The sequence below is a fragment of the Enhydra lutris genome, unplaced genomic scaffold (assembly GCF_002288905.1).
Source record: "Enhydra lutris kenyoni isolate GAN:26980312 unplaced genomic scaffold, ASM228890v2 scaffoldscaffold26, whole genome shotgun sequence".
Taxonomy (NCBI): Eukaryota; Metazoa; Chordata; class Mammalia; order Carnivora; family Mustelidae; genus Enhydra; species Enhydra lutris.
Genome location: NW_019154110.1, coordinates 9,656,591 through 9,724,548, shown reverse-complemented (window position 1 = coordinate 9,724,548; position 67,958 = coordinate 9,656,591). Strand labels below are relative to the sequence as shown.

Sequence of the window (67,958 nt, the reverse complement as noted above, 5' to 3'; positions counted from 1 at the left end):
CTGTTGTCCACATTTTGTAGAGAGAACACCAGAGCTCAGGAAAATGAATTTCTTTACCAAGTTCACACAGCTAATTAGGGACAGAAGTGGAGCTCACATCCAGGCTTTTGGACCAAGCCCAGGGTTCTTTTTACAGTGTCCCTGGTCTCTCAAACATGAAACACAGATCTCCTCGCAAGTCTGTATTGCCCTGGGGCTTCTTCCCAAGGGCCTTTCTCTGCCAGGAACTGACTCACAGATTGAGTCCTGTACCCTCCTGTCTTCTAGGCTTTGCCTGGGGATAATTATCAGGAACCAAATTTAATATTCACCCAGTTGTTTTTCAGGCTACAAGATCCTGCTCCCTCTGCATTCCCTCACTCTGCACAGTTAGGGAAGTCAGCAGGTACATTTTACACGTTAGCTTCAGCAGAATGTACTTGGGAAAGTCTTAGCACTGGGCCTGTTTGCCCTCGATCCATTCTTCCGGTACTCACTTGGAGAGTTAACCCCAGTCGGCTACTTTCCAGTTTAAGAGATTCCCTCAGGTGGTAGCTTCCAGCGAGAATCAGCCAATGAACAACCTGGTGGGAAAATCAGAGTGCTGAAGAAAGGGAGGAGCCAGGGTGCGGTCTCCCGCTCCTCCTCCGCCACCAGTAGTGTCTCAGACAGCAGCGGTCTTTTCCAGAGATCCTTTCTATCCTTGATCCTGGCTCTTGGGATCCTGTAACCCTTCCTTCCCTCAACCTTCCCTTCATCCCTCCAGCCTATGGCTGGGAGAATCTTGCTGTTGAAAATTTCTTGAGTTGCCTCCCTCGCACGTTTGGTTTCCCAACTCTTCCAACACGGTTGTAGGGCCTTGTAGGGCCCTGTAAGGACGGTGAGCTTTGTTAGAGTGAGAGAGGAAGCCAGGAGAGGGAGCCATTTAGCAGAGCCACGATAGGATCTGGCCTGTATTACTGGGGTTGTTCTGGAAGCAGTCTTGAGAATGGACCCTAGTGGGCAAGGAGGTTATGGCTCCCACCAGAGTTAAAACAAGAGCACAGTGATCTTTTGTCTCTTTTGAAATCCTGTGGGACTCACAGTTGTACCACATCATTCCAGGCTTGCTACCTGATTAGAGGCTAATTTATTCTCTAGTTGGGTTGCCTAGTCCCCCTCTGAACTCCGCAGTGCCTCAGGTGGTGCTGGAAACAGTAGGCACTAAAAACGGGTGTGGGGAGGGGAAGAAGGAGGAAGCTTGTGTTGAATGAATGAATGAATAAATGAGGGGAGAAATGGGATGACTTCTGTAAACTCCTCAAGCTCAAAGACCTTCTCTAGGATCTTCTTGCATCTCCCACAATGCACGGAGTAAGTATTCGGGGAGCACTGTTCAAAGACTGACAGCCTGCTCTGTGCCAAGTGCCACAGGCTGGTAAGCAGTCCTAGCCATCATCAATACCCTCCCACCCTCACCCCAGGAAGTGTCCCTGGAGCCCTGCTCCTCCAGCCTTCCTAGAGAGCAAGCCTCCTGCGAAGATTTCCCTGAGGCTCTGCGAAGTAGGAGTCGGTTCCTTGTAAATGACCGACTACCCCATCCTCTGGACAGTGGCAGGCACTTCCTGTTTGGGGTGGAAAGGAACCAGACACTTTCCTGTTAGCAGGTCTTTTAAGCAAAGCAGCAGATGCTGAGCAGGTCCTGGCCAGCCTTTCAAGCCAGATGCCTGGCGGTTAGACAGCCTTTATGTGGAAGGGAAGTGGGGCACAGTGCCAGACTGGCTAGGCTTTTATTGTGCTCCTTGCAAGTCCCCTGGGTCCTGCTGTGAGTAAAAAACAAACCAGAAGACGCTGTCGCCCTGCAAATCGTGATGAGGATTAGGAGAGATGGGCTGCTCTGAGCCAGAGAGCGTTCATTGCCTGGCAAGAAGATGCTCCTGTGGCTGTCCCGGGGCAGGCTTCTGGATGTTGTCTGGAGATGAGCATCTCCCAGTGTGAAACAGTGCAAAAAATACAAGCATGTAAGCTTGTGTCTGTGCATCCAATATCTAGCACTTGATAGGATTTTAACTGTGAATAATTGTCTGGTTGGTTCCCTCTAGCAAATCGGAGTAACAGAAAAAGTCCCATTTTCAAGATGATGTTAGTGGACTTGCAAGGGATAACAGAGTAAGAAAAAGTCCAGGTTCAAACCCAGGTCTGTCTCCCTCCAAATTTCTTGCTTTTTCCAGTCCCCCATGAACACATGCATGTGTGTGTATGCACACACAGGCAGACAGACTGGTGAACCAGTCTAATGAGACTGGAAGGTGAACCAGTCTAATGAGAGCACATCCCCATGTGCTAGAGAGAGGAAATTTCTCTTCCAGAGGCAGAAGTGGTTGCTAAAGACTCAGGGCTTCTAAAAATGAATCACAGCTAAAAATGCACAGAGGTTGTAGTCAATAACGGATCCAAATTATCACAGCTAACCTCCTCACAACTCTGCAGAACACCTCCTCTTCAGGGCTCCCAGGCTAATCCCATGTCCTCATTCTTCTTATTATTATTCCTATTATTGTCACTTGGGGAGGCTGGTCATTCTCTGAGCGCCTTTCTTCAGAGCCCCTAATTCCTTCTGATAAAATCTGCTTTGTGCTCTGCACGCTTCCTGGGAAGGAGGAAAGGGCAGAGACAAAGCTAATTGTTCTTCATATTATGAAGAGAGAAACTGAGGCCCAGAAAGGGCCTTGTCCAGGTCCATACATCCTGCCTGACTCAAAGGGTCCTGGTCAGGAAGAGGACTCACTGGCCAGCTGTTGCCTTCTGTAGAGAAGAAGGAATGGCCCAGGCAGCTGCCAGCCACTCCCATGGGCATACAATGTGCCCAAGCCCTGTCCACTCTGGGAGAGCTGGGAGGTACTGTGGATTTGAACTGAGCCTCAATGCAGAGAAAGAGGGAGGGGAAGCAGCTCTTTTTGAAGAGGCGGAATGGAGAGGACTGCCAGCCTAGCTGGGTCAGGAACTTGCTCAGCCAAGATAGGGAGGGAGGGAAGAAGAGAGCCAGACCCTTGGAAAACCTAGCCCCTCTATCTTCCCCTTGAACAATGGTGTCTAGTATTTTAGTGATTTGGTAGGTCTGAAGAAGAGCTCAGGAATCTGAATCTTTACTAAGTGCCTCCAGGTGATTCAGTGCAGGTCCTCCAGTGATCTTGTGACTTGAGGTGAGATAGCATAGAGTTTAAGAGCTCAAGATCTGGAGTTATACTAACTGGGTTTGAGCCCTGGCTCCATTACTAGATTTATGACCTCCAACAAATGATATAATCTCTCTGTGCCTCAGTTTCCTCATCTTTAAAATAAGGATTTGGGGGCACCTGGGTGGCTCACTGGGTTAAGCCTCTGCTTTCGGCTCAGGTCATGATCTCAGGGTCCTGGGATCGAGCCCTGTATTGGACTCTCTGCTCAGCAGGGAGCCTGCTTCCCGCTCTCTCTCTGCCTGCCTCTCTGCCTACTTGTGATCTTTCTCTCTGTCAAACAAATAAATAAGTGGGGTGCCTGGGTGGCTCAGTGGGTTAAGCCTCTGTTTCTGCTCAGATCATGATCTCAGGATCCTGGGATCGAGCCCTGCATCGGGCTCTCTGCTCAGCGGGGAGCCTGCTTCCCCCTCTCTCCGTCTGCTGCTCTGCCTACTTGTGATATCTCTCTCTGTCAAATAAATAAAATCTTTAAAATAAATAAATAAATAAAATAAGGATGCTTATAATAGTAGCTTTTTCATAAGGAAGCTGCGAAGAGTCGATGACATGATTTATGTAAAGCACAGAGCACATACTTGGCACGTGTTAATTTCTCAGCAAGCATTAACTACTATTATTTGTTCCAACTCCTCGTTCCCATCCCTACCCCCACTCCCACCAGAGAAGGAAATAATGGTATTGGATTAACACAGGGACTTGTCATCACAGGATTGTTTGGCACGTGGCTGATCCAAAGCCATTCTCCCCGCAACCTCATCACTCTTCTGATGCCCTTGCTGTGGACTGAGCTTCTTCCAATAAATTATCCTGCCTTTCTCATCTTCCTTCCTTCCTCAGTACCCCTCTCAGATGGCAGGCCACCCTCCTCCACCCTATCCAAAGTGACTTGACTCAAGATGTGTCCTGGAAAGTGAAAGCATACAGCAAGTCAGTTATGGAGTTGCATAGGCCCCTGGATTCCTGAAGAAGATCACAGAATTGGGTGCTCTGGGACTTATGAGTAAGCTTTGGAGGCAGAAGGGAACTGAAATGGTTCTAACCATGGAAACATGCCGTCTTTCTGGGAAATGGAGACATCCTGTGCCAAAGCATGGTTGAAGCCCAGGATGAGCATGTGGGCAAAGGAAGCTCTTTTCTGCATAAATTCTTGCAGGCACTTCCAAGTGCAAATTCTTGGCATCTCCAAGGGACCACAAACAGAGGTAATGTGGGACAGGTGAGGATCAGATGAAATAATCTAACCAAGAACACAAAAGGAAAACAGAGGAAGTCAATGTTCATACACAACAGTGGTGCTAGTTTTCCAGGTCCAGGGACCACGGCTAACCTGGGATGCAGAGAAAGGCAGAGTCAGCTCTCCGAGTGGCTCAGTCCTCCCAGTCTCAGCCCTCCAGGGAAGCACTGCTTCCTGCTTTCCCTCTCTTCCCAGTGCAGCTGATATGGACACCCTCTGTCATGTGCTGGAGAGAGGGATGGAAAAATCCTGCCTGGAAAGAGAACTGGCAGATCTGGGACTGACTCCAGCTTGGCCAATGGTGTCCTTGCCAACTGGTGCTCCTCAGAGCTCCCTGCCCTAGATTGATACAGAGTTGTATCTAGCCCTTCAAAATCCACCTATTGATGTGGAGAAAGGGGAATCCTCTTGCACTGTTGGTTGGAATGCAAACTGTTGCAGTCACTTGGGAAAACACTATGGAGGTACCTCAGAAAGTTAAAAATAGAACTATCCTGTGATCCAGCAATTGCACTACTAGGTATTTACCCAAAGAATGTAAAAATACTCAAATGGATACAGGCACCCCAATATTTACAGCAACATTATCCACAATAGCCAAGAGCCGAAGTGTCCATTGATTGATGAATAGATAAAGATGATAAATATATATAGTAATATATGAGTAATATATTATTATATAATTATATTATAAAATCTATATTATTATAAATATAGATTATATAATAATATATTACTCAGCCATAAGAACAATGCAATCTTGCCATCTTAATGACGTGGATGGAGCTAGAGAGTATTATGCTAAGCAAAATAAGTCAGAGAAAGACAAATACCATATGCTTTCACTCATGTGGAATTTAAGAAACAAAATGAACGAGCAAAGGGGAAAAAACAAAAGAGGCAAAACCAACAAACAGACTTTTAACTATAGAAAACAAATTGATGGTCACCAGAGGGAAGGTGAGTTGGGGGATGGATGAAATAGGTGATGGGGATTAAGGAGTGCCCTTGTGATGAGCACTGGGTGTTGAACCGAAGTGTTGAATCACTATATTGTACACCTGAAACTAATATTACACTATATGTTAACTAACTGAAATTTAAATAAAAACCTTAAAAAAAAAACACCTGTTTGGTCAAGGACAGCATATACCCCATTATACGGGCAACCTTCAGGCAACACACACACACACTCTCTAGGGTCACTAGAGAGTTAAACAAGGGGGTTAAGTTAAACAAGTTAAACTTGAATTTCAGATTGACGGTGAATAATTTTTTAGTATATGTCCCAAATGTTGCATTTGCACATACTTATACTAAAAACTTATTTGTCGTTAACCCGGTACTCAAATTTAACAGGACATAACAAATTTTTATTTGCTAAATCCAGCAATCCCACACGCCGTCAGCATCTCCCTCCTCTAATCTCACCGCAGGACTCCGCTTGAATGCGTGGCGGTGTCACAGTGCAGTCCTTAGCTGAGAACCTTCGTCCAGTCTGCCCCGCTAGACTGAAAGCTCTCTGAGGGGAAGGCCCAGGCCTTGGCCACCATCGCCCGGCTTCCGCCCCAGGCAAGGACGCTCCTTACGAATGTGCACCAGGGCCCCGGCGGAGAAGGAGCAAGGCTGGGCTCATAAATCCTTTACAACTCTATGCCCACAGCGGGGTCCTGGCGCAGGGATGGCGAAGGCCGCTGTTTTTATCCACTGGCCAGCGCAGAGGCGCGCCTGTTTCTAATTGGTTCGCCCAGGAGGAGTGCCCCCTTTTCATTGGTTATCTAGGAAGTAGGCGGGACCTATCGCCAATTAGTTCGCCCACCGCAGCCTCTAAGTCAGTCCACCGGAAAGAGGTGCCTTTTTAAAAATTCCTCCACCCGAGTGGCATCTTTTTGGAAATAACATAGAAACTTTCTGTGGGCTCCTGAGGCTCCGAACCTTAGGATAAGAACTCTGCAGTACATTTGCTTAGCACTTTAGACATTCCAAATCACACGGATCAACTCACGGAATCCCCAAACAGTCCCAGAGGTCGGTGTCATTGTGCCATTTGCATTTCACATTAGCAAACTGAGACCCGAAGAGAGAGACAGCACCCTGCTCGCAGTGACGAAGGCAGATAATGAAAACTGTCGACTTCTGCTCAGGGCGAGTTTAGCGAAGGCTCGTAGGCAAATCGTCTCATTCCACCTTCTCTGAAGACTGCGGAATGCATAAAGACAAGCACTTTACCCTCAGTTTCTCGTTTAATCTCCATGCAACTCTGGGAACTAAGTATCATTTGCTCTCATTTTACTGATGAGGAACCAGTAGTTAAATGAGCTCCAAGTAGTTAAATCCCTTGCCACAAGTCACAAAGAGGCAGCCTACCACTTATGCATACCGCACGAAGTCGGGTACAGTGCTCACTTACATTATTCTCTCATTAAATGCTCCCTACAACCATATGATATTGGTATTCTTATTATCGACATTTACCGATGAGAAAAATACTTTCAGAGAGGGTGAGTGACTTGCCTAAGACCACACAGCCAGCAAGTAATGGAGGTAGGATTCACATGGCTAGCAAAGAAGCAGATCTGGAACTGAAACCCCATTCCTCTGGACCCAACCCAGGGCTCCTTCTCTCATAGCCAGGGGCCTCGCCCCCTGCCAGCCTGGCTAAAATAATGTGACCCTCGGGCAAGCCAGGACGCTCCAAGATCGATGTCTTAGGTAGCTACAGTCTCCGCGAGACTCTTCTTCCCAGCCCTCCCCGGAGAGATCCGGATCAGCTGGAGGTGGCTGGCGAGAGAACCGGTGGGCAGGGCGGCGGCGGGCATCGGGCCAGGCTGTGCAGCCTGCGGAAGAGGCTCCGGGACCGCCGCGCGTTCCAGCGTCGGAGCGGAGTAGGTGGGGCCGGCATGCCCGGCCCCCGCCCCTCCTCCCTCCCTTCCTCCCTTGCCCTCCGGGTCCCGGGGCCGGCGATCCGCAGGCAGGCACTGCGGAGGCTGCACCACTTCGGGCCGGCTCCCGGCGACGCTCCCAAAGGGGCGGCCCTGCGCTTGGAGCCCGAGCACCCGCGAGCCACCGCCCCCCCCCCCGCGTTCCCGCTCCGCCGGGAGGGGCTGCGCAGAGCCAGAGCACCCGGGGGGTCCCGGGCGCCACTGACCGCCTAGAGCAGCTTCGCGCGCAGGGGGGCTCCCCACGAGCCCGCGCCCCGCGGCAGGAGCGGCGGCGAGATGGCGGCGTGTGTCGGCCTCCTGCTGCGCGCCCTGCCGCTACTACTGTGGGGCGGCCTGGACGCCCAGCTCTCCGAGCGCGGAGGCCAGGAGCTGCGCAGGGAGGCGGAGGTAAAGGATGCGTGAGGGGGCGGAGAGGGGGCCGCGTGCTAGAGACCCTCCAGAACTTTGCAGTCGGGCCACTGGGCGGTCTCATCTGAGCCGGCAATCTGCGTTACCTTCTCCCTGTCCGCACACAAAGAGCCTAGGGAGCGTTCTCCCCGGTGCCAGAGCTGGGACCACACAGGCGCCGGGATCTGCATTGATTTTTCCGGACGGGGCGGTGGGTGGGGAGGGAGCCACAAGATGGGACAGGCGGGCAACGGCTGAGATGGAGACAGACCCTGCACCCCTTTTTGGCGCAGTCTACTGTTCCTCACCACCTAGGCTGCGGAGACTTGGCAGTTCGTTCATCGGATGCCCCGAGCCTTCCCGGAGGCTGCGGAGTCCCCTAGATGGGTGAGGTGGAGAGGATACCGCTGACTGGCCGGGACACAAGAGACGGCACTGGGCTGGGGCTGCCACTGCCCAGCTTGAGCTAGGCGGCATCGAAGCTCGGCACTAGTTTCTTAACCTGTAAAATGGGTAAGAGTATTAGAGTCCCAAGAACTCCTTCTAAGGAGCTTTGGAACAGTGCTTCAGGACTGAACTTGAGAAAGGGGGCAGGGAGTGGTGGCGAAACAAACACTTTTCATTTCATTGTCCTGCTCGGGACTCACCTGCTTGTTGTAGGTTTCACAGGGGGAGCTCTTTGGAGGCAGGGACGGGGATCCACTTGGGGTATCTATTTTCCAGATAAAGGTGATTGTAATACATGAGTATCACTTCTTTCTTCCCCCAAAGAAGCATCTCTGTGTTGTTATCTATTCTCAAGATTAGGACTGGGGTCTCCACTATTTTTTTTTAAGATTTTATTTATTTATTTGGCAGAGAGACAGAGATCACAAGTAGGCAGAGAGGCAGGCAGAGAGAGAGGGGGAAGCAGGCTCCCTGCTGAGCAGAGAGCCGGTTGGGGGGCTCAATCCCAGGACCCTGGGATCATGACCTGAGCCGAAGGCAGAAGCTTTAACCCACTGAGTCACTCAGGCGCCCTGGGGTCTCCACTATTTTAAGGAGTTCTAAATTCCTGAGCCTGGCGCTCTGCTCTGAGACTCTTGCTCCCTAAGTGTCTCTCTCATTCTTGCTCTAAAACTGCCAGTCCAGGGGCGCCTGGGTGGCTCAATTGTTAAGCATCTGCCTTTGGCTCAGGTCATGATCCCAGGGTCCTGGGATGAAGCCCCACATCTGGCTCCCTGCTCAGCGGGAGACCTGCTTCTCCCTCTCCCACTCCCCCTGCTTGTATTCCCTCTCTTGATGTCTCTCTCTGTGTGTCAAAGAAATAAATAAAATCTTAAAAAAATTAATAAAACTGCCAGTCCAGAACTTCTCAGTACCCTCCTATTCCCATTCCCTAGAAGTTGGCATGCTGAATCTAAGAAAACTCCAGAATGAAGAAGCCCTTACGGAATGGCTCTTCCTTCCAGCAGCCAGCTCCTATCACTGTTCTGGAATATTTGGAAATGACCCCGTTTCAACAATGGGGGCCACCTCCTCCGCTTCCAAGCATGGTCTCTTGTTTTGCACTCTCTGCTTTCACACACTTGGGAGTCACTCTGTTTCACTGAATTTAGAATCTTACAACATCAAGTGCACAGTCCTCACGGCCCCAGGAGAAGGCTTCCTTCTACCAAGCCAAGTCCTATTAAGAGTACCGCCCCACCTCCCCACCAAGTCCGGGTCCCAGGCAATCCTTGGCAGGAGAACAGAGACAATCTCTCTGCCGCCCATGCCTGTGGTGGCCCCAGATGGAGAGAATTTTATATTGGGGTGTGCTTGGGAAGCATAATACTAAGCAGATTGAGTCTCTTGCAGTCTTTTTAACATAATTGGGGGATGGGGATTTTTAGCTCTGAGAACAAGAAATATAAACTTGAAATGTGTATGTGTCTCTATATGCCTATGCATGTACATATATATGTATACATACGCAATTCGGTGGTGTTAGTGTGTCTATACGTGCTTCTGTAAATGGTCAGTTGCATGAGTTTCGGTGTCAGACAGACGTGTGTGCAAACCATCAGTGAATCATTTAATCTCTCTGAACCTTGGGTTTCTTCTCTGTACGATGGAGGTTAACAATGCCTATTTCGTAAGACTGCTGTGTGGTTTCATTGAGATAACGTGTGTAAAATGCTTAGCACAGTGCCTAGTACATAGCAAACAGTCAAAAGGAAGCTCCTCTCAATATTCTTGTTATTGTTAGTATCTTAATCATTATTTTAGAGAACAGAGCTTCAGACTAAAGTCCTGGCTTGGTCGGGGCACCTGGGTGGCTCAGTCGGTTAAGCATTTGACTTCAGCTCAGGTCATGATCTCGGGATCTTGGGATCAATCCCTGCTCAGTGGGGAGTCTGCTTGTCCCTCTGCCCCTTTCCCCACTCATGCTCACTTGCTCTGTCTCTCAAATAAATATATAAAAATCTGTAAAAAAAATAAAATCAAATGAAGTACTGGTTCAGTGACTAGCTCTCCAAGAACAATAACACAGGACAAAATATGTAAGGCAACTATTTTCAGCATCGGACAACAGGCAGCACAGAGCTATCATTCCTAAGAGATGGTGTTGCAGTTACTATGACAACATTATAAATTACCCCAGAACTTAGTGAAGTAAAACAAACATGTATTATGTTCATAGATACTGTGGATCAGAATTTCAAACAGGGCGCATGAGGGCAGCTTGTCTCTGCTCTACAAAGTTGGGGGATGGAGTCATCGCAAGGCTCTTTACTCACCTCTCTGGCTGTCAGCTGGGGGCCACCGTTCTCTCCTGGGGGCCTCCCCACATGGGTTCTCCAGGTGGGCTAGTTTGGGCCCAGACATGGTGGTTGGGTCTCCAGGATGAGTGTTCCGCAAGAGAGAGGGAGAGTGAGAGCGAGGACAAGCATGACTTCATGACTGAGTCGACGAAGTTCATAGCATCCCTTCTGCTGTTCCCCACCGGCTGGAGCAAGTCACACACTCCAGGTCAAGGGGAGGGAACATAGACCCCACAGCTGGTGGCAGGGACGCTGAAGTCACTGTAAAAAGAGCATGGGAATGGGAGGTATTACTGTGGTCATTTGGGGAAGTACAACCATCCGCAGAAGGAAACCACACAAAGTGAGCCCCGTGATCACCCCAGCTCTTTGCTCGGGTCTAATGCCCTGACTGGGGTGCAGAGAGCTAGACCCCAAGCAAAGCATAGCACTCCTGCTGAGCTCGTGGGCAAAGTGCAGAGTTCAGGACAGAGAAAGAAAGACATCATAAAAACCAGCTGTGTGATCTTAGGCTAGTGACCTCCTGCAGGCGAAAGTTTCCTCCTCTGTAAAGTAAGAGAGTCAAGCTTCTTCAGGGATTCTCTTTGAGCTAACATTCTTTGGCTTTGGTATGTTTGTATGCTGGCACCTGTGTGTGTGTGCGTGTGTATGTTTCATCTGCCTACGTGTCTGTGTCTGTCTATATGTGTCTGTGTTCCCAGGTCTCTGTGTGCCTTGTGTGCCTGCCAGTGTGTGTCCCTTGTATGCATACAAAACAATAAAGTTGAGGGTTTTCCAAAGTGGGCTTTGCCTGGGAGGAGACAGACCACTTACAAAGCTGCATTATGAACGAGTTCATTGTTGCCCACATGGGAAAACTAGGGCTGCTCACGACACTAGTAGGGAGGAAGGGCCTCCACTGCTGAGTTGCAAGATTGAGAGTTAACGATGACCTCATCACCTTGGCCCCCCTCCCATTCGCAATCAGGCCCTATCATGTACTTGGGTGACACAGACTGTCCCTGGGGAGCTACCTACTGTGTTTCCCCTGGACCCTCTTTAAACACCAGGGGATATGTCGGGACCTACCTTCCATTCGGTGGTCTACGCAGATCTGCACAGCTCCTCCCAGTACGCCGGCACAGCAAGGAGCTGGCTAGTTCGTCTCTCCAGGGAAACACTGCAGCTTCTGTGGAGTAACCACCCCCAGATGCAGTGTCTGTTTCTCACACCCAGAGCCATTCATTTGACTTTTTGTGAGTCAGAAACCCAGAAGCCCGGGTGTGGAAGCTGTTCCCAAGAGCTGAGCGGAGGAGTGACTCATGGGTGCAGGGTGAATAGAAGTGCAGAAGAGGCTCTGGAGGGTCCCAGAGGACCACGAGCTGGTGGAAAAGCAGTTGTCAAACCAGTTGGAAAACCAAGGGATCTGGCAAAAGCTGGGTGGGGAAGCATGACCACAGTGGGGAGATGGGTGGACAGCTCTCCCTAAATCCAGCCTTTAGGGCATGATTTTGTGCCCTTAAATGTAGCCCTACAAGTGTAGTGAGGACCATGGGTCCACACAGTACGAATATTTGGCCTGAGAAAAAAGTACAAGAGCAGTCTGGATGGAGACTGGCCGGCTAATCTTTTCCAACTTCCTTAAGGACAAAAAATGAAAGGAGTGGGGATAAGAGGTTATCCAGGCTACACCCACAAAAAACTTTGTGAATATGAGACTAGGAACAAGAGAAAGGAGGAGAAGATAAAGGGAGTCAGACAGAGGGAAAGGGAGGCATTTGCTCTCAATTAAAAGGGAAGGGTCCCAGCTGGTCCCACTGCCCCTAGACCTTCAGTAGAACCCAGCAGCCAGAGAGCAAAAGGAACAGGCTTAAGCCCCATTGCATACCTGTGGCTTGTCAGATGCCCTGTTTGGGGTGTGATGAGAAATGTGATCCCAGCCTCTACTGAAAGCTAGAGCCCACAACAGAAGCAGCTTCTTTCCTCTGCTCTGGCCCTGGACCTGCTTACAGAGGAGACAGAAGGAGTTCAGCTAGAAACATCCCCAGTTTTACCTTTTTCTCATTTGATCATTGTCTCTCCAGTAGAGAGAGCCATCTGGTTCCTGTGCCTCCAGTTGTAAATCCTCTGAGTTACTTGTTTGAATGTGAAATAAGACGTCCTGGGATAAGCATCAGAGGATCTGAACTCAAGGACTGGTTCTGTTGCTCCCCTGAGAGCCTTTAGCAAGACTCTGCTTTCTCCCCTGAGACTCACTTTTCTCATCTTTAACATGGGATTAGCAATGCCTGTCCTGCCTATGTTCATGCAAGGTGATTGGGAAGGTCAAAGGTATAGAACTCTTAAAAACTCTATACTAGTCAAGGACTTGTCATGTTCCTGATTACCAGAAAAATATTTTTATATATAGAACATGCCAAGGCAGAACGTCAGCTATCATCCCTTGCATCTTGACTTGGCTAATAGCGCTCAAGATGTATTGAATGACAAAGACAATCACGTAGAGTCACTATGAAAAGACTAAAATCATAATGAAATGTAACATGAGATGGAATAAGTCATAGGTAGAGCAACACGATTTCCGCATGATCTTGCCATTTTGCAATTTAAAAATTCGTGGTCTCAGGGCGCCTGGGTGTCTCAGTAGGATATGCATCCGACTCTTGCTTTCAGGTCATGATCTCAGGGTGGTGAGATCGAGCCCCATGTCGGCCCCCATGCTCGGCTCATCGGGGAGTCTGCTGGAGATTTCCTCTCTCAGTTTTGCTCCTGCAGTTCTTTGATATGAAGGGTGTCACAGACACTCTGCAGACATAAAACTGAGACCTGCCCTTCCTAGACTTACCTAACGAGCTCCGTTTCCAGCAGTAAAGTTCTGTGACTATAACGGGGAAACAACATTTTTAATGGGACAACTGTCATAAAGCTTTCCCAGAGCATCTTGTCTTCTTAGTGGATTTTCACGACACTCCTGTGAGAAAGCTAAAGCATTCTTACCTGTATGTCGCACTTTGAGGCACAGAGAGGTTAAGCAACTTTGCCATAGTTCACACAGCTAATCAGTTGCAGAAGCAAGGCTATGATAATAGATGAAGCTGGAGTATATTTTAGCTCTAATCCAACCTTCTCATTTTATGGAAGAAGAAATGGAGGCCCAGGTGCGCCTGAGTGGTTCAGTTGGTTAAGCATCTGCTTTCGGCTCAGATCATGATCTCTGGGTCCAGGGATGGAGCCCCGTGTCATCGGGCTCCCTGCTTAATGGGGAGTCTGCTTCTCCTTCTCTCTTTGACCCTCCCCTCGCTCATGCTCACTCTCTCTCTCAAATAAATAAAATATTTAAAAAAAAAAAAAAAAAAAGAAAAGAAAGTAAAGAAATAAACAGAAGCCCAGAGAGGCACAGAACTTGCCTAAGGACAGACACTTCTTAGTAGCACAGGAATAAAACTCAAGACACAGCCCAGGGCTCTTGCCCTGCAGGCCAGTGACTCAGAGTTCTTGACTTGGGCCTCAATTTATTTTGCTACACCTCATTGCTACAATGGCCAGAAATTTCTCCATCCCTTGGGCACTGAGTGGGCTGGGCTCTACGTACCCTCCCATGGCAAGTCAGGACGGATGCGGGACCAGAACCTCAAGGGTTCTGATTCCACTCAGCTTTCTGGGTCCCAGGAAGAACTGTTTTCATTTTACTCAGACACCACAGCCACTCCCAGGACTTTTCAGAGGCGACTCCCCAGGGAAGTAGCCCCAGCCCTGACCAAGTGGGTGAGGCAGGTTGTCACAAGCTTTTAGGCCTGAGTAGGGTGAATCACAGAAGGGCACGGTCCTGCAGCTTCCTCTCCACTCACCTTAAGCCTTAGCGTCCCCGGGAGAGAGGATGGGTGGAGAATGGGGCAAAGAGAAAAGCCTGTGTTTGGAACTGCAAGGCAGATGGGGAGCAGCCAGGATACAGCCTCCGTGCAGAGGGACGGGGGTGACCCCAGGGAGAGCTCAGGGGGTCCCTAAGAGAATATAAGACGAGCCCTAGGGAAGCTCCAGCCTGGAAGGGAAATGACCCTCCAAGGCAATAGTGGTCGAGCTGAAATGAGAATGGGAGCTCCCCCTCCTCGTCCTGTGTCTCTTTCTGGGACCCCTTCACCATGCTGTCACCTGCCCCCCCCACCCCTGCTCTTTCTCCCATGCAGACAGGCCATTTCTGTCACCTTTGCAGGGGAAAACGGAGGCTTGGCAGATGGGCTTACAGAAAGGGTTAGGGACAGCTGCAGGAGCAGAGTGTGTCTCGACCACGCCTCCCCCTCAGCCCGCGATGGGGCTCGGCCTTCACCCAACGGAACTTTAGAGCACGCAGCCCTGAGGATATGAAGGGCCCCCTTCCTACATGTAATTTTTAAATGTTTATATTAAAAATATGAATGTTCGTATTAAAAATAATATAAATGAAAAGGAATCCTTAAGTTCTGGTGATTGCTATTGTAATACTTGACTGAGGGGCACCAGGTTGGTCCAGTCGGTTAAGGGTCTGCCCTCAGCTCAGGTCATGATCCCGTGGTCCTGGGATGGAGTCCTGCATCAGATTCCCTGCTCAGCGGGGACTCGCTTGTCCCTCTCCCTCTGCCCCCACTCCCCTCCACCTTGTGCTCTCTCTCTCTCACTCTCAAGTGACTAAATAAATCCTTTTTTTTTCTTTAAGATTTATGGGACACCTGCGTGGCTCAGTCGGTTAAGCATCTGCCTTCAGTGCAGGTCGTGATCCCAGGGTCCTGGGATTGAGGAGTCCCGCCATTGGGCTCCTTGCTCAGCTGGGAGTCTGCTTCTCCCTCTGCCTGCTGTTCCCTTTGCTTGTGCTCTCTCTCTCTCTGACAAATAAATAAATAAAATATTTTTTTAAAAGATTTTCTTTATTTGACACAGAGAGACACAGTGAGAGAGGGAACACAAGCAGGAGTGGGAGAGGGAGAAGCAGGCTCCCCGCTGAGCAGCAAGCCCAACTCGGGGCTCAATCCCAGGACCCCAGGATCATGACCTGAGCCGAAGTCAGAGGCTTAATGACTGAGCCACCCAGGCACCCCTCAAATGCATAAGTAAAATCTTTAAAAAAAATACTTAAGTGCTTTTATGGAAATACAAAATGTCAAATTCTTAAAATTAATTTTTCTCATTCTTGGCCTGGTCTCATGCTCTCACTCTCACACTGCCTCCTGGGAATTCAGCTCTGCCTTGCAACCCACAGGGTGCCAGAGACCAGTCAGGAAGAGAGGCCCAGGACTTCCCCTCTGATAGACCCCTCAAAAAAGCCTCCACCCTCATCCTGCCCTCCAGTCCACCTTGCCTGCCAAAGTACCAGGCACGGCAGCCCAGCCAGGAAACAGGAGACGCCGCTAGTCAATATCCCCTCCCTTCTGCTCTGTCCAAGACTTCATAGTTCCAGAATCAGAGCCAACTTTCTGATAAGGGATGGGTGGGTTTGGGGGGAGGAGCACAGGGAGTGCCAGCCTGTTAGCCTGTGACCCGGTCTCTCCCAAGTCACTCAGCAAATCGGCTTCAAAGGGGACACTGATTTTCCGACTTCCTTTAGAAAGCCACTCTACCCATCCTCACCAAGGGAAGGGGAGGAGGCAAGAAGAGAATCAGGCACTTGGCTGAGGCGGGGCAAGTCTAAGGTAGAGCTGAATTGAGAACAGAGCTGTGACCGCCTGGTTCTGAGCAGTTCCCATCTTATAGACGGGTTGTATTCCGAAAGTCTTAATTTTTCTACTAAGGTAAATCAACTAGGTCAACTGTTTATGGAATATTTACTAAGTATGCTAGATAGGCATTGCTTTACTTAATCCTCCTGAGAATTGGGACGCCTTGGTGGCTCAGCCTGTTAAGCATCTGCCTTTGGCTCTGTTCATGATTCCAGGGTCTTGGGATTGAGTCCTGCATCAGGCTCCTTGCTTAGCGGGAACCTGCTTCTCCCTCTGCCTGCTGCTCCCTCTGCTTGTTCTCTGACAAACAAATAAGTAAAATCTTTAAAAATAAAATAAATTAAAATCCTTCGGAGAATCCTGTGGGTTTATTCTTGTTTTCCCATTGCGGGTGAAGAAACAGAAGAAGAAGAAAAAGCAGCAGCAGCATCGGAGATGCTAAGTGATTTGTCCCTGGCCACCCAGAGTGAGGGTTGGGAACAGATTCTTGATTCCAAGCCCGGTGGCTATTCCATGATGCCACACTATTTTGGGCAATAAATGGTTTTCCAGATTAAGCCACTAGAACTCCTTTAATCCATTATGCCTCCCCAAATAGTGCAAACTTGGAAAGGGAGAAAAAGAAAATAGTACTGACATACGAATAAATTAGTGTAGAAAAATAACAAAATGGACTTGGGAAGTGTTTCGTTGTCTAGAACAAGGATTCCTTTTGGAAAGTGGCTTTATTGAGAAGTGGGTGTGGAGGTCGCTGAGGGCGGATATAATGAAATTCACAAAGCCCAAGCTGGATATTTGCAAAGGCTTAGGAGCTTGCCCATCCTGGCTCTTCGTGTCTGGTTTTGTTCTCAATTTGCGCCTTCTCCTTAAGGCAGCAGCCGTGATTGGAGCCGATTCAAGAAACGCAGCAAAGAAAAGTGAGTAAGAGAACAAGGAAGACAGAAAATGATTTCCCCATAGGTAACACAGCCAGGAGGGCTAACCATGGAGAGACGATATGTGTCTGTATAAGAATTAAACAGCCGTGGGACGCCTGGGTGGCTCAGTTGGTTAAGCGGCTGCCTTCGGCTCAGGTCATGATCCCGGTATCCCGGCATCGAGTCCCACATCAAGTCCCACATCCGGCTCCATGCTCATGGGGGAGCCTGCTTCTCCCTCTGCCTCTGCCTCTGCCTCTGCCTGCCACTCTGTCTGCCTGTGGTCTCTCTCTCTCTGACAAATAAATAAAAATAAATTAAAAAAAAAAAGAATTAAACAGCCGGGGTGACGTTTCTTTTCATCCATCGATGAGGCTTTCTCAGGGACAAGGGCAGGCAGGGAGCCAAGCGCATTGTTTCCCCGAAGGGCAGGGCTGGTGAGAGGTAAGGATGATGAGTCCCACACTTCTCACCAATGGCCTCCACACACGTGGTTGCGGAGAGAGCAGCTTCTAGGTGTGTAAGGGCAGGCGGGGCGAAAAGGCATTTGGGCCATGAGATGTTCTCTAGGCACACTAACTTCCTCGGGGGGGTCACATCCGGGTCCACTGCCATCACATGATGGAAGGTTCTGGCTTCTCCCTTGAGCTCCGGGATCATACAACTAATGCCAGTTGACATCAGAGTGTGTATCTTATTTTTAATCCACCCCCTTCTGCCCCTCCTCTGGTTTCCTTACATGGTCTCTAGCTTCACCCTCCAAGGCAAACGTAAGCCGTCCCGGATTACTCTCTTTCTGTCAGCCCTCACAGTTAAGCCACCTGATCAGGATTAAATGAAGGCTCCCATTCCCTACCGTGGGTGACAGTTCTGCCTCTCTCCCTGCGGCTTCATCGCATGACCTGCTTCTTCACATTCACTGCGCTCTAGCCTTCCTCCGTTCCTGAGAGCCCTCACCCTGGTTCCTAGCTTGGGGCTCTGCGTCTGATGCTCCTCCGCCTGTAATAGCCTTTCCCATCTCGCTGCAAGCCAGCCACTTCTCATTCTTCACGACTCACATCAAAGATCAGCTTTTCACAGGGTACTTCCCTGACCTCTCTGATGGAAAAGTTCTCTTTAAATTATTCTCAATCGGGGCGCCTGGGTGGCTCAGTGGGTTAAAGCCTCTGCCTTCAGCTGGGGTCATGATCCCAGGGTCCTGGGATGGAGCCCCGCATCAGGCTCTCTGCTCAGCGGGGAGCCTGCTTCCCCTTCTCTCTCTCTGCCTGTATCTCTGCCTACTAGTGATCTCTGTCTGCCAAATAAATAAATAAAATCTTTAAAAAAATAAATTATTCTCAATCACATCACCCAATTTCTTTTCTTTATAGCACCTGAACTGCCTCCTTTGCTTGTGGTCCGTATTTCTACCATCTGTCTCTATCCACAAGGCTTGTTGGTCATTGTACCTGACGGTGTACATCGTACATTGTATAAATTCACAAATGAGTGACTGAAAAGAGGAACTTGCAAGTTCCTTTTTTTTTTTTAAGATTTTATTTATTTATTTATTTGACAGAGAGAGAGATCACAAGTAGGCAGAGAGAGGGGGAAGCAGGCTCTCTGCTGAGCAGAGAGCCCAATGCAGGGCTCGATCCCAGGGTCCTGAGATCACGATCTGAGCCAAAGGCAGAGGCTCAGACCATTGAGCCATTCAGGGTGCCCCTCAACACTTTTTTTTTTTTTAATCTGAGACAGAATGAGAGAGAGAGAGTGCGCAAGCACAAGCGGGGCAGAGGGGCAGAGGGACAGGGATAAGCAGACTCCCGGCTTAGAGGGAACATGACACAGGGCTCAATCCCAGGACCCTGAGATCATAGCCTGAGATGAACACAGACACCTAACCAACTGAGTCACCCAAGTGCCCCCCCATAAACAACTTTTTTTTTTAAGATTTTATTTATTTATTTGACAGACAGAGATCACAAGTAGGCAGAGAAGTAGGCAGAGAGAGAGGAGGAAGCAGGCTCCCTGCTAAGCAGAGAACCCGATGTGGGACTTGATCCCAGGACCCTGAGATCATGACCTGAGCCGAACGCAGAGGCTTTAACCCATTGAGCCACCCAGGTGCCCCCATAAACAAATTTTCTAAGGAGACGAGTTTTTATACAAACCATAGAGTTGAGGGCAAGTGCATCTGTCGTTCATAGGGCCTTATATGTGTCTGCATTTGGGGGGAGGTGAATTGTTTAGGAAGAAGCCAGAATAGAGAGAAAATTAATTCCCGAGCCAGGCATGGCAGAGCTGCAGGTGACCGGCCCAACTTCTGATCAATACAGAGCACCCCCCTAGACGGGTGAGATGTTTCAGAAGCAGAGCTGAGCGCACATTTATACTTATAAAACTGCTCCGTCTGGAGCCTCTCCCCAGTGACAGGCCCTGTGTTAAGTGCCTTGTACACTCTATTGTGATCAAGCCTCATCAAGAAAACCTGTATGTTATGTACTGTTTCTAAGCCCCTTTTACAGTTAAGAAACCTGCAGTTTAGAGAAATAGCTTTGCTAACTGGGATTTAAACCCAGGCCGGCGTGATTCCAGAGCCCCTAACTCTGCTCGTCCAGCCTGCCTCTCCAGATCCCTGATCGTGCCGTGAAATTCTCTAGGGAGGGACAGCTCCATCAGTTTGAGAATTAAGGAAGCTAAAGTTTGAACATACTGAGTGACTTGCCCAAGACCATCAAGCTAGTCAGTGGTGGCCTGGAACGGAGTCTATGTCCTTCTGGCTTTGGTCCCAGGACTCCTTCTCCTATAGCTTATAGACCTCATTGGGACTGGGCCTGATCATGTGCCACCGACCTTCGACCCTCGACCCTCAGAGACCAAGGGAGGGAAGAGGATGCCACACCGTGGGAAAACTGACACTCCTTCCCCCCACCCAGGCATTCCTGGAGAAGTACGGATATCTCAATGAGCAGGTCCCCAAAGACCTCACCGCGGCAAGATTCAGCAATGCCATCAGGTATGTGGGGATTTGGGGGTGCCAGAGGGCAAAGTTTGGGTCACCGCTTCCCTCCTCCTGGAAGGCTGGCCTCCCACCTGTGTCCAAGGGTCACACTCCGCTGCTCCCTCCCCTCCCCCCTCCACCAGCCTCCTGCTGTCTCCTGGGAAGCTCCTTGCCCTCACCCCCACCCACACCCTCCGGCTGTGCTCCTTTATCTCAATTCCTCCTGACAGGAAGTTCCAGTGGGTATCTCAGCTGCCCATCAGCGGCACGCTAGACCCTGCCACCCTGCGCCAGATGATGCGGCCCCGCTGTGGGGTGGCAGACACAGACAGTCAGGCGGCCTGGACCGAGAGGGTTAGTGCCCTGTTCGCTGGACGCCGGGCCAAAATGAGGCGTAAGAAACGCTTTGCAAAGCAAGGTGAGCCCTGTTGAAATCTAGCTAAACTGGGATTCCCGACGCCCAGAAGTCCCACGGCCAGAGGAAAAATCCAGCCCAGCCTGGGACTGGACTTTGTCCGTATCCTCTTCCCTAGGACAGGAGAGGGGAGAGCAGTGGGTGAACAGGACCGGTCAAGTGGAGGGCCATGTTTGGGAACACAGACATTTAAATCAGAATTTTACAGACATGGATGAATTTTCATTATGCCGATGTTTCCCAGGACAAGCCCCATCGAGCCCCCTTCATTCCTTGATCAGTTGGTTATGCTGTGAACTGTTGCCAGCATTTTGCCTTGTGTTTTCCCAAAGTTGTTCTCATCGGGATTTATTCTTTTTTCGTAAGAGTGATTCAACAAAGATGTGATTTACCAGTCAGTTTTATTTTGTCTATAGCATGCTTTGAGCAGCCTTAATTGGAATAGAATTCACATGCCATAAAATATATCCATTGGAAGTGTACAACTCAGTGGTTTTTAGTATATTTGCAGAATTGTGCAACCATTACCATAATCTAATTCTAGAACATGTTCATCACTTCCAAAAGAAACCCCATGTTCTCTAGCGGTCACTCCCTTCCCTCTCCCCCTCTCCCTTCCTCCTCCCCTTCTTCTTGCCCCCTCCCCCAGCCCCTGACAACCACCCACCTGCTTTCTGTTTCTGTGGATTTGCCTATTCAAGACATTTCATCACTGCTCATTTTATACATCACGATTTCTGCCATTGTGATTCTCCTTTTGTAGGTTTTATCTTTCCTTCACCTCCTCTTCCTCCCTTTTGTCCAGATTCAGTCTTCTAGGATCAAATGTTACGGACCTAAGATTTATGAAGTTCTGATTCTTCTCTCAAGTCTTCATCACCAACAAGTTTTCCTGTGTGTAATTTTAACATCTTCTTTGTACTAAGTCTAATTTTCTCTGACCTGATTTCTGCGGTGTTTAGGATTTCTAACCAGATGGGGCTGTTGAGTCAGGTTTTCATCTATAACCAATTTACTACGAGCACTTTGGGCCATTGCCTCTTAAATTGCCTTAGCTGCTTGCACCAACAATATCCCTTGTGAACACAACACAAGGTTCATAGGTCGTTTTTATTTCTTTGCTGATCCAGAAGGAAGCTGTGGGCCGTTCCCCTCAGCTCTTGGAGGATGGCAGTAATGGGGTCTGGACGCTTGGTGTCCACATGTTCTGCATCCCACCATGTTTCTGGACCTCAGAGCTAAAAGAGAGACGTAGCATGAGCTGGGACAGCATTCCAGGAGCTGGGGCTCTGGGCTCGGCAGTGTGTCATGCTCCATTTCTTCATCTAGGACATAGGCCCTTTCTGGTTGCAAAGTAGAAATGGGCCCTGATCAGCAAGGGGAAGGGGCTGGCAGTGGAAGGTGGGGCGGCCCCATACACAGTCTCGGCAGTGGCATTTCCCAGCTACAGGTGGTCTCCCAGAGAGTTGGGGTACTGCCTCCAGGGCCATCCAGGCACAGCCTGAGCATCCTAGATCCTTCCTTCTGGCAGCATCTTCTCCTGCCTTCTCCAGGGAGTCGCTGATGGAACCCATTTGGCTCTGTTCAATTTGGAGCATCCATTTGGAACAGAGATTCCAGCAAAGGCATCTTTGGTAGCCTTGCCCAACCAGCCTGGCCCCATGTCACTGTCTGACCGTGACCCCTAGTTCAGACAGCAGTGGCTCAGGTTAGATGGAGACTTTCCCCTCTTGTTCACAACCTGAACCACAGCAGCTTGACTTCTTTTACCCCGAGTGAGAAGACCTTCCCTAGAAAGGAGCTGTATGCCTGGCAGGCACTGAACACTTCCTATGCCTTCCTTTGGAGAATGTGTTTAATAACAGTTGACCCTTCCTGAGCGTCTATGATATGCCAAGTGCGGCTCTAAATGGGTTAAGTCACGTAATCCCATAACAACTCTAGGAGATAAGGACCATCATTATCCTCATTTTACAGAGAGGCAAACTAGGGGACAAAGAGCTGAGGAAATTTCCCCAGGGCCACAGAGCCAGAGTGTGGCCAAGCCTTCTCATCCCTGGGAGGCCCGAGTGAGATGCCACATGTGAGAAAACCCAGAACACGGGTGGGTGCCGTAAAAATGATGTGGATTTCTAGGCCAGTGACTGTCGACTCTGTGGGCGAGTGCTCTCCTGACAACGTCGGGTTCCAGGGTAGGGTTGCCGGATAAAATATGAGACATCCAGGTAAATCTGGATGTCAGATGAATAGCAAATCATTGCTTTGTGCTCACTTTTATACAAAAACATTATTTATCTAATATTCAAATTTAACCAGGTGTTCCATGTTTTTATTTGCTCAGTCTGGCAGTCTCATTTCAGGTGTGCCTGCAGGGGAGATTTTCAATCCCCCTCAGTCCCCCATGGAGCTGGGGTGTGTGGAGGGGGTCCCGGGGTAGAAAAGGAAGGAGACAAGAGGAGGCATTTACCGAGCACCCACCATGTGCCTGGCAGCTGTATGCTGCTAGTTCATTTGCCTTCTCGTTTTCACCACAAGTAAGTCTTACCAACCACACTTGGCAAATAAGGAAACCAAGGTTTGGAGAGATTCCATAATTTGCTATGTAAGCTAGAGAGTAGAAGTGCTGGGATTCCGACCAGCCTTCTTTCCACAGTATCCATTGCCTTTTGGGAGTCAGGACTTCAGCGTCCTCCCCAAAGCAAGGTGTCTAGGTCTCCACTCTTCCCCACGTCCTTTTCCTTCCCTCTTCCCTTTTGGATTTTGGGGCAAGGGCATGGGGGGTGCACTGCCAGGTGCTTCTGTGGCCTAGGGTCTTTGCAGAATCCAGCCTCGCCTGGGCCAGAGTTCAGGATGGGGCCCCAGGTGGCCAGCCTGCTCTGTAAGGACCTACCTCAGGAAGAGGACAGAGAGAGGCCTCGGGCTGCTGGTGGGGGTAGGTGGTGGGTGAGGGGGGGGTCTTCCTTTTTGGCAGGCATACCAACAACCCCTCCCAAGGAAAATTATCCATTTTCTCTCAGTCATGTACCCATATGCCCTCCCTGCCCTCCTCCAGAGACACGCATGCATGCACACACACATGTTCACAGAGGACTTGTATCCTGGAAGCTGTCACCTTACCTAGCTAGAGTGAGAGAACTGCCCACCCTCTCCCTTTTTTGCCGGGGCTGAGTGAAGCCCCCCCCCCCCCCCCCCCCCCCCCCCCAAAGGGGGAGGGGGCCCCCCCCCCCCCCCCTGGGCGGCGGGGGGGGGGGGCGCCCCCCCCCCCCCCCCCGCCCCAGGCAAAGAGGCAGAAGGAGCTTTCTCACACTTCTGGGGGCTTGAAGGTGGGTGGGGAGGGTCTGGGAGTCAGTCAGCCCCAGCAGGGTGTGGAAGTGCCCAGCGGCAGCCAGTCCAGAGCCCTCCGAGTCACCTCTGGATCCCAGGCCTTCCCTCCGCCTTCCTCGTCTCCCTCCCTTCCTAAGAATCCTTCCCTCTTCCCTCCGTGAGGGTTGGTCACTGGCTGGGAGGGGTTGGATGCCTGCCAGGCCAAACAGGCCTGGGAAGGCAGCATTGCCTTGAATGGAGCTTGGCTCAGGGTGGGAGAAAAGACATTCCCCTCCCCCACTTCCACAGGGGATAGGGGAGGGAAAGGGCACTCAGCTCCTCGGCTCTTGACCACCCTCCCTCCCATCTGGAGAATTTCAGCTCAAGCAGAGCCCCTGCTTTGACCCACAGGAGCCATGTCAGGCAAATTTATAAGTCTTGAGTCTTAACAAATGTGTCTGCTTACCTGTGTGGTGTAGTGGAAAGTTCGCTAGGTCAGATGTCGGGGCCTGAGCTCAGGGCCTAGCTCGACTACTCACTCACTCTGTGACCCTGGGCAGGTCCCTTCCCCTGGTCTCAACTTCCCCACAACAGAGCAGAAAGGTTGGAGAAGGAGGGGGCCAGCCTTCCATGACTTCAGCCACCACCCCCCCCCCCCCCGCCCCGTTTAGGCAAGGACTTCCCAGAGGCAAAAGGGCAGGTGGTCTGAACCTTCGATTTTTCCTCCAGGGAGAGAGAGGGCTGTGCCCGCTGGCCTAGCCTGCCTATTTGTCACCCATACCTCAGGAATTGTGATCCAGTTGGAAAACTGAGACCCCAAAAACCACATGATAGCTTTGCACCCCCTGGACCCATGAGACCTGGCTCTGAGCTGTGAGTCTTTCAGCTGGGGTCACAGTCTCAGCCCCTGAGCTTTGCAAGGCTCAGAAATAGCCGGTGAAAAACTCGCGATCTGGACTTTCTAAGCACCCTGGTCCTGGGTGTGCTGAGGGCTGCAGGGGGACTCAGTAGACATGAGGCTTGGGCAAGAGGCCAGCGTCTTAGGTCCAAGGGAGGAACTGCAGTTCTGGGCAAAGGCACAGAAGCTCATAACTAAGTGGAGATGGAAAAATTTCTCTCCAGTCTCAGTGAGTGACAAAACACACCCTGTGTTCTGATTTGTTTACACCTTGGAGCTCTCCAGAATCCCTGAGGAAGTGAGGGGGAGGGCTAGGGGTCAGGGAAAGACCTCTAATAAACGGGTCTTGGTAGCTGGTGGGCAGCAGGCCTGCGGCACTGGAACGGGAGGGGCAGGCGGGTGTGAGGGGTGGAGAGGAGGAAGGGGTGAGAGGGGGTCACAGCTGTGGCCCTGTCGGCCCCATCTCTCCTCCACCCCCTGACACAGCAGCCAGGGGTAGGGATTTGCTGCCACCAAGACATGCAGAACGGTTTTCAGTTTCAGCCGAGGCTGTGAGGAAGAAGACCCGGACCAGAGAGTCCTTAGGGTGGGGGCTTTTCCTGGGCAGAGGTCACATCTCCCCTAGGGACCTCCCCAGGCCAAGCCACTAGACTGCGGACTGTCTGGGACCAGGGTAGTCCTGTCGGCTCAAGAGCAGTGTCTCCCCAGCCAGATGGGCTCTTCCCAGGACAAGGGCTGTGTCTTCCCCTTCAAATCCGGGACTCCCTGGAGGAGAGCCAATCACCACCTCATATGGGTCCCTGGGGACCAGCCCCGGGCTCCGCAGGTAGGTATGACTGACATGGCCTCTCCGGCCTGCAGGCAGCAAGTGGTACAAGCAGCTCCTCTCCTACCGCCTGGTGAACTGGCCACAGCACCTCCCGGAACCGGCAGTTCGCGGGGCCGTGCGTGCCGCCTTTCAACTGTGGAGCAACGTCTCAGCCCTGCAGTTCTGGGAGGCTCCAGCCACAGTCCCCGCTGACATCCGCCTCACCTTCTTCCAAGGGGACCACAACGACGGGCTGGGCAATGCCTTTGATGGCCCAGGTGCTGACACAGAGCCTCTCTCTCCCATGGCAGGAGGGGAACCCAGCTGGGAGAGGCAGTCTGGGGAGGGCAATGGGGCCTTTGCTCTCCGTTCAGCCTTGGTCAAGCTGGATCCCTCTTCAAAGAACCCTCAGTCTCCTCCCCTATAGAATGGGAGCAATGGTTTCTGCCCAGTTATGTGGCACATGACTGAAGGGATGGCAAGATGAAGTTCTGCATGGAGAGTGCTTTGCAAATTCCAGAGTATTTTCTGGGGGAAGCTTCTGAGGTCCCATCATCCATCCTCTGCTTCTAGACAGGCCTGTGCCTCCCCTGTTCTCCCAAAGTGGATGTTCTCACGACCACCAACCCGACAAACATCCAGAGGCCACCACTACCCAACTCTTGCCCTCCCCAAACCCACTACCACAGTCACTGCCACAGGGTAAGAGGCGTTCTATCCCTTACCCACCACAGAAGTGCTTTGTGTTCCCACAACCCAGCCAATTCTCCTGTTTGTCCCCAACCTAAAGGCTTATGGCAGTAATTCTGGCCAACACAGGCCTTCAGAACCTAACTGCAGGCTACTTGTACATCACCCTCCCACCCCACCAGCCCCCTCCATGCCCTAACGAGGAAAGGAGCCCTAATTGGGCCCCTTCACCCTAGTGGGAACTCCAGCCCTTGTATGGCCAGGGAATGTGGGCCCTCACCTCCCTCACGCTGCTCTGCTTTGCTTCAGGCCCACTCCCAGCAAAGTCCACGTCCAGGTCCTGTTGCTGGGACCGGGGATAGGACTGGCAGAAATCTAAGCTTTTCACGAATCCATACGTAACATATATGTGCTCCTGCGTGTAACTCACTTCAGCCCTGATACCTACATGAAATGTTCATGCCTGTGCCCCACTGGAGTCTGGCGGCTAAGACCGCACCGGACTGGGAGAAAGCTCTCCGATCTGGGGCAGGTGCTTTGTCTTTTCTGAGTTTAGGCGTTCTCTCTCTGAAACCTGCCATCTGTCTCCCAGGATTATTGTGAGGAGTGAACCGAAAGGGCTACCACTGCTTGGACAGCTCCAGGCATGTTCAAAACAGGAGGCATGTATTCCTCCTACACTCACATGCCCCTGCGACTCCTCACCCCAGGCGACTCTGCTCTAACAGTAGTCAATCCCCTTTGGCCTGGGCTCCAAGAAGGCAATGCAGGAAGTGCCCTCGGCAGGCTTCTAGGCCAACATTATCACCCTGCCCTTTGCTGACCGTGGCCCCTGCAAAAAGTGAATTGTGATGTCTGAGGGCCTTGGAATTGCGTAGCTGATAACCCCCCGGGGCATGCCCCAAGCTCCAACATCACTGATCCTGTCTGTTCCTTCCCTCTGCTCACTCCTACTAGAGCGAGCCCCACAGAGGAAGGCAAGAACACAAAAATAGATGTGCTTTTTATTAAAGACTATATATACCCATTAACATACCCAGCACCCAGATCAAGAATCGATATTACTGACATTCAGAAGGTCCCATCGTGCCCACCTCTGGGATAACCACTATACCTATTCTAGATCTTTGTGAAAATACTTTCCGTGTAGCATTCCTCATGGGCTAGGCACTAAGTATTATGCGTAACCTACTGGTATAGAGACTCAGTCCTCTGTAATCCCCGTGAGGAAGAAGCAGCTCATTATCATCATTCCCATTTCAGATCAGAGGGGGAGCGACTGGCTCAAGGTCACACAGCTAGTGAACAGGGAAACAGGGATGGAAACCCATGGGGTCTGTACACCACGCTGCCTCCCTGGCGTCTACACCCCACAGCCTAGTCTTCGGTTCAGGGCTGCCCACTTGAACCTCTCCCAGAGGTCATGAGGAGGTAACTTGTGCAGCTGAAAACAACCACACCCAACCCCTGGGGCTCCGCAAGGGAAGGTGGGGACGTGGGGGGCGTGGCGGGCAGTGGCACCCCCACTGACCCCCCCGCGCCGCCTGCAGGGGGCGCCCTGGCGCACGCCTTCCTGCCCCGCCGGGGCGAAGCGCACTTCGACCGCGACGAGCGCTGGTCCCTGAGCCGCCGCCGCGGGCGCAACCTGTTCGTGGTGCTGGCGCACGAGATCGGCCACACGCTCGGCCTGCCGCACTCGCCTGCGCCGCGCGCGCTCATGGCGCCGTACTACAAGAGGCTGGGCCGCGACGCGCTGCTCAGCTGGGACGACGTGCTTGCGGTGCAGGGCCTGTATGGTGAGCCCCCGCCCTGTCCACCGCCAGTCCCCCGTTCCAGCCCCGGGGCCCGCACGCCAGCGCGGCGAGCAGGAGCCCCCCGCCCCAAGCGCGGCAATCCGGCCTCCCCGTCACCGGTCCCTCGCGATCCCGAAGCCGCGGGCTCCCCTCACATCCCAATCAGGTCCCGCGCACCGCCCTGCCTGGCGCTCTATTCCCCAGTCCTGCCCAACCCCAGCCTCGGCCTCGGCAGTTCCTCTCCCATCGCTGCCCCATCACTCAGACCCAGTGTCCGGTCCCACCTCTTCCCCCATCCCAGCCCACATTCCTGCTCCTCTTGCCCTCCCCCAGCCTTCCCCCTCCCTGACGCTGGTGCCCGCTTTCCTCCAAGCCTGGGCCTCTGTCTGGAGGTAGACCCAGCCGAGGTAACCCGCCCCTACCCTGACCCCTTCCAGAATGAACTGGCCAGGGCTGCCACCCAGCCAGCCACAGCTCAGAGTGCCCAGTGCGTGGGCAGGGCCAGAGCCCTGGGTTCAAGTCACCATGGGATTCCTGATAAGCAGTTGCTCTTAGGCAAAGCATTTCCCCTCTGAGAGCTCTCAGTTTTACCTTCTGAGAAAGGGGATAATCATTGAGGCCCTGCTTACCTCACAGGGCTGTTGCGCTAGTAGGGGTACCAACTTCTCTGTGGCCTAAGAAACCTTCCGGAACAGCTGCTATTTCGTGAGTGTATACTATCTGCCGGGCACTTAACACACTCATGAGGTATCTTTTTGTCCACAGATGGGGAGAACTGGGCTCAGAGAGGTTAGGTAACTTGTCTAAGGTCACACAGCTAGAAAGTTGTAGACCACAATGCAGGACCTGGTGCCAAATTACAAGCTTGTTGGACCCTGCCTCACTCTCATAAGTATAATGATGTAATTATTATGATTGCTCTAACTATTGCAGCCCAGACCCTGAACTCTGCCCTCATGCCATCCGTGTTGCCCAGGACTCAGGGAAGAGAACCTTCTGCTCTTCTTAGTGCCTGACTCTTGGGTGGTCTGCCACTCCAGTTTTAGCTCAGTAGAGGCCTCTTTCCCACACTGTTCAGTAGGAGAGAAGACTTTTGAGTTTAGTGCTATGGTTAATAATAACCAAGGAAACTTTTAGACCCCCCCCTGCCTCTCAAACTAGATAACGATAGAAGGAACCAGAAGAGAGGTCTTGAGCCCTCCACACACGCCGCAACCAGTGTGTGTTCTCTCCCTCTTCTCTCCTTCCCCATGAAGGGAAGCCCCAGGGGGGCTCCGTGGCCATCCAGCTCCCAGGAAAACTGTTCACTGACTTTGAGGCCTGGGACCCCCACAGACCACAGGGAAGGCGCCCCGAAATCCAGGGTCCTAAATACTGCCACTCTTCCTTTGATGCCATCACTGTAGGTAAGATGGTCCCACCTGTGCCTCACTGCCTTTTTCCTTCCTCCTCCACATCTCCAGGGGTCTCCAGCGCTGGAATACGAGGTGGGGTTAAGAATTAAAAAATCCAGAAATCCCAAGCCACAAGCATTCTGCAGGGGTAGCAAGCCAATGCCAAGCAAAACACTTGCTTCCTCCTGCATGCCTTCCCCAGCTGTGCTCGCTACATCCTCTCTCCTGAGTCTGGGAAGCTGGTTCTAGGAAAGCACCTTCCCTGGAAAGAAGGCGAGAGGCTGATGGTCACTCAACTCTCTTGTCTCCGGACAGATGGGCAACAGAGACTGTACATTTTTCAAGGAAGCCACTTCTGGGAGGTGTCCGCGGATGGCAATGTCTCAGAGCCACGCCCACTACAGGAAAGGTGGGCGGGGCTGCCCCCCCACATTGAGGCTGCTGCCGTATCATTGGACAGTGGAGACTTCTACTTTTTCAAAGGTACCAGCCTTGGGGCAGATGAGAAAATTGAGGCCTAGAGGAGGGAGGTGTTCTCTCCCAGGTCAAGAGAGGGGTGGAGTCCCGATTCCACTCTGAACCTGTGGCCCCAGGGAACTCTACCAAGAGGTTCCTTCAGTGATGGATTGCGGGGCATGGGTGTTGAGGTTGTCCCAGAGAGAGAGGGTGGGAGACCTGCAGAGGAAGAGAGCAGAGGACCACTCCTGAGCTCTGCAATCCAGCAGAAAAATCCTGCTTCCTTGGAATCCTGGCTGTGTGAGGTTGGGCCTGTCACTTGGACTTGAATTATCTCGAATGGGAAAAATAATCCCTCAAGTGTGTTGGGGAAGGAGGATTAAAACATGTCACAAGGAGTGTGCAGTATATTTGGGTAAATAGTTTCACTCATCCAACAAATATTGAGTGCCTTTCACGCATCAGACACAGTTGGGGGTGTTGGGATACAGTCGTGAACAAAACAGAAATTCCTGCCTTCATAGAACTATCCGCAGAAACCGTGGTGACTGGCCTTCCCTGTGGTCCACTGCCCATTCAGGGAGATGCCCCCGCAGCGCTGTCTGCCCTCTGCTGACACCTGCTGGAAGTTGGCCACCACGGTCCCTCCTTAACTGGGTATAAAGAAATTACTAGTACCATGAGATCCATTTTGATGATCACAAGTTCTGACCACGTTGGGCTCCAACATGAGGGGGAACACGGGTCTGGGGGGACAGAGGTGAGGTGGAGGACCAAAGGGTGACAGCCACCAGCTCACCCTGGCTCTCCCGATGCCTTACAGGGAGCCGATGCTGGAGGTTCCGGGGCCCCAAGCCAGTGTGGGGTTCACCACAGCTGTGCAGGGCAGGGGGCCTGCCCCGCCACCCCGACGCCGCCCTCTTCTTCCCTCCTCTGGGCCGACTCGTCCTCTTCAAGGGTGCCCGCTACTATGTGCTGGCCCCAGACGGACTGCAGGTGGAGCCCTACTACCCCCGAGGCCTGCGGGACTGGGGTGGTGTCCCCAAGGAGGTCAGCGGTGCCCTGCCACGGCCGGATGGCTCAATCATCTTCTTCAGAGATGACCGCTACTGGCGCCTTGACCAGGCCAAACTACGGGTGACCACCTCGGGCCGCTGGGCCGCAGAGCTGCCCTGGATGGGCTGCTGGCATGCCAATTCGGGGGGCGCCCTCTTCTGAAGATGCTCCCACCCCTTAGTGAATTGCTGGTGCCCTCGTGGCCAACGTGTATCCTCTGCCCCAGGAGAAGGACCTGTCTTGGAAGCCTCCGAGCCTCCACAAGACCAGGCAGGAACGTTAGCATTTGTGCCCTGGAGAATGGCTTTGTGCTCTTCGGACATCGATCTTTGTGGGATCAATCCAAGGAGAAACCAGAAAGGGTCTCCAACCCCACAGCCCTTCCCCTGAAGGACTCTCCTCCCCAGGCCTTAGGGATTTTGTTTCTTCTGCTAAAGGCACACTTCTGTCTGGGAGGCAACAGCACTGGGCGGCCAGGGAGGGTACAGAACTCGATGGAGAGGTTGGGACCACTTTGCAAGACTGTCTCCTTCCTCTCAGGACCTCCTGGCTCAGTTTTTGGAGAATTGTGTCTTTTGAAATGAGAAGCCTCACCTCCAGGAAACTTGGGTGGGTTGGGTACAAGGATTTCCGACCTCAGAGAGCCTTGGGGGTGATAGTGGGAGGTCAGCACCTGGAGCAAGAGGGAGACTGATGCAGGCCTGCTGGGCGACATTTGGGGGGTGGCTGAAATAAAGCGGAACCCCCAGCTCGTGGGCCCCAAAGCAGACATCAGCCTTCCTTGGAATGGTTTCCAGTGAGAGCAGGTGGGGCATGGATGCTGGAGAGGCTGGAACCACGTTCTTTTCCATCCAAGCCAAGACTACAGACTGTGAGTCCTCGTGATGGGGAGAGGTGGCCTGAAAAAGCAAAATGTCCCCATCCTTCCTCACCCCCAGGCTAGCTGGGGAGCCAGGGGTGGCAGGGAGAGGATGGGGCCTCTCTGGAGGGCAGTGCTGCTGCAGGCGCTGGGGTCCCTGCAGGCTAGGGGAGGCCTGGTGCTTACAATGGCCCCATTCTTCAGGCCACACACGTAGCGTTCCAGGAGCTGGCTGGCTGGCCAAGAATAGCTGGGATTCCTGGAGAAGGAACCAGCTCTCCAGCCTCTCTCTCTTCGGCCTCAGCCAGTCTCAGCGTTTCAGCAGCTGGTTCTCTTGTCCTCCCTGCCCCCCACCCCCCACCCCACACACCTGCCAGTGCCTCATTTGCACAAACACTGACCTCAGCAAGACCAGGCTTCCAGGGGAAGGGGAGAATGATCTGGCAAGATTCAGCCCTCATCTCCCCAGGGGCATTTCTGGCCCTCTGCCTTCCTTTTCTTCTCTGTGCGGTAGGGGGTAGGGATGGGGGGGTGGCCTTTGACTGCCCTTGGATGCAAGTGCTTTGTTCCTCCCTGTCCTGGGGGAGATGGAGGGAGGAGGCGCTCTGCCTGCCCTTCTCCCTCTGACCTGAACCCTGGGGAAGGCGAAGGAGGGTCTTTATAACCCTCAAGGGAGCCACCTGGCCCCACTTCAAGGCTCTGACATTTTGTTAGAGGCTTTATTGGGTGATTGGAAAGGCAGGGGCAAGTTTCTCAGCCGCGAGGGAACCCAGGGGTTAGTTTCTCTAGGCGACGCCTCTGCCCACTGGGCCAGAGGACCTGAACTACCCAGGAGATGAATATGAGCCTGTGCCAGGGGATGCGAGTCAGGCGGGAGGGAGGTACTGGGTGCTGCTCGGAGGGGAGCTCTTGGGAGGCGCTCCAGGTGACGTTGGGCTCAGCCTCGGGTGGCGCACGGTGACAGGTGGGAACGCCCGCGGCGACCGTGGGCCGGCCTGCGGGCTTGGAGAAGGCGTTCTGGGAAGGGGCAGCTCTGTGGAGTGTGCGGGAAAGCGCTCCGCATCGGAGAAGAGGAGGTGGTGGCGGAGAGGCCGGGGTCAGGCGCAGACGGAGGGCACCAGGGTTGGCGGCGGGCGCGCTCAGGGGCACCCGGCGGCCCCCGCGCCCCCGGAAGCCCGCGCCTTACGCGGACTGGAGTGCTCCAGAATGCAGTGCGCCACGTAGGCCGGGTGGCTGTGCAGGTTCCTGCACTTCTTGCAGAAAAGGATCTCGCAGCGCGCACAGCCCCCCGCGCGAGGCGGCCGGCGCCGCGTCTCCAGCACGCAAGGCGGCTCCGGGAGGCTCCTCTTCCTGCGAGGGGCCCGGGTCGCTCAGTGCCCCGCGCCGTCCCCTCCCGCCGGGACGCTCGGTGCCTCCCCCCGCGGTCCCCTCCCGCCGGGACGCTCAGTGCCCCTCGCGGTCCGCTCCCGCCGCCCGCCTCCGCCGGGGCGCGCCCTCACCTGTCCGCCGGAGCCGCCAGGCCGCCCAGCAGCGCGAGCGGCCCGAGCCAGCCCCAGAAGCCGCTGTCCGCGCGTCGCAGCAGCGCCACCTGCTGGGTACTGGACTCCTGGCGCAGCGGGCAGTAGGACACCGAGCCTCGCTCGCGGCCCTCGCCGCCCTCCGCCTCCCAGCGCGGCGCCTCGCCCTCCGCCCCACTCTGCTCCCGCGGCCTCGCTGTCGCCGCCTCCTCCTCCTCCTCGTCCTCCTCTTCTTCCCCTTCATCCGACCCCTCCTCTGCGGCCGCCTCTGCCTCGCTGGGCGGCGGCTCGGCCAGTTCCTTCTTCCACAAGGGGGTCTTCACTCCTGCGGGGCGGGCGGGGGGAGGTCAGCGCAGGCCCGCTGTCCCCCGGGAAGAGCCGGGTACCCCGACTGCTGGCCAAAGCCCGACCCCCCCACCCCCCAAAATGGCAGGCGCCTGAAGGACAGTGTGCTAGGCTAGCAGGATCCCAAAGCGATGATTACAGAGTGTGCAGGGTGATTTCCAGGGTGAGACCAGGCCTGCCGGGCTGCCCCCCATTTCCCAGGTTTCTAGGCTTCCTCGCTGAGGATTCGGGGCAAGTCACGTCGCTTCTGTCCAGCTCCGTGTTTCCATCTGTAAAAGTAATGCTCATCTCCGGGGTGATTGTGAGGCAGGTAGCAGGTCTCTGTCAAGTGCCCAGCCCAAGGCTGGCCTTAAGCCCAGATGCGGCAGCATCTCCGAGGAGAGAACCCACGGCAGGCGCCCGCGTGCACACACACACACACACACACAGACACACACACACCACCACCACCACCACCACCACCACCACCACCGGCAGACCAGTTAGGAAAAGGCTGCCCGGGGAGTGAGCCAGTTAGGAAAAGGTGTTTGTTCTTCCTTCCAGACTTGATCCCAGTTACCAGCTGGATTTCAGCCACCAGTGTCCCTCCAGCCTTCTGTAGAGCACAAACTTCGGAACTCAGAACAGTAATAGTGGCAGGCGGGACGCTGCGGGATTGCCATGGGAAGTAACCTGGCCTCTCCCGGGCAGGACTCCACCACTCAGCAACCTCCTACCCTCCCCCCTGGAACAACTCTGTGTTTGTGCTCCTCTTCGCTGGATTGGGGAGCTAGACTTCCACGGAAAAGGAGGGGGATGAGGGCTGGGGAGACACCACTGTAGTTTGCCCTGGAAAGCTCAAGAGAATCCCTATTGGTCCCTGCCCATCCTGTTTAAAAGAGGCTGGGGACAAAGGAGCATGACACAATTAGTGTTCTAGCTCACATGTACTGAGCACCAGCTGTATGCAGTCACTGTGAGAAATTCTTCACACATTGTGCCCCTTCATTTTCACAACCACCTCAGGTAGGGGGGAGGGAGGTAACCAAGGGGACTCTGAATTTCATCCAAGATTTCCAAAAGCTTTCCCAAAAAAGTTGTTTCAAAGAATCTGCCAGTTCTCGATGTTGCTGAAGCTGGAAAACCAGGGTCTGCGGCACTTTTTGTTAGAAAACACCCTAAGGAGCCTTTTGGTTGTGAAAGGCAGGCTTAGTGCACAGCCAGAAACAGATGCTGGAAATTTTTTGAGAGAAGTGGGAATAGGAAATGAGGTTAGAAAGGAAGGTTGGGACTTTGGGTGCTAGGCTATGGAGTTCGGAGTCTGCCCTTCAGGAGTGGGGAGCCGCTGAGCATTCTGATGGAGGGCCATGCTCAGAGCTGTGTTTTAGGATGGTCTCTCTACAAGACAAAGACACCCACTTAGGCATTGTCACAGCAGTCCCTGCCAGAGAAGACAAAGGTCCAAACAGCAGCAAGGAAGATGAGGGAGAAGATGTCAGGAATATTCAGGAAAGAGGAGAAGAGGTCTTGTACAAGTAACTGAGAAAAAGCTGGACTTCTTCTCTGGGGTCGTCATGGTGATGGATGAGCTGGTCCACACTGGGTTTGCAGCCACACTTGACAGGAGTCAATGGTCCTGTCCTCAGTCTCCAGCCCATCTCCAGCACCACTCACCATGCTTATCCATTCTTCCTAAGGCTGTGCTGCCCTTTCCTCCGGATCAGAGACTGGGATGAGACAGAGTTCCCAGAACGCATGGAACTTTATCTGATCTCTAGGGCCTTTGTTGGATCACAAGGGGTAGGGCTGGAACTTCACCTGCCCTTAGGGTTCTACCCAGGAATAGCTGCCTTTTCTAGAACCTCCAAGAGCACTTGAAATCCAGGTGCCCCCCAACCTTCCCTCTTGGCAAGGGATTAAAGGGGAGAAAGGGGTGACTTTGGCTGCCAGTAGACTGGGTTCCAATCCCAGCTTTGCCATATAAATGTAAGAGCTATGTGACCTTCAGCATGTTGTCTGACCCTCAGTCTCTTCATCTGTAAATCAGAGACAGTCACACAGTACCAGACTTTACCTGGCCCACAGAAAGCCCTCCAAGCATTATGTTTACTTGTATCATTATGTTCTCTCCTCCCCTTTCTGTCTTCTCTCTATCCTTCCTCTCCCTGGCTCCCCACTCCCCTTACTTCCAGCTCACTGCCTTAGCTCCGAGAAGCCGAGGAAATGCCTCTAAGTCCAGTGGAAGCAGGGTCCAGGCAAGAGTTGGGTGTAGCTCCCGAATGTCGTGTATGTGTCTGTGAGAATTGGAGCAGGGGGAGGAAATAAAATCATGGGGCCTTGGAAACACAACTTATTTTCCAGGCCTTCTCAGAGGTGTGTGTTGTAAGAGACAGGAGTAGGCAGAGGGCTCAGAGGATGCAAACCCAGCTCTGGAGAGCCTCTGTCTGACGGGAAAAATGACTTGGTTTCCATCCAAGTCTGAGGGTGGAGGGGAGTGGGGTCTCCCAGTTTGGGGGAAGCTGGTGGGTGGGATATAGAACAAGGAGCATAGAACAGCTCTTGGGAATCTGCTAGTCACAGGGGGGCCAACCTGTCAAGAACTGGGAGGGGTCTGAACTTGACTCCTCTTGCATGCTAGCAAATTTGCTTGCCGGGGCATCCAGGATGTGCCAAAAACATGAGGCTCCTGGATCAGAGACAAAGGACTGGATTCCTCGTGGTACAGCAGCAGCCTGTTCCTGTCGGCACCGCCTGCCCCTTGTCCCCTGGGTGCCATGGGGTTGGGCCCGTGAATGCCTGCACGTGGGGGGGTCTGCATCACCAGAGAAGCTCTGAGCGTAGCAACCCAAATCTTCTATAACAGGCAGCACACAAGTCTGCACTTTGCTCCAGAAAGAGAGGCCATCACTATCCTCCAAGATTGTTCACTCTGTTAAACACCCTTGAAAAGTCAGCGCCTCTATTTGTGAGACAAAGCAGAATTGCAAAAGACCCATGGAGAATTGTCTCCCAGTAAACCCATTCTCCTTACGTTTACTAAAAGAACCACTGTGGCTCTGGATGGCAAAATTCTAAAGCTCACTCTGGCTAATTTAAAGAGAAAGAATAGTGGAAGCTCGCAGAATGGCCAGAAGGCTTGGCAATTGGACAGAAACTCTAGACGGATTGTGAACACAACCAAGATCCCACCACAGGAACGCCCCAATTGAGAAGCCACTGTGGAGGCCACCCCTGGCCACTGGCACCAGGAATGACCTTCTTGAGTCACTACCTAAGATTTAATGTCCCTGATGCCCCAGGCACCTCCAAACCACTGAGGCTAGGTAGTGGCTTTTAGGGAACATCCCGCCAAGAATCACAAAAGGGGGTTCCTCTGGTCTGGTCATTCATTTCATCCTGCCTCTCCCTGCCTCTTCTTCTGCCCAGAAGCCCTTTATAATCCTTAGGGTGTCCATTCATTGTTGTTGGGTTGTTGTGTGGGTTTTTTTTTTTTCCCATTCACTCTTCTCAGGGATATTCTGGGTTTTGTGGGACCTTCCTAAAAAGTTGGGTTGTTATAACAAACAAATAGCAGCACAAAGCCACATGGGAAATTGATCACAGAGTCGTAATACGGTCTGCAGTGAAAACAGGACAACAGGCAGTTGTTGTCGCGACAACAACAGTTGTTGTCACGACCAAAACAGAAAGAAAGGTTCCTCAGGGCCAGGACTTCTCAGAAACCCTCCAGCAGGCTTCTCTTTGAGCCTCAACTGGCCAGAACTGAGGCATGCACCCCTCCTAAGCCATTTAAGAAAAGAAACAGGAGGGCCAAGATTGACCTGGCCTGGTTGTAATTAATACCTTTGGTCAAGTAGGCCTCAGGGAGTATAGTTATAAAATAATCTTTTTTTTTTTTTTTTTTTTTTGCCTCCTGTAGTCCCTTTAAACCTGCTCAAGGGGAAGAAAGCTTCCTTCCCTTGTCCCTGGAAGACAAGTCAAACAGGTCTTATGAATTGTTCAGAGAACTGTTAGGCCACGGAAAAGTGGGCACTGTGGTCACCGAAAGCTGATATAATGTTACCTCTCCCCCCAGCTGGGGCCTGCCATGACCGGTGGCCACAGTGTGATGGGGTGACAGGCAGAAGACGTGGTCCTCCCTCCCTCTTGCTCTGCCTCTCCTTCCTTCTCAGCTGACCCATCACTGCTGTTTGCCTTTCCTGCCCTCATCCAGGCAGTTTCTTGGATCTAGGAGGATACACTGGGTTCTGGGGGTCACTCATCCCCCCTGCACCCCCAGGAATCCGCTGGTCCACTGCCAGCTCCCCCTCTACTGAGGTCTTCCCCTCTATTGACCTCCCCCTTGGCGGAGCGGCACACAGGAAGCACTCACCCATCCTCTGTTCCAGCTCTGAGGAGACTGCTTGCTGATTCCGGCACGGCCCTCTCCTTGGTCTCCAGCATGGAGCAGCTAGCAGGCCCACAGTTTGCATTTTCCGTCTCCCACACAGGAGTCAGACAGACAAGTTCATTGAGTCTCCCTAGTGATGGGGGATGAACGTCTAGTTCTCTGACTGGTCCCAGTGAAGCCCCTCTCTCTGCTTCTCCCCTTGTTGAGGCTCAGTCGGTTAAGCGTCTGCCTTTACCTCAGGTCATGATCTCAGGGTCTTGGGATGGAGCCTCCTGCCTGACTCCCTTCTCAGTGGGGAGCCTGCTTCTCCCTCTCCCTCTACCGCTCCTGCTGCTTGTGCTCACTCTCTCTCTCTCTCTCTGTCAAATAAGTAAAATATTAAATTAAAAAAAAAAAAAAACCATAGGGCACCTGGATGGCTAGTGGGTTAAAGCCTCTGCCTTCGGCTCAGGTCATGATCCCTGGGTCCTGGGCTCGAGCCCCGCATCGGGCTCTCTGCTCAGTGGGGAGCCTGCTTCCTCCTCTCTCTCTCTCTGCCTGCCTCTCCGCCTGCTTGTGATCTCTGCCAAATAAATAAAATCTTTAAAAAAAAAAAAAAACAGTTATTCTTTTGCAATTCTGAAGGTCAGAAGTCTGAAATGAGTCTTACGGGACTAAAATCGAGGAGCTGGCAGGGCTGGTTCTTTCTGGAGACTCCATGGGAGAATCTGCTCCTTACTTCTTCCAGCTTCCAGAGGCTGCAGAGTTGCCTGGCTTGCGACCCCCTTGATCTCTGCTTGACCGGCACATCTCTCCTACTTCTGCAGTCAGGCCACCCTCCGCCCCACACTTGTGAATACATTTCATGTCGGCCTTGACAATCTGGATTAGCTGCACAGTCCCTTTGGCCCTCTAAGGGGACATCCACAGTTTCTGGGCATGAGGACGCAGCTCGCTGTGGGGGCCATTCTGTGGCCTGCCATGAGACCCACAGCACAGATGCAATTCTCTGCAAACCGTCTCCCGCTCTGCAACAGCCTAACTCTTGACAGAGTCTAGTGGGAGAGAAATCTGAGCATCAAGTGGCTGCTTTTGGGTAATGCCTCAATTAAGAGTGCATACAGTCTTACTCCTTTTTGGGTTTGCTGCCTCTACTGTGTCTTGGAGCCTCAGCAGAAACTTCAATTTTAGCTCTGCCACGACTGACTTAAACCTATCAGGGTTCCTCTTCTGGGGCTGGGGCCCACCTTCCCGCATTTCAAGGAAGCTCCAGCTACTACCTGAACATAATAGGATTTTATTAGCACACATGAAAAAACAACTAGCCCTTCTGTACAGGGATAACCAGCCTCTAGGAAGGTTCCGCATGGCCCCTGACTCCTGGAATTTGTGTTCCAATACAGTGCCCTCCCATGTAAGGCCGACCTGGGTGACCGATGGGATATCGTGGAAATGACAGCATGACTTTCCAGGCTGGGCAGTGAAGACACTGGTTTCTGTCTTGCTCTCTCCCCCTGGGGAAGACCAGCTGCCACTTTGCCAGGACACCCAATGGACCCTATGGAGAGGTCTGTAGAGGGAGATAGAGAGGCTTCCTGCCCACCTCAGTTTTCTTGTTCCCTCATCCACGAAATGGACACAATAATCACGGTCCTGATGCCTTTTGAAAATAATTGAAAGGAAATTATCTCCAAAAGTTAAACAAAAGTGCTGCCTGATCGGGGCGTCCATGTCCCCTCTGCCTCATACCCTAGCTCCTGTCTGGAGGTTTCGCACTGGCTGTTCCCTCTGCCCGCACCCCACCCCATACCTGCAGGGCCTGCTTCCTCATTACCCTCATGCCTCTGTTCAAATATCACCACATCAGTGAGGCTTTCCCTTGACAAGCTCACATAAAATGCCACACACTGTCCCATCTCCCTTAGTGCTTTCCTTTTCTCCCTGGTATTTATCGCCATCTGACTTATTGTGGATTTACGTGTTTGGCACCTGTCACCCGTCCCCCCCTCCAACATGTACGGAGCCTCCATATTGCTCTTTCTTCAGGCCTGTAATAGTGCCTGGCACATAGGAGGAACTTCCGAATATTTACTGACAGAGAGCTTTGCTGTGGCCAGGGTGAGGTGCTGCGGTTTTGACAGCCCACAGCCGGCTCTAGAGGAATCCTGTGGTTAGAGCGGGGGATGGAGCAGGTTCTCAGAGAAAGCAGGGATCACGGGGCATCAGCAGGGCTGCTGGGAGAATCAGCGAGAGCTGGGACCCACCCCGCCCCGAGTGGGCGCGTGTCCTGAAACTTTCCACCTACATCATTCCTTTACTCCTCAGAGCACCGCAGAGGTAGACACTATTCCCCTTGTACAGCTGAGGAAACTGAGGCACAGAGGGGTGAGGTGGCATATGAAGGTCACAGAGGGATACAGGGAAGGGGCCAGGCATGAAGTCATGTCTTCAGACTACTGTGCCGCGTCTCCTTCAGCCCCACCTTACAGTGCTTGCTAAACACCAAGGGGCTCAGCAACCCCGGCCCTGCTTTCCTCCCCCACTCCCTAGCCCCCCAAAGCTTCATCCTTCAACCCAGGGAGAGAAACTAGCCCCAGCTTCTCCTCCCTGCTCCGAGGGTCAGGGCAGGCTGCGCGGGGCAGTCCTTGGCTGGCTGCCTCGAGGGTTAAGGAAGAGTGTTTGTAGCAGCGCTGTCTCCAAGGAGAGGAAGGGTAAGCAGAGTGGGGAGGCTGACAGCAGGGCTCCGGGGCTCCGCTGCTGCTGCTGCTGCTGCTGCCGCCGCTGGCCGCTGGGGGGTGGGAGGCAGCCTGCTGGACCAGTCTAGTCTTGGGGGGGAGAGAGCAGTGTCCTCACCTCCATCTGTCCTGGGAGGTGACCAATTCTGGGCGAACTGGGCAGCCCAAGAGTGAGGTCACTGCAGGGCCACCAAGTAGGGAAAGTTCTGGCAGGCATTGAGGAATGTGGGGGGGCAGGGGCCGGGCCAAGGCTGGCGGCAAGTAGCAGAGCCGGAAGTCCTGGGCTCACGGAGGGTAGAAGGGGCACCCCTGAGTCAGGGAGAACCAGCCAAGGCCCAGCAGGTAGCAGGAGTGAAGACAGGTATCCATCTCCTCCCTGCTGAGGGTCCAACCATGCCCCAGCCTGGGGGACGCAGGAAGAGGCCTGGAACCCTGGGGCCACCAGTGCGTAGCATCCGGCCCTTTAAGTCCAGCGAGCAGTACCTGGAAGCCATGATGGAGGACTTGGCTGAGTGGCTTCGGGATCTCTACGGGCTGGACATAGACGCCTCCAACTTCCTGCAGGTCCTGGAGACAGGCTTGGTGCTGTGCCGGCATGCCAACGCCATCACTGAGGCTGCCCTGGCCTTCCTGGCTGAGGCACCTACCCAAGCCCAAAGGATTCCCCTGCCTCGGGCTGGGGTTTCCTGCAATGAGGCTGCCCAACCAGGTACCTTCCAGGCCCGGGACAACGTCTCCAACTTCATCCAGTGGTGTCGAAAGGAGATGGGCATCCAAGGTAAACCATCCTGCCTCCCCCTCCCCACGCCCCTATCCTGCCAGAACCCACCTCCTCTCTAAGTCTTCAGCACCAGAAATCAGGAGCCAGGTCCTCTTTCCTCATTGACTTTGAGCCAATAAATAAATGTGTTGATTGAATGATACCCTCACTCAACAAACATACGCTTAGTCCCTATATCCTTTGTGCTGGGCACAAAGGACCAAGAGGACTGAGACTCAGTGTCCAAAGAGTTCATGCTAGGAAGAGAGACAGATGAACAGATTCACAAATTACAGCCCAGTGTGCTAAAAGCCCCAAACAGAAGTCTATGTGTTGAGGAGCCAGGGGAGGAAACAGGTGGGTAGTGGGGGCCAAGAAAGGCCACTCAGAGGAGGAAGATTTAAGCTGAGTTTTGGGGAACAAATAGAAGTTTGTGGGAAAGGGAATTCTAGGCAGGGGACAGCAGGGGCAAAGGCACAAAGAAGGTGCTGTGTTTGGATGACTGGGAGAAGCCAGGGTGGGTGAGGGCACAGGGCTAGGGTGGGCTGGGGGGAGGACAGGGAGGCAAGCAGACATTAGGGTGGGGCCAGCTGTGCTGAAGCTTGTGAGGCACAGGTGAGGGACAGGACAGGGTCCCTCATCTCCTAGGCCTAGTGGGATGAAGCTGGTTGCTGTGCCATCCTCCAGGCCAAAAGGAGTGTGAGGTGAGGCAGAGGGAAGAATCAGGCCCGGCTCCTGGCTGCTGGCAAGGCAGTGCAGAGCAGGACCGCAGGCTGAGAAAAGCCAGTGTCTGACGGAGCACCTCCCATGTAGCCAGATCCTGGCTGCAGACACCTAACGACTGTCTTCACAGCACCCCCCTGAAATAGTCTACATCCCACTTTACAGAGGAGGAGACTGAGGCTCCAGGACTAGCCCAAGGACACACAGCTGCTGGTGGGAGAATCAGGACTCCAATTCGGGCAGTCAGGCTCAACCTTGTGTTATATGTGGGCTGAGGGCTGCGTTCCAGATGTTTGCTGGATATTAGAGATAAGCCTTGAGGGCGGGAGGCAGAACAAACTGCTTCTTACTCCTAGACCCCTATTGCCAAACGGAGTAGAGAGAAGGGCAAGGTGGGGCTAGTCCACAGTGGGGCTCCGGGCTTCTCTGCTTGGCTGTGTCACCTCTTCTCACCCCAGCCTGTCCTGTTAGGGGGGCCAACCACTCTGCCCTGAGTGACTGAACAGTTCTGCTCAGACCCCTCCTAGGGGCCGGCCTGACTCCCAGACCCGGCGATCGGAACCCCCACCCCCACCTACCCCTCCGTGGTGCCTCCAGCCCGCGCCTGGGAGGGCTCTAGCAGCTACTCTGCTGGGCGGAGGTCAGCAGGGGGCTCAGGCTGCCTGCTCCCCCTCCTCTCTCCACCCCGCTCGCTAGAGGTGGTGATGTTCGAGACCGAGGACCTGGTGCTACGCAAGAACGTGAAGAACGTGGTGCTGTGCTTGCTGGAGCTGGGCCGCCGAGTCTGGCGCTTCGGCGTGGCGGCTCCCACCCTGGTACGGCTGGAGGAGGAGATCGACGAGGAGCTGCGGCAGGAGCTGGCCCTGCCCCCGCCAGACCCGCCGCCGCCCGAGCCCCCCGCGCGGCGGCCCTGCCACTTCCGCCACCTGGACCAGCTGGTGAGGGGCCCCGGACACGCCCTCCAGGCCCCGCCCCGCCCGCCGGCCCCGCCCCCTCCCCGCCGCGCTCACGGGTCGGAGCCGCCTACTTTTCGAGCCCCAGCGGCCCCACCACCACCACCGCGAATGAATTCTCGGTGCGGATTTGATTCAGCCGTGTTCCACTCGGGGCCTCGATCCTCATCACATATCGCCCCAGCTAAGCTGCTTGTTACGTTTTCATCAAAATCCCGCTCTCTGGATCTCTCTCACCGAGGCCCCGCCACACGGCTATTGAGAACACAGCCTCTGGCACCGTCTCCGACGCCTCGGTTCAAGTCTTAGTTCCCACTGTTCCGCGGCTGTGTGACTTGGGGCAAATTATTTAACCTCTCTGTGCCTCGGTTCCCTTATCGGTAGCGTGGAGGTGTAATTAGTCCCCTCTTTCTATGGCCGCTGAATATTAAATGAGCCAGCGTATAGGAAGTACTCGGAACAGTGTCTGGCACCGAGGGGGCGCTGCATAGGAGGTTACTAGGATTAACCCGTCTCTACTACCCAGGAGTCGAGCTCAGGGAGGTTCCTTAACTTGCCCAAGGCCTGTGGTGCGGTGGAGGCAGGACTCCGGCCGAAGCCTGTCAGATTTCAAGGTCCACCTTCTTAATCATTTCTCCACTGACCCACAAGGGCACTTGGACTATAGGCTCTCGAGGTCTCCTTCTCAGTGGACATTAAAAGTTTCTGCACTCTCTTCTCAGCCCCCAGCCCTGACCTCGGCAGAAACTTGGAGGCTGGCTCTGGGGACAGGCAGGCTCCCTCTCATTGGGCTTGACCCAGGGTAGGGGGTAGGGAGCTTGGGCACCTGTGCAGAGGGGAGACTGAGCCCTTTATCACTGCCCACAGGTTCAGAGCCTTGTGAGCCGCTGCACGTGCCCAGTTCAGTTCTCCATGGTCAAAGTGTCTGAGGGGAAGTACCGCGTGGGGGACTCTAACACCCTCATCTTCATCCGGGTAAGTCTCGGGACTGGAGTTGGGGTGTCCCCTGGATCAGAAGAATAGGGATGCCTTTCATGGGACTTTGCCCAGGACTGAGGACAAGGACAGGAAGTCACCATTCACCCCAACCTATCAGGCCTTGGGGCTTTCTTTCTCTCCCTTGTGGAATTCCGGAAGATCGTTGGCGAAGTTGGTGATCCTGTCCCTTCCTCCCATTAGGGCAGCCAGAACCCTGCCCCCCATCTTCTCCACCTTAGCCCAGTGCAGACGGGTGTCCAGGCAACAATGGAGCATGACAGATATTCCTGAATGTCCTTTGCCTCCACTCCCTCCACATGCTTGGTCAGAGCAAGGGGCATGAGAACCCCAAGTTTGTGTTCAGTGCACAGCCCAGCCACACATGCCCCATCGTCCATAGCTCACATGCCTGGCTTGGTATATCCTGCAGAGTGAGCAGCAGTCCAGATGTGAGATGTGCCCCTCGCTGCCCATCCCCTCATAACTGGTCACACCTCACCAGAAACAGATTGTACCTAGAGGCTTGGCCAAGCCCTCTCCTTGATCGCAGGCCATTACTGGAGACAGAGCCAGCTTCCTGGGTCCTCACCCAGACCCTGAACCAAGAGCTCTCTGAAGTAGGTCAGGACAAGGAATTTCAGCTGAGGAAATGGAAACCTGGAGAGACTGTGACCTGTCCCATGGTCCCAGAATGGGGTGGATGGCACTCCCAGGATTCTTTGACACACTCATTACAGAGCAAAGCGGGACCACTTTTTTAGAGACCGGGGTGGGGTGGGTGGGCAGGGCCTAGAGGGAGAGAGAGTGTCCCAGGCAAACTCCGCACTCAGCACAGAGCCCGATGTAGGGCTTGATCTTACAACCCTGAGATAGACTTGATAGATAGACTTAAGCCAAGATCAAGAGTCAGACATTTAACCAACTGAGCCACCCAGGTGCCCCTGGGCCACATTTCTGATACAGGTATGTGCAGGTGAAAATCTCTTTCCAGTGAAGGGAGAGAAGAGAGTGCTCCGGAGCCAGGGTGCACAGTGCTTGTGAGATCCCTTGTCTAGCTGTGGGGCAACTCTGTTTGTCAGCCTGTTTGTCAGGCTGGCTGCCATCCTTGACAACATGTGTTATCTGATGCTAGTTGTGGAGGAGAGGCAGGCTGCAAAATACACAACGCCCCCCCCCCCCCCGGCCCAACAATACACCTGTGCAAGGAGAACCTTCGTGATCGTGTGTTCATGGATAAGAGTGCCTCCTGGAAAACAGTAGGCTGCTCCCGGAAGAGGAGACACCCTCCATCCTGCCCCCAACCTCATTCTTGTCCCCTACAGATCCTCCGGAACCACGTGATGGTGCGTGTGGGGGGCGGCTGGGACACCCTCAGCCATTATCTGGACAAACATGACCCCTGCCGGTGCACATCCCTCTGTGAGTCCCCCGAGAGTCCGTCTCTTCCCTGTGGCTCTGGGTCGGGAGGCCAGAAGCAGAGGTAGGAAGTAGGTCTGATCTCCAGGGGCAAAAAGTATGTGGGGATGGAGAAAGGAAGATACTATAGAAGGTACTGGTGTGTGTGTTGTTTTTTTTTTTTTAAAGGCACTGGTATGACGAGGGAGGCAGCCCTAGTGCAATACCAGTCACAGCCACAAAATGGCGCCAAACACACAGAATCAGCATTTGGTCAGGAGCCTCTTGGCAAGGCTGAGGTCTGGCTTTGTTGTGCACGGTGGTGACACCAAGTATGACTTGGAGGGTTCTTTAGTCCTCCCGTAACCTCCATTAGCACCCTGAACTGGGCCCCCTGACCAGATTTCGTCCCCTGAACTCTTATAAGGAAGTTCTGGCACTGCCACTGTAGGTCCTATTGTCTCTGATGTGGGTTCGGGGCATGGGGCAGCTAGGGCAGAACAGTGGGCCTCATCAGCAGGAACTTAACCCATTCCTCCTCTCTTCTCTCTTGGGGGGACTGTGTGGGTAGCACACAAGACGGGCAGTTTCCAGAAGCCCCCCGTCCCACCGGTGCAGCATGAGGTGAGGATGCAGGATGGGCCCTCGCAGCCCCAACCTACGATGACGATCAGCCGTTCCCAGAGCCCGCTGCCCCCCGTGGACTGGAAGACATATACCTCTTCAGGCCGGAAGCTGAGGCCCCCAGCCTCCTCCTCCCCTAGAGCCCACAGTAAACGGGGAGCAGAGGTGGGAATTCCCAGAGAGACACCACCATTCCTGAGGTATAAGGGAGAGGGGCAGAGCAGGGTCTCTTTCTTCTTTGGAGTTCACATTCTCAGAGCCCCCCCCCCCCCCACCATGGTAAAGGAAGCAGGTCTCCTGGCGGTGCCCCTACCCCAGGTGTTCAGAACCAAAAAGGCACCCAATCAGTACCATTGGGATCATCTAGCTTTTTTGTACACCCTCCCATTACATAGATGAAGAAGCTGAGGCCCATAAAGGCCCATAGAGATTTCCCAAGGACCTTCTAAAATTTCACAGTAGAACACACACTCAGACGCCCCCTCCCCCAAGGTTGGGGAGTTGTAGTTGTGGGACCTGAAATAACCCAGGGTCCAAACCAGGCTTCTATTTGCTACACAGGGGAATGAGGGAGAATAAACTTGAACAGTACCTGTCATAAGGAAGATTCGGGCAGACACAGAGGGACAGAGAGCATCTGTTTCATTCAACATGAAGTCTGGGCCCCTTGGTGTTCTGGCTGGGGAAATGTCATCCCTTCCTGGAGCCAAGGGACTGGATGAGATGGTCCTGCTGGCCTTATGATTCTCCCTTTCAGGCTCCAGGATCAGTCACCCACCCTGTCTTGGAGGCAGCTGCCAGTTGGGGACAGCCCACCCAGCCTCCACTCCTCATCCCCCCATAGGGGTCGAGACCCACAGTGGAGCTCCTCAGGGAGGAGAGAGGAGAGATACTCCTCTGAACATCCCAGAGGAACGACTCCCACATCTTGCTTTCGTGAGGAGACAGACAGCCAGGGAACTCTCTCCAGGGCCTCCGCCTCCCAGAGATTCCAAGCCCCTGAAGCCACCACCAAAAGGACACCAGCAAGAGGACTGTCTCCGCTTCCTCATTCCTCCAGCCCAGCCAAGCCCACGGGCCTCAGGCCACCACCCAGGGGCGAGGCTGAGGGTGCTTCCTCCCAGCTCAGGGAGCCACCAGCTGTCCGTTCTCTGTCTCCTGTTAAAGGGCCCACCAAGCTCCCTATCTGGCTGCCCCCTGCCCGCCCCCTCACCCCAGGAACCAGCTTTCCAGGTATTGCTGGTGGAGGTCCCATGACAGAATTGGAGAGTGACCCCATCCCAAGGGCTGTCCCTGGGGACCTGGCTGGATGCAGACATGGGGATTTCTCTGTGGATGCGAGACAAGGGGACCAGAAGACGAACAGCCAGGTGACAGCAAAAGCTGGGGAGCCCTGGGGCCTGGGCCCACAGGAGTGGGAGGAGCGATACCCTCCCCTTCCCCTGGGGGCAACCAAGGATCAAGCTATCTACCATAGTCCCGAGGAGGAGCTTTTGGCCAACATGGCGCTGCTAGAGGTGGGGAGTGCCTGCCCCCAGGGCACAGGGTCTGGAGTCATCCCTCGAAGTGGAGTCTACGTCCCCAGCCTAGGTGGGCGGTGGCCTGAGCCTGGGGCTCCTTATGACAAAGTCATCCAAGAACTGGCTCAGGGCCCCCCACCCCTCATTAAAGTGGACCTGGGATCCTGGAAAGCAGCCTCTATAGGCTCCCCTAAGCTAGCTATTACCAAAGGCCCAGGAGGCCCCAAAGGGAAACTGGGAGCCAGAGAGAGTGGGCCAAAGGTAAAGGCAAGCCTGAGTGCCAAGGGCACTGGGATAAAGAAGGGACCAGCTCTGGGAATGCAGGACTGCTCAGGCCCCACTGTGTCGGCCAACCTGGAAGCCCCCACACCTTCACCCTCAGACCCCAATTCTGACAAAACCCAGGCATGTCCAGCCAAGATTAAGAGAACACTCCGAAAGCCCCAGAGAGTCCCATCCATCTACAAGCTAAAGCTGAGGCCCAGAATCCGGCCGCGGAAGGACCACAGGCCTGGGAAGCAGCCTTCACGCATCCCCAGGCCACTGGCTTACCTCCACGTGGGTTCAGCCAGGGCACTCCCCAGGGGCAGACTGGGGAGAGCAGCACTGGGCACCAAGGGAGTGGGGGTGGATGGAGCCTCAGCAGGGGTGGAGGAGGAAGGAAAGAAGAAAGGAGAACCAGCTGCCCCACTGAAGAGCAACCCCCAGCCTTCGGAGGGCAGGGGTCTCCAGCAGCTTGATCAAGCCCCACTCCCACCTGAGGAGGAGTCCTGGGTCTGAGGTGGAGCCTTCTCAGCCCTGAGCCTGTGAGTCTGGGGGAGAAGGAAGTGAAAAGGATGCCAGCTATCCACTGGACTCCCAGCTGCAGGAACAGAGAACAAGGTCCCTCACCTCCATCCAGGGCCTTGGCAAGGGAGAGGGTACGGATGGGGTCAGAAGACAAATACTGGTTCAATCTCCCACTCCAACTCCAGGACATCGAGGCCACCCTTGGTCTTCTTGCCTTCTCCCAGAACAGCTCTCCAAACTCCCGGCCTCTGGCCACGACCACCGTTTCCATAACTCTTGTAAGTTATTAAACACTTATGGGACTATTCCTGAGTCCCAAGCTTCTTGAGTCCGTCACTCGAGGACTGTGGTGGTGCAGAAGGCACAGTTTCAAGCATTTCCCCAGGTGCAGGAAGGTATAGCTTCAAGCGTTACCCACTGGAGTGGAAGGGGATGAGGGACAGGGAGTGGGGCGGGGGCAGGGGGAGTGACAGAGGTCTCCTCTCCCAAGGCTCAGCCAGCTTTGCCAGACGGCCCTTCTCTGAGAAGCCACTCATGTGTCAGCACCAAGGACAGGGACACACAGGCCTGCAGGACTTCAAAGCTTTGCTCTGGGTTTTGGAAACGGAGATCACTCAAGTCAAGAGGGATGGTGGAGAGTTCTTATCACATCTACAGCCACGAAGGGGCTGCAGAGGCTCAGCCCTAACTGGGATCAAAGACACAGCAGCAGGAGCTGGGACTGAGCCCAGTTATGAAAGTTTTCCTGAGAGTGTTGGGGGGAGACCTCTCACTTCCCCTCGGATCGGTTTTGATCAACATGGGAGTGCTCAGAGGCTAGATGGAGAGGTGAGTCACAAACTTCTTAGTTCTCTGGTTGACCCAGGCTCTGGGACTCAGAGCAGCCTCCTCACCCTGACAGTCCTCCCACAGCCGAGCTCAGCAGGCAGGCCCCGAAGGGGAGCCCTCTCCCTCCCAGGGCAGGAACTGAGCCAACACCTTGTACAGAAACAAGGGAAAACACTCCCTGATTTTTAATCTGACTTCCGATCACAGCGCAATGGGCATCATACACACTTCCAGACCCTGTGGTGGGAAACCCTGATGGGGGGGGGGGCGGACAGAGACTCAGAACAGGAGTGGAGGGAATCAAAATCAAATACCTGGAGTGCAGTGGAGGGGGTGAGGGGGGCCGGACAGGCAATACATTCCAATGGCTCCCATAAGGGGCAGCCAAAGGCCTGGATCCCCCATGCCCACCTCAGGTGCCTCAGCTGGGGGTGATAATGATGGGGCAGGTGAGATGCTGCCATCCCTCACCCCATCCCCTGGGTGCACCAGGAGGCAGGGATGCAGGGGATCAAAGGGGGCAGGCCCTCTTCCTTACCCTCCCAGCCACTCCAAGGTGTGGGGAAGGGGAGCCACCTCCTCTGTTTCAGAGGGAGGCTCAGAGAGGGCAGGTCACTTGCCCAAAGTCATGCAACACAGCAGGGACTAGATCCCAGAAATACTGGACTGTCCAAGGTCAGGGCAGTCACTGCGGCACTGTGCTACACCCCACGGATGGAGGGAGGATCAGCTGGGGAAGTGGAAGGGAGAATCAGATTCCCTCTCACACCGGATCTGGATAAATTCCCTACCCATGACCCCTCCCCCAAATCTGCTCCATCACCGCTCTGGGCTACCTGATTTTCTGGTCTATACACTGCAGCTTGGCTACATTGAGGCTGGGTTGATTTATCTGCTCCTCTTCTAACGAGGGACCTTCCTATCATCCTACCACACCAGGGCTCAGGACTTAGCCTCAAGGAGAACTCAGCTAGGGGCAGGGGACACGTACCATTGTTCCCATCCTCCAAGTACCCCAGTAATCCCTCAGGCCGGTCCTAATATTTTCATGGATTTTGTTATTTCTAAATCGGTACAAAACTGACAGTGATCAGCTCCGGTGACAAGAGGTAGAAACCGGCCAGGCAGCCGGAGAAAATGGGGTGGAGTGAGTCAGGGCATAGGGCCAACTGGTGTTGGGATAAGGGCGTATCAGATCCTGAGGGCCTCTATCGAGGAGTGGGGGTGTGGGCATATCTCCCCCAATCACAGGGGTCCCCATAATTCTTTTCCTGGTTCTGCCCCTCCCCAGATTTATCAGAGAAAATCTGAGATTCAAGGCAGGCAGGGTCTGGGGCAGTCAGACTAGAGTGGGATGGGGGAGAGAAGAGTCTTCACTAATACAACCTAACCACCCCCTCCCAACCCCGGGAGGCACCACCTTGCCCACCACCAGCCCCCCAAACCCAACATTCCCCAATCTTGCAGACCACCCAACGCAGGAGGGAAGAGAGGGCTGGAACCTGGCATCATGGAAATAAATTTATCCTTTGGGGGATTCCCTCTCCACACTCCATCAAGAAAAGTTGTAACCCAGGGGGTGATCTGGCTTTGGGGTCAGGAAGGGGATGAGGGGCACCCGGCAGGGATGGACCATCGAGTTAAGGCTGGAAGGTAGGTTGTTGTGTCTCTGGGGGTTGCTGGGCGGGGAGATCTCCCTGGAAGGGGGAGAGCTCAGCCTTCTCCTCCTGACTGACCTCGGACTCAACCCTCGGACCCCGATTAGGGTCCTTGGGCCACCTGCATCTCTCTGCCCTGTGCCGGTGGTGCTGACGGTCCAAAGGCTGGCCTCATAGAGAAGCTGCCAGGATCTGCGACAAGGGGATGAACGAAATGAGAGCCCTGTGAACGGAGCTGGGGAAGGCGGAGCGGAAGGTGGATAAGATATCTAAGGACCAACAGATGCTTGGGCAGACAGACACGGGGAAAGAAGATGCAGGGCAATGACAGAAACTCTCTCTGGAGAAGACGGGTGGGGGCCCCCACGGCCAAGGCAGCACCTCCCCACCCCCAAGCCCCGCGCTCACCCTCCCGATCCCAAAAGGCCAAGCCGCCCCTTGGGGCCCGGCCGGGCACACGGCGCTAGCTACAGGACTAAAGGCGGCGGGCCCAGGAAGACGGATGCGGAGAGGGGCTGGACCGGGCCGTCGCAGGAGCCTCCCCTCGCCCTCCACCTCTCCCCGCAGGGCCCGCGGCTGCGGCTGCGGCTGCGGGGGTTTGCCAGGGCGGGCCAGCCCGAGTCCTTCCCCGGCGCTCCCCGCCCGATCCACCCCGCAGTCCCCGGGGGCGGCCCCCGCAAGGCCGTTCGGGGTGCGGCCGCGGGCGGGCGCGGCGTCACATGATGGCGCAGCGGTTGCGGCGCAGCGCGCCCTGGAAGCGCAAGGCGGCGTGCACGTGTTTGCAGCGGGCGCAGCCGACGCTCTTGAGCAGCTCGCTGAAGAGCAGCAGGATGTGCCAGTTGTACTTGGCCGAGCACTCCACGTAGCCGCACTTCCAGGTCTTGCGCACCAGGTGTGACACGTTCCAGCGCGGGATCACGCGCCCGCGCTGCAGGTCCCGTTTGTTGCCCACGATGATGATGGGCGTCTCCGAGGTGCCGATCACCCTGCGGGGTGGGAGCGGGTGGAGATCTCAGAACGCCACAGCCGGGTCTCCCAACCCCTGGACTTCAAGAAGGGCAGGCTGTGCCTGGTCAATACTGCTACTACTACCCTACCTCTGTTCCGGGCACAGTGCTCAGCCCTCGGGGTGCCTTATATTCTCTAAGGGGAACAACTGATCTAAAAGGTGGGTCTGTTATCCCCATTTGACAGATGAGAAACCCGAGGCTTATCTGTTAACTGGGTTAAAGTTAACAGATACGTGGCCCTGGCAGTTTTGTTCCCAGAGCCCCTGCTCTTAACCACTGCATTAGACTAGTCAGCCACCCCATGGTAAGAACCCCAAAGTGAGTTATTAGGAATAGGGACAATAAAATGTATGTCTGGATGTCTGTGCAGGAACCAGAGGGTACGTCACCAATGCCCCCACCCCTCCGCCTCCCCTTCACCCTTTCCAGGGCTGCGGGTAGCATTGGGGTCCCCACTGAAGTGGCCCCTCACCTCGTCTCTAGGATCTGCTGGCGGATGGTCTTGACGTACTCAAAGCTGTCAAAGCAGCAAATGTCGTAGACCAGGATGTAGGCGTGGACGCTGCGGAGTCCCCTGCAACAGGCGTCTGCCCACTCCTGCAACACCCGCAGCCAGTGTCAAGGTCAGAGCAACCCCGAGGGCTCCCTTTGCCCCCAGCCACCTCCAGGCATAGACAGAGGGCATTCCCTCCTGCCACTGCACCTCAAGCCTCCCACACCCACGCATCCCTAGGAGGCCTGGCCCAGAGCAGAATGGAGGAGCTCAGTGGTGCAACAGCGGCTTCCCCACCTCCAAGCCAGGATAGGGCAGGTCCCACTGCCTGACCTCTAGAGGCCCAGCACTCACTGTCATGTGCACTTCTGGCGCAGAGATCTGCCTTGTCCCGTTTCATCGCCCAAACCATTCATGCATTCCTCCATCCACTTGGTCCTCTGTTCAAGTACATGCGTCATGTGCCCATGTGCCTGCCTCTAAGAGCCAAGCCCTCCGAGCTAGTTGTTCCATCTGTTGAAATCCTCCGTCTTCCAGTTTAAAATGCTTCTTCCTCCTCCAGGGAGCCTTCCTGCAAGCAGGGGACTACTCCCTTCATTTCTTGTGTGCTAAGAACACTCTGATTCTACCTTGGCTATTAGACTGTTTCCATTCCCAGTTCCCTAGTTCTGCTGTGAAGTCCCAAGAGGGTGAGAGCCAGCCAGGCCTTCCTTGTTTTTGTGTTGGTTCTCACCAGGCTCTTTCATTGCACTATTTAGGCTGGTGAGCTCTCTGTGGCCTTGAACGCCCCCCCCACCCCCACTCCGCTCCATGCTGGGATCCCAGCAACTCTGGCCTACAGCACTGCCCTGAGATTGCTACCCAGAAGTGCTCCTTCTGTTTGCTCCACGCTGCCCTCAGGATTGAGAAGGAGAAGACTTGAGGAGAAAAAGACTGAGACTAGCTGCATAGTGGGGGCTTACTTAGACCAGGGCCCAAGGGCAGCTCTGGGGAGAGAGAGGTTCCTGAATGCTTATGGCAAATTCTCGGAGAGGGGCTGCTGCTCCAGAGGAAGAGGCCCCTGGAAAGGCTGAGTGTACTGAAGAGAAGATTCCTTAAGAGATTCATTAGCCGGGGCGCCTGGGTGGCTCAGAGGGTTAAGCCTCTGCCTTCGGGTCAGGTCATGATCCCAGGGTCCTGGACTGGGCTCTCTGCTCAGTGAAGAGCCTGCTTCCCCCTCTCTCTCTCTGCCTGCCTTCTGCCTACTTGTGATCTCTCTCTGTCAAATAAATTAATAAAATCTTTAAAAAGAGAGAGAGATTAATTAGCCGGTTAACCTTCCAGCAGATGGCAAATGCAAGAGCAGTTGAAGCCAACGGGTGTGTGGAAAGAGGAAGTCTCTGACGCTGGAGGAGGGGGAGGCCTCTGAGGACAGAGGGCACCAGGGTCTTCTCCCTTGAAGGCCTGGGCAAAAGACATGGAGGAGGTGCAGGCCGGTGCCCTGCCGGCTTCTGAGTTGCCTTGGGGCAGGGGCCAGGCTCAGAGACTAGAGCTGGGCTCTCTACCTCAGAGCAGGAATGAAAGAAGAAAGACTCTGGTGGCCGGCCTGGTGGAGAGTTCAGTCCGGTTCCAGAAAAGCACATCCCGACTGAAAGGCTTAGGAGGCTGCTGCAGTGCATTTCCCCTGGGAGATGATGTGGCATCTTTTCTTTGTGCTGAGTTTTAACTTTGGCGCAGGGGGAAGATCCTGGGGACCAATCTAAAGCCGGGAACCAGGGGATGGCTTCTCGGGCCAAGGATGCAGGGAAGAGGGCAGTGCCTTCTGGGAGCCTGGGACCCCCTGGTGCATGGGGTTCCTCCTCCCACCCCCAGGAGTGGGAGCGAGGGGGAAATGGGCACAGAGGCTCCCACCTTCTTCCAGCTCTCTGCTGGGGAGAGGGAACAGCTGCCAGCCTCTGAGGGTGACAGCCTCACCTCTGCCCCCACATGCTGCCTCCTCCAGGGGGCCTCCAGGCCGCCTTCCCTCCCACTGCTCTCTGGGGGCTCCAAAGAGGGGAGGAGGAAGGCTCCTGATTATTTGGGTTGTGCCTTCACCCCTGATTGAAGGGAGGGAGCAGGAAAGCTCAGCTTTTCTTCCAAGCTAGCTCTGTGTGGGGTTCTATACTGGGAGTGACCATCTTGGGGCTACATCAAGACCAAGGAGCAGGGGAAACTGAGTCCAGTTCTAAGGACCTGGGAGCTGAGGGAGGCTCGGCCACCTGGGTGCTGACCCTGCATTTGTTGCTCGTTTCTCTAAGGCCAGCTTCCTCCTCTGACAGGAGAGGGACTACAGGGGGAACCGCTGAGGCTCAGACCACTTTCCTGGGCTGCCTCGCTCCTGGCATTGGGGAAGAATGTATTTCTCTTCTCAGAGAGGGGCCAGTGAGATTCTTAGCTTTTATATTTGATCTTTGGGGATGCAGGGTCCCTTCTCAGTATGTCTCTACTCAAAGTCACTTTTTTTTGTGCTCCAGGGCATCCAGGAGAGTCTAAACCTTAGGATCAACCAGGAAGAAAAAGGACAACAACCCAACAGAAAAGATGGACAGAGGACTTAAGAATTGTGAGAAAAAGAAATGCAAAAGCTCTTACGCCTATGAAAAGATGCTTAGCTTCAATCATCATCAGAGACACAAACCAAAATCACACCGAGACTATCACATCTCATGTATCAGACTGTCAGAACCCCCCAAATTGGACAATAGAGTCTGATGGCCAGGCTTTAGGGAAACCAGCACTCACGTACGGTGCTCTCACAACAGCAGAAATATGCAACTTTCCTTCCAAACTCAGCTGCATTTATCCTTTGACCTAGCAACGCCGTTTCTGGGGCTCGATTCCACGGATACGCCTCCCCCTGTGCAGAGAGACCATGGACCAGGCTATTGGTGTGGCAGACTGGAAGTTGGACACATAAGAGGGGATGCCATGGTCCCTCTCTCCAGGGGGGTGTGGTGCAACCGTGCTACCGACATTCAATGTAAAGCAAAAAGACCAGGTGGAGAACTTTTTTTTTTTTTTTTCTGTAAGAAAGGGAGTGGAATAAGAACACATTTCTTTTATTTGTTTAAAGAAACTGGAAGTGTGAATAGAAATCCAGTGAGGATGGCCATTGAGAGTGGGGCAAGAATCAGGGTGAAGAGGGCAGGGCAGGACTGGGATTTCTCTGGGTGTACCTTTTTGCAGTTGGGACTTTTTCCTTTTTCCTTTTTTTTTTTTTATACAAATTTAGACTTTGAAACTGTGTCTTACCTATTCCAAAACTGGAATTAAATTAAAATTTAATCTACAACACAATGTGAACGAGTAAGCCAAGCTCAGTGAGCAAGACTGGCAGGGGGCCTGCGGACTCACTAAGGCCTCCGTTGAAGTCTCCTCGGAGGAGAGGCACGAGGCCCTGACCCCAGACACGGCCCTGACCTTATGGTTTCCAAGGGGCAGATCAGGCTTTTGTCTTCGGTGTGGGTCCCTCACACCTGGGACGGGACAGCCTTGTGTCCCTGGACTTGGGCCACAGTCCTCCTGCCCAGAGTTGCCAAGACGGTGCTGAGCCTGAGCCGCTGCCCCAGAGACGGCTGGCTTTGTGGTCACAAGTGGCCAAGCTATGCCCCCTGCCTGTCCTTCCAGAGAAACCTCCGAACATTCCCGTCAGGGGCTTCCTTAGGTGAACAAATGCCTCTTAGAGTTGAGCCAGCAGAGGCAGAAAGAGAGAGAGAGGGAAGGAGGACCTGGTCCCTGCAGGCTAGGGAACGGAGCACTGTCAGCCAGGGCACTGGGAGCACTGGAATCCAACCCCTGCAGGAAGGCTGCCCCGTGGGCTAGTCCGGAGGTCAAGGGGCACAGCATCACTTAAAGAAAGGCCTTTGGATAAAAGACTGGTCGGGGCCTCCCGTCTCCAAGAACCCACCTTTCCCAGGCCCTTGCTTTTCCTTCTGCTGCCCCTTCTCAGACACCATGGGTCTGAGAGCCTGGAAAACTAGCAAGCATCTAGTGTTCCTGCGCTGCTTTCCACTGACCCTTCCCCGCCCAGTCCCACTCAGCGGACGCAAGGCCGCCAAGCACACACTGCGTGTGTGACCACTGCCTGCTTGTCTTCACCTGACTGTGAGTGGAGTAGTTCCAGGAGAGCACACTGCACATCTGTTCTGCACGCCATCCCATCTACCTTGATGCCCAGCCCACCACGTTACACGCTCATGACATGCGCGTGGAATAAAGCGGCACCCAAATGTCGGCTCTAAGTAGGGTGGCCCGCGGTGCAGCACGGAGCCCTTGGAGCCAGAGGATGGGGACGGGGCCAGAGCCCAGAAGAGGTGGGAGACCAGCTTCTCCCCACCCCACTCGTGCCCGCCAACCCCTGCCACCCCCCTGACTCCCCAGTCGGCTGCCCCAGCAGGCCATTGTACCTGCAGCGTGTTGACCGGGAAGGTGCTGATGGGTGGGAAGTCGAGGATCTGGAGGTCGTGCACGTGGCCGTTCATGACGACGGCAGGCAGGTAGAGGCGGCGGGCGGTGGTGGGCACGCAGGCCTCGCTGAACTCGTTGTACAGGAACTGGCGCACGATGGCACTTTTGCCCACGCCTCGCGCCCCCAGCACGGCCACCCGGTAGGTGGAGACCATGCCTCCCGCCCCGCTCCGCCACCGCGTCCTCGCCGCTGCCTGGGGCTCCCCCGGGCTGCATATTCCAGGGGCTGGGGGCTCAGCCACCGTCAGGACCCACCATTGCTGCCCTTGCTTGCCCTGGGCCCTCTGCGGCCTCCACCTGGACTGTGGGGACAAGAGGTGGGCTTGGTGGGCCCGTTTTTCCCTGGATCTGTCCTGTTACTTCCCCACCTCGGGGACTCAGCTGCAGCTGCCACTGCCCCTCAGCATGCCTTCCCTTTCCCAGAACACCTAGCCGCATCTATCCGGAGTCTCTCTATCCTCCCTTCTCCGTCCACTCCCCCCGCCACCCTCTGGTGGAAATCCCTCTTTCCTGTATTATGACCTGACTCTTGGCCAAGTCTGGCCCACCCCTGTACCCCCACCAAAGCAGGCTGTAACGCAGAGCAATGCACACTAGATTTGCTCCAATCTGAGCTTTCCCACAGAGCCCGGGGAGGGGGGGGAGCTGAGTCCAGGGGGGCTCAATGGAGGCGCTCCCAGCATTTTGTAGAGAGAGGTCTTTATTGGGCAGGACGTCTTACAGCCCTGCTGCCAGGAGGTACCTGCCAGCAGCCGACTCAAGTTACCATGACAACCCAAAACATCCCCTGTTTCCAAATGTCCCCCAGTGAGAAGTCTGGACTGATGACCGCTTTGGCCCTGGAGCCCGCCACTCGGGGAGTACTTGGTATTAGCGCACCTACACAGTGGCCATTGGCAGGACGGGATCCCTCAGGGGAAGCAGGTATTCCCACTTTAGAGAAGATTCAAGAGGGGGCGAGAAGGGGGCCCAAGGGCAGCTACTCCCCTCCACAGCGTTGTTGCAGTCCCTCCAACTTCCAAGTTCAGGTTCTGGCTGGTGCATGCCAACAGTCCACGGGCTACATCTCATTCCCTGGCATCCCCCCGAGCTCAGAGGGCCTGGCACACAGCAGGTGCCCAGGAAAGGGCTGCTACAGGCTTGGGCCTTGTTCTGGGTTCAGTCACTTGCTCAGTTTTGGTGACTTTAGAGCTTAGGTCTAAACCCCAGCTCTGACGTTTCCTAGATGTGGTCCAAGGGTGCATCACCTACCCAATGAGGGCTACGCTCTGCCCATATATAAAGTGGGGTTAAGAGTCCCTATTCCTGAGATAATCCAAGTCAACTGTCTTCTCCTTCTGTTAGGGATGGTGACCAGGAAGGTTGGTACCAAGCCTGAGACTTCCTGTCCAGGGACTGTTCGCAGGAGGGTGACACCAGCGCCTGCTACCTGGGCCCAGGGCCGATGGGTGGGCTGGATTCCCACAGGACCATGTGTGCATGTCTTCTCTGTGGATGCGTGTTCTTTCCATATATGCCCAGTTCACGAATGAATGGCCCTCAGTCTGGCCTGACTCAAAAAATCCAGTCCACTGGGTACGTGTACATATGGCCTAGTAAAACGTAGGGCCGGATTTGGGGTGAAAGCCACCAAGGTCTGACTCCCAGCTCTGCCACCTAAAAAGTGGTTTTGGGCGAGACTTCCCCTGGTGTTGTGATGCCGTGAGAGTGATGCTGAAAGGAAAGCCCAGGGCCCTCAACAGCAGGTGTGCAATTAACAGTGGCCACTGTTGGGTACAGGGCTTCCTCATCCATCTGAGGTTTTCTAAAACCTCAATGGGACTCCTAGCAATCCCAGGAAGGGTCACTACCCACTCTTGCTCATGTACTTGTGGTGTGGCGGGTGTGTGTGTATGAGAGACACAGAGAGAGAGAGAGAGAGAGAGACTCTTCTCCCTGTTTTATTGAAGGTGTGTGTGTGTGTGTGTGTATATATATATGCACATATATATATGTATGTGTATATACACATATATACACATACATATATATATGAGAGACAGAGAGAGAGAGACTCTTCTCCCTGTTTTATTGAAGGTAAAACCAAAACCCCAAACCAGAGGCTCAGGCAAGTGGAGACCACACACCCAGCTGAGCTCTCAACTAAAGACTAGGACCCTGATTTCTTTTGCCCCATGTGGTGTCCCTTCTCCAACAGGTGTTTATCTACTTCCCTGGGCTTCCCACTGGGGTAAGGACCTGTCCCTCCTCCCCATTAATCCTTCCAGGCCCTGGGCCCCTCAGGCCTCCCTGGACGCTGTCAGCGTGGCAGATAGCCTCTGTTTGGTTAATTACATAACCAGCACAAGCAGCCGGGGAGGGGGCACCTGGGGGAGGAAGAGAGGGCAAGGAATGCAAGAAGAGTCCCCCCACCTCCCTCTGGGTGTGGCCACTTAGAGGGATCTAGGATGTGTCCTACCTGCAGATTCTCCTGGACGCCACACTCCCTGCGCAGAAATCAACCCTTTCTGGAGAATAGCTGGGAAATAAACGGGGATAGTGCTGTAGCCAGGGAGGGGGTGCAAGGCCACTGGGCTGGGGCCAGCCTCCTGGAACTCACCAGGCTAGAGTGTGGCCCTGTCCCTGACTCAGAGGTGATCGGTGCCCCCTCCCTCTTCTCAGGCAGGAGTCCTGGGTCTAAGTGTCTATTAACCAAGCGTCCCTAGCTGGGTGGGGACTGAAGGGGGCTGTCCCGAGAATCAGGGCCCAGCCCCCTGAGCGCGACCTCCCGGAGGCCTGCGCTCTGCAGTGAGTCTGCAGACAGCGCCCCAGCAAGAGAAGCAAGAGACGGGGGACACACACGGGGGCCCAAGCCTGCTTCTTTTCCCCTCCCCTGGATCTGGACACACGAGTCCTGCCCCAGACTGATGGCCCTGGCTTTGCGGGCCCATGGGCCGAGTCACACGACTGCCCGCTGTTTGTCCCCACACGTTCATGTGGGAGTGAGCGGGTGGGGGCGTCGGAGGCTGCTGGGCTCCCCATGACCTGATTGGTGGGAGTCTGGCGGGGGGCATGCCGGAGCCCTGCCTGCTCTCCGCCTCCAGCACCTTGCAGCCCCCCCCCCTCCACCGCCGCCAGCTCCCGCTCTCACGTGGCCGCCCCGCGCCGCTTCCCAGCTAGCCCGCCGCCCCCCTCCGCCCTCCTCGCCCCTGCCCCCAGGCCCAGCCACCTCGCTCCCACCCGCCCCCGGCCCTGCCCGCCAGCCTTCCCTCCTCCCGCCGCTTACCTGGGGCCGTCCTAGCTGCCCCCGGCCCTGGCCGGCCGGCCGGCGGGGCCGCGCTCCCCCCGGGCTCCGGCGCTGCCCCTCGGCTCCCCGGCCCGGGGGGAGAGGGGTGGGGGCGCCCCCGGCTGCCCAGTCGGCGCGGGTTCAGCGGCAGGCGCGGAGGGCAGGTGCGGGCGCCGAGGGGGCAGGAAACCTCCAGCCCAGCGCTCCCTCCGGAGCGCGCCGCCCGCTCGCGCCGGCGGGAGGGAGACGGAGGGGAGCGCAAGGCCGGGCGGCGGCGCCAGCGGCGGCGGCGGCGGCGGTGGGGCGGGGTAGGGGGTGGGGGGATGTCGGGCTGGAGTTCCGCTGGGTCCCTGAGCCTGACAGATTCGCTCGCGCGGGCCTGGAAGAGTTCTTCTTGAACCCCGAGCCTCCTTTGCACCCCCTCCCGACCCACCCCGTCAGATTTTTAGCTCCCCACTCCCCGGAGAGGGTGGGAGGAAGGCACCGGAGAGGCCCTAAAGCCTTCTGCTGCACTCCAATTCCTTCCCTCTCCACCCCGCCGCCCACCACGTCCATACTAGCTTCCCTCTCTAGATCTCCCTCAGACCTTTCTCAGACCAGCGCGCTGGGCGCACCTGTGTGCCCCTCACTCAGTGCTGGCGACAGCGTCCCGCCTCTCCGCCGCCGCAAGGCGAACGCAGGGTGGTCACTCGCCCTTCGCGGCAGCGGAGCAAGAAGGGCAGACCGGGCTAGCCGCAGAGCATAGCTTATCTCCTGCCAGCGAATGACCTCCACTCCCCTAAACCGACTGCTCCCCTCTCTTCTCCAGACCGGGAGATAGCAGCATTTGCCAGGGGTGCAGGCACGATCACTTATATATTTATTCTAAAACCAGCGGCGACAGCGGCATTCGCCATCGATAGCTCGCATTCCGCCAGTGTATATACTATGTGCCAGACACCGCGCTCCAAGCTTTGCCTGCGTCCTCAGATTCAATCCTCCCGGTTCTGAGGTTGCTTTTACAGATGAAGACATCAGAGGCCGAGAGGGGCTGAGTAACTTGTCTTACTGAAGGGCAAAATTTGGAATACAAAGATGGGGAATCCCTACTTGGGCGGCCCTCCCAGCCCAAGGGGGAGAAGCAGACCCAGTCTCACTAATTCTGTGCTGGGTGAAAAGCCTAGGTTCTGGAGGAGGGCAGAAGGAGGGACGAACTAGTTAGTCAGGAGGCTCAGAGGAGGCAACTTTGAAGGAAGGAGCCTAAAAGAAGTGGATTTGGGGCAGCGGGTGGGAGGGAGGCTGTGGGAGAAGAGGGCTACAGGTGAGGGAAGGCAGGAGCAGGTACAGAGCTTTGCAAAGGGAGTCCTAGGAGCAGAGAACCCAGGGGCTGCAGCTTGCTGAGAGGAGGCAGGGAAGGGAGTTGAGGTAAGGCCTCAAAGGCGGTGCTTGCTGGGTAAGGACTTTGGATTAGCCCTGTGTGGGATACGAAGTCGGTGAAGGGTCTCTAAGCAGAGCAGTCACCTGGCCCAGAGTTGCAAAAAATGAATTTTTAGTTGCCTGCAGGTCAGAGAGAAGGAAAGGCCAGCTCAGAGCCCTCTCCCGTGCTTTACCCCTGGAACCCAGCATTACCCACTACGACTTTCTAGACTTTCTATTACTCATGGGCTCCAGATTCCTCACTGAGCCAGTTTCCTCCTCCTTTTGGGCTCTGCATTTTGGGCATGTTCCCAACTGCTCCTCCTCCCTCTCCCATCCAGACAGAAAGCATAGTGGTTATGAGCCTGGGCCTCAGAATTGGACAGATCTGGGTTTAAATCCTGGCCCACCTTCTTACTATGTGACTAAAGGCTCGTAACTTGAACTGTCCTAACTCTATTGCCTTATTTGTAAAGTGGAGATGTGATCAGTTGTCCTCAGGGCCTAAAGGAGCTACAGGTGCAGAGAGTTTTTTTGTTGTTGTTTTTGTTTTTAGGTGTAGAGAGTTTTTTTTTTAAAGACTTTATTTACTTACTTGACAGAGAGATAGATCACAAGTAGGCAGAGAGGCAGTCAGAGAGAGAGGAGGAAGCAGGCTCCCCGCTGAGCAGAGAGCCCGATGCGGGCCTCGATCCCAGGACTCTGGGACCATGACCTGAGCCGAAGGCAGAGGCTTTAACCCACTGAGCCACCCAGGCGCCCTAGGTGTAGAGAGTTTTTAATCACAGTGCGGGACCTGGAGGAAGTCTCAACGTGTGACCTCTATTTTTTCTTGCCTTTTAAAAAGACATGCAGCTATTCATGTGGGAGGTTGGACACCACCTTGGGAAAGCGTTTCCATTTATTCTAGCTGGGGTCTTAGGGCATTGGGGTGGGGTATGAGAGGGACCAGGGAAGCAGCTAGAAGCAAAAACAGGGCTGAGAAGGATATGGCTTCCTCCAAGAAATATTCCACCTGGAAGAATTTGCAGAGAGAAATCAGATTTTATGGACCCTTGTGGGGTCACACCAGGGGGACTGAGAGCATTTCCTAACTTGACTAAATTGTCCACAGCACCATCCGTCCTCTGTTGTATCTCGAAATCATTCATGCTTACTTTGCCCAAGGATCTCAGACTTTATGTCTACTCCCCTGGCCATCACCGCCCCCCTCCATGCCATCACCCCCACTCCCCATTTTCTGGTTCTATTTCAGCCCAAGGTGGAGTAGAAATATAAATTGTGATGCTCACACTCATACCTGGGCGCCAGGCTTCTCAGAAACTTCTCTTGCTAGGAGAACACAAAGCCATAGGTTAATTATGGGATCTCATCCTTGCCTTCAGTGGTAGGTCATTTAAAATAGTATTTTTATATAAAAAACAAGCAGCCACAGTACTAACATAAAACGTAAAATATGCCTGCATTTCATATTTAGCTAGGTCATTTAGCTTTTTGGGAGTCACTTTGGGCTGAGAACTTACACTGGCAGGGCCTGCTCACTCTCTAATTACCTTGGTGAAAAGGTTTGAGGCGCCCTGTCCTGGAGTCTGTCTGACCTTGGGCCTCACGTGGCTCTGGTTCAGCTGGGGATGCCTGAGACGCAAGCTCACACTCTGGGGGAGATGTACGGATTGCTTGCGTACTACAAGTAGATCCCAAGGCCCAGACACCCAAGTGGGACAGAATAAACAAAGACCATGCTGATTGCTTTTTTTGCACCCCATCACAGCTCAAAACCCCACTGAGCTTTCAAAGGTTGTTTGGCGGGATTCTGGAGCCTAAGACCGGAAGTGGAAAGTGAATGAAACCAGGGAGGGAGAGCTAGAGGCTGCTTGTGAACATCCTCCTCTAATACCGATATGGTGTGAAGGAGCCGCTGAGCCGTCCTCTCTGTCCCAGAACGCTGGGACAGTCCTGTTTCAAAGTGACACTTCGGGAGATTAAGTCCTTCTGGGTCCAATCAACCTCCAAGTCAGCCTTCCGAACCTTGTTGGCAGCATCACGAACGGCAGGGCAAAAGCTAAATGAGAAACTGAGATGGCAAGTTTGCAGCCAACTCGGAAACTTTTCAAGAAACATCCTTGTTGCTAATAACATGTCTGGGGGCTGGTTGGGATTCTAGGATTAGTGCTCAGGAGATAGAAACGGGTAACAACGGGGGAGGTGTGATCGTTCCCAAGTGCCAAACCAGGTATTAAAATAAACAGGCTCTTGCCTCCTGGAGCTGGGGGTGGCAGGGAAGAGAAATCTGGGTCCAAGCAAAATCAGAAAAAGCATCAATGCATGAGGTGGGAGTAGGAAGGCTCAAACCCGGGAGTCCTCAACTGTTTTCAGGCTTCAGAAACAACGTACCTGAGATCTCAGTATTTCCTAGTTGCCATTCTGGCGGCCGAGAAAGTGCAATGGAAGGTCAAAGCCTGGGGCCAGCGTGGCCTGCTCTTAGTTCTATGTACTGGTAACTAGGGGGCTTAGCAGGGCCAGCCACTAGCCTGGTGGCTGAGTGCAGAGGGACAAGGGAGGGACTCCTACAGAACTCTCAGGGGAACTCAAAGGGAAATCCATAGTGTCTTGGGGTAAGGACACACACGGGGCGTCTGTCGCACCTTACCTGAAAAGTGGAGATAATGCCAGATTCACGGGGTACGGTAGGCAGGTATCATGTGCGTGAAAAGTGCTTTCCCATTTTTTTTTTTCCTAGAATGGTTCTGGACAACTGCCATTTTATTTGGCAACTTCATTTTTTTTTTTTTTTAACATTTTTAAAAAAACTGAGGTATAGGCGAAATACAATGTGTTCATTTCAGGTGTACAACGCGGTGATTCCACAATTACATACACTATGAAACCTTCCCCCCAGTACGTGTACGTTACCACCTGTCACCATGTGGAACTTTCACGTTACTGACTGTATTCCCTTCTGTTCACCCCTGTGACTTATTTTATAACGGGAAGTTTGCATCTTTTCATCCCTTTCTCCTATCTCACGGATACCCCACCGTCCCAGAGCTTCAGCATTTCTTCCCGTTACAGGAACACCAGCATTCGTTTAAGAGTAAGTAGGCATACCGGAGTGTCTTTCTCAGGTAGCTGATTTTCAACCCCAGCTGCACGGTGCAAACACCGGGAGTTCTTCTAAAATGCAGATAGCCCCCATGCCCCACCCGAGCCTGGCTGAGCAGAAATCATCAGTTTTTGAAACTTTACATGTGGTATTCATGTGCACCCAAGAGTTGAGAGCCTCTGAGGGGCGACTGGCTGGCTCAGTCAGTGGAGCGTGCCACTCTTGATCTCAGGGTTGTCAGTTCGAGCCCCACATTGGGTGGAAATTACTTAAAATCTTAACAAAAATGTTGAAAGCCTCTGCCCTGAGAGTTTGCCCGACCTGGTATCATTCTTAGCTGGTGAATCCAGACAGATTTCAGAAAGGCCCATCTCTCTTCATTTCTTTGACTTTGAACCTCAACAAAGACCAACCCTGGCCCCGCTACTTCCCAAGGGTCATTCCAGTCAGAGCTTGAGCGAACTGCAACCCAGCAACATGATGACAAGCAAACAGTTGCTGGCTGCCAAAGACAATTCTTCCACGGAGTCTGGACACCCAAGTAACGAAAGCGGCTACTGCTGAGGACCGTGCAAAGCAGCTAACGCACAATCACTCTAGCGGTGACAGGTTCGGGTCCTAGTCTGAGGGCATCTGGGGTTGGATCCCTCAGCCTCCTTGCCCCGCTCCAGGTTGTGAGACTTCAGAGGCTCCGGCTCATCAGAATCTAGGGTGGGGCCTCTAGCTTGACGCCACCTGGGTCCCGAGCGCCTGCGATGCAGGTGACTAGACTTGAACTCTTAAGGAAGCCTGCTTTCAAGCATTGATTCTATTCACTGGGGAACACACGAGGCCCAAGTTCAGGTCCCAGCAGCTTTTATGCATTTCGAGACAAATCATCCTGGGTAACAGGAAACTGGTGAGTAGTTCTGCTGTGCTGCCTCTGCTTCCGGGTCCCCGGCAGGGGCCCTGGCAGGGAACGAAGCTGGCTCCCTCGAGCAGGTCCCGCCTGTGGTGGCAGCGGTGGCGGTACGGACAGGAGCCTCTGCGAAAGGTACAGGATTCCTCCTCAGGTCAATCTTATTTCATCTGGCTAAATCCTGGGAAGGTTGGGGCAGCCGAAAGAAAAGTTGTAGTAGTATGGTTCTTAATGCCCCCCCCGCCCCCCCTCCTGGGCAGCAGTGTTGTGTCCCAGAGTGTCAGTTCTGGAAGCAAAGTATACACCACAAACTTCATTTTGTGTAAATGAGTTTATTGACGAAGACACAAGGTCAAGCTTCCCCCCAACCCCCACCCTCCCCAAGAACAGATCCCAAAACCGAAGAATGATAAGCATTCTTGGGGCACCATTTACCCCTCCCACTCCCAATTTCTCTCCAGAGTCCCAAGCTGCACAACACAGACACAGGAAACAGGCTCGGGCGAGGATAGACACTCAGGGAATCTCTGACCAGCAAGAGTTCTGGGTGTGTGTGTGCTTCCCTGCCCTTCATAGGACACCAGCCGACGTTACAAAGACAAACCGAGGCAAAGGAGAGAGTGGAGGGCAGGCTCCACTCCGCCTCCCCACTTCAGCCGAACTCAACATGGGCCAAAAGGGAAGCTGCAGGGGAGGCAATAGGTGCTGTCTCTTCAGGAGAGAGGTCCTCTTCCACGGAACAGAATCCCTTCCTAACCACTCAGGGCAGCCTCCCCAAGGCGCGAAGAATTCCCGGATTGGCTCAGGCAGGTGAGCTGAGAAAAGCAGCGGTTACACACCGCTGCTGGGGAGGTTGGCAGAAGCCCCGTGTCAGGTGCAGAGGGACATACTCTGGTATAAAACTGTTCTGTCTGCTTAGATGACACATACACTTCCTTGTGGAACAGCAGTTTGCTCTGAGACGAGAACACGGTATTTGTAGTGTGAACCTTCTTCATTGCCTGTGTCCATCCGGCTCCACGAATGATTTGCCAACAAGGAAACTACGAGCCCGCTTTTCTACCCAACACATATATGCCCTGTGCTACTTCCTATTCTCCACATGCCTCAGGGGTGCAGAGTGCAGGATGCGAGTTCCTCCCCTCTTCCCCGTACCCCTGCCCCAGTCATTCTTCTCGTGGAATCTCAAGGTTTAGAAAACTGCTTTGGGGGACCCACTCCCCCCAAGCTCTGTAGCTAGTATGAATCAGGGTCATTTCAGACACGACTGGACTGTGGGGTGGCTTCTGCTCTTGTTTTCTAGGATTCCTCTTTTTGGACTCACTCTGAGGTCTGAATTCAACATGAGTCCTTTGGGCCCCAAAGTGCCTGTACCTTGTGTGGGGCAGCTGAGAGGAGCGGTCATGTTCATGGATCCTGAATACTGGGTACCAGGCAGTGTGACAAGTGCCCAGAGATATAACAGTGTGGACGCTGCTACAGTTGGTGCTTTGGGCATAAAGCATCCTTTGGCAAAACACACCCAAAGTGTTGAGGGGATTTTACACCTCCCACCTTCTGAGAGAGGACAAGACTGCCTGACTCTCTGAGATGGTCCCAATTGCCGTGGAGCCTAAGTAACAGGGCAGATCAGAAAGCTAATGGGATCGAGTGAGTCTGTGGCCTCTCTGAGCGCACCCCGTCTCACTTCATCTGCACCTGCCCTGCTGGCCTCAGGAGCACGTGGGGAAAGTGTACGCTCTCATTCTAGCATCTGGCCGTACCTTCCAGCGAAGAGAGATACCCGAGATACCCTGATGCCAAGGAATAGAGTGCCAAAATCAGTGTGGAGTAGGAAAAGAGCCATAAAGGAGCAGGCACGGAGAGGGCAAGAGAAAGGCATTGAAGAAAGGAAAATCAGTGAGACACTCCTGTAGTGAAAACAACACTGATGGGGATTTAGGAGACCAAGTCCCCACCCCCGCAACAGCTTAAAGGCCTCAGGCAGCTAACATCTGTTTATCTTTTTGTCTGTTGCCTTTTGTCTTTTTCCATTTTAGGAAAAACAGGGCTGGTGTTATTAGTCAAAGTCTGTTTCAACACTAAAACCATGATTTTCGATCTGAATTGGACCTGAGAAATTAAATCCAGGGAAGGGAGTGAGGGAAGCCCATTTTGGTTCCTGTTCCCCATCTCTACGAAAACTCCTTGGTCAGCATGATCTGTGTGTTAGATCGAGGGAAAGGAATGTAGTAAGTTCTAATCTCTCTAAGCTATAGGACCGAGAGGCCCTATATCCTGCCCCTGAAGCACCTGACAAGGAAGACCCCCATTCCCAACTGCAGAGCTATCAAATGAGGTAACACAGGGTAG

The 67,958-nt window shown here is 54.0% G+C and overlaps 5 protein-coding genes across 6 annotated transcripts in view; 2 read left to right on the top strand and 3 right to left on the bottom strand.

The window, feature by feature from the left end:
- Positions 1 to 7,417: 7,417 nt before the first annotated feature.
- On the top strand, positions 7,418 to 31,510 carry LOC111151611 (matrix metallopeptidase 28). Its single transcript, XM_022509707.1, has 8 exons — positions 7,418 to 7,760; positions 20,048 to 20,127; positions 20,343 to 20,530; positions 25,590 to 25,814; positions 27,777 to 28,022; positions 29,276 to 29,425; positions 29,729 to 29,896; positions 30,693 to 31,510. The coding sequence occupies exons 1-8, from the start codon at positions 7,650 to 7,652 to the stop codon at positions 31,085 to 31,087; spliced, it is 1,563 nt and encodes a 520-aa protein (XP_022365415.1). The 5' UTR covers positions 7,418 to 7,649; the 3' UTR covers positions 31,088 to 31,510.
- Positions 31,511 to 32,923: 1,413 nt separating this feature from the next.
- On the bottom strand, positions 32,924 to 35,382 carry LOC111151240 (chromosome unknown C17orf50 homolog). Its single transcript, XM_022509081.1, has 3 exons — positions 35,300 to 35,382; positions 33,284 to 33,626; positions 32,924 to 33,134 (listed from the first exon to the last, which is right to left on the bottom strand). Exons 1-3 carry the CDS (start codon positions 35,310 to 35,312, stop codon positions 32,924 to 32,926), a joined length of 567 nt encoding a protein of 188 aa, XP_022364789.1. The 5' UTR covers positions 35,313 to 35,382.
- A 5,740-nt stretch (positions 35,383 to 41,122) lies between these two features.
- LOC111151208 (growth arrest specific 2 like 2) lies at positions 41,123 to 48,462 on the top strand. The gene is made up of 6 exons (XM_022509005.1): positions 41,123 to 41,507; positions 42,909 to 43,150; positions 44,033 to 44,140; positions 45,466 to 45,562; positions 46,110 to 46,362; positions 46,920 to 48,462. The coding sequence occupies exons 1-6, from the start codon at positions 41,123 to 41,125 to the stop codon at positions 48,460 to 48,462; spliced, it is 2,628 nt and encodes an 875-aa protein (XP_022364713.1).
- A 1,007-nt stretch (positions 48,463 to 49,469) lies between these two features.
- On the bottom strand, positions 49,470 to 60,261 carry LOC111151607 (RAS like family 10 member B). Its single transcript, XM_022509699.1, has 5 exons — positions 60,211 to 60,261; positions 59,404 to 59,463; positions 56,885 to 57,247; positions 52,440 to 52,564; positions 49,470 to 51,943 (listed from the first exon to the last, which is right to left on the bottom strand). Exons 3-5 carry the CDS (start codon positions 57,098 to 57,100, stop codon positions 51,673 to 51,675), a joined length of 612 nt encoding a protein of 203 aa, XP_022365407.1. The 5' UTR covers positions 57,101 to 57,247; positions 59,404 to 59,463; positions 60,211 to 60,261; the 3' UTR covers positions 49,470 to 51,672.
- A 5,720-nt stretch (positions 60,262 to 65,981) lies between these two features.
- LOC111151383 (adaptor related protein complex 2 beta 1 subunit) overlaps positions 65,982 to 67,958 on the bottom strand; it is a 129,835-nt gene continuing 127,858 nt past the window's right edge. For both annotated transcript variants that reach the window (XM_022509370.1, XM_022509371.1), the window contains one exon: positions 65,982 to 67,958. This exon is cut by the window's right edge and continues 692 nt beyond it. The gene's annotated coding sequence lies outside the window, so the exon portion shown is untranslated.

What these genes read in the sequence shown, in the direction of transcription:
- LOC111151611 (XM_022509707.1), top strand. Translation starts at nt 7,650, where the DNA reads ATGGCGGCGTGTGTCGGCCTCCTGCTGCGCGCCCTGCCGCTACTACTG. An exon ending in GAAACGCTTTGCAAAGCAAG is followed by an intron (nt 20,531 to 25,589) that starts GTGAGCCCTGTT and finishes TCCGGCCTGCAG; the next exon opens with GCAGCAAGTGGTACAAGCAG. An exon ending in CTTTGATGCCATCACTGTAG is followed by an intron (nt 29,426 to 29,728) that starts GTAAGATGGTCC and finishes GTCTCCGGACAG; the next exon opens with ATGGGCAACAGAGACTGTAC.
- LOC111151240 (XM_022509081.1), bottom strand. An exon ending in CTGGCGGCTCCGGCGGACAG is followed by an intron (nt 33,135 to 33,283) that starts GTGAGGGCGCGC and finishes GGCCCCTCGCAG; the next exon opens with GAAGAGGAGCCTCCCGGAGC.
- LOC111151208 (XM_022509005.1), top strand. Translation starts at nt 41,123, where the DNA reads ATGCCCCAGCCTGGGGGACGCAGGAAGAGGCCTGGAACCCTGGGGCCA. An exon ending in ACACCCTCATCTTCATCCGG is followed by an intron (nt 44,141 to 45,465) that starts GTAAGTCTCGGG and finishes TGTCCCCTACAG; the next exon opens with ATCCTCCGGAACCACGTGAT. An exon ending in CTGCCGGTGCACATCCCTCT is followed by an intron (nt 45,563 to 46,109) that starts GTGAGTCCCCCG and finishes CTGTGTGGGTAG; the next exon opens with CACACAAGACGGGCAGTTTC.
- LOC111151607 (XM_022509699.1), bottom strand. Translation starts at nt 57,100, where the DNA reads ATGGTCTCCACCTACCGGGTGGCCGTGCTGGGGGCGCGAGGCGTGGGC. An exon ending in TCCCGGTCAACACGCTGCAG is followed by an intron (nt 52,565 to 56,884) that starts GTACAATGGCCT and finishes CGGGTGTTGCAG; the next exon opens with GAGTGGGCAGACGCCTGTTG. An exon ending in CAGCAGATCCTAGAGACGAG is followed by an intron (nt 51,944 to 52,439) that starts GTGAGGGGCCAC and finishes CCCACCCCGCAG; the next exon opens with GGTGATCGGCACCTCGGAGA.